Source organism: Cupressus sempervirens, chromosome 11 (genome assembly GCF_028749045.1).
Source record: "Cupressus sempervirens isolate cs-2001-9-10 chromosome 11, ASM2874904v1, whole genome shotgun sequence".
Taxonomy (NCBI): domain Eukaryota; kingdom Viridiplantae; phylum Streptophyta; class Pinopsida; order Cupressales; family Cupressaceae; genus Cupressus; species Cupressus sempervirens.
In genome coordinates this window covers 33,953,491-34,025,579 of record NC_143128.1, presented here as the reverse complement: position 1 = coordinate 34,025,579, position 72,089 = coordinate 33,953,491, and the positions used below count along the sequence as shown (strand labels likewise).

At 35.4% G+C, this 72,089-nt stretch overlaps 1 long non-coding RNA gene across 1 annotated transcript; it reads right to left on the bottom strand.

The window, feature by feature from the left end:
• Positions 1–49,322: 49,322 nt before the first annotated feature.
• LOC149528118 (uncharacterized) lies at positions 49,323–49,813 on the bottom strand. The gene is made up of 2 exons (XR_016358913.1): positions 49,631–49,813; positions 49,323–49,542 (listed from the first exon to the last, which is right to left on the bottom strand). It is a non-coding gene; the product is annotated as an uncharacterized LOC149528118 (long non-coding RNA).
• Between the last annotated feature and the right edge of the window lie 22,276 nt (positions 49,814–72,089).

Sequence of the window (72,089 nt, the reverse complement as noted above, 5' to 3'; positions counted from 1 at the left end):
AAACCTTTTTATTATCTTAAGTTTTATTATCATTCACACATTTATTTAATTATCACTTATATAAAGCTTCCTCTACCAACCCATGACACCATGATCGTCGGGCTGTGAGATAGAAGCCCCCTCCATATGCTACCCTACCCTACCCATGCTCATCCTACGACAAGTGCCCGTGGGCATGCATACTCCCATCCCAACCCCAATGATCATAACTTCCAGCAAATCCATAGAATATCGAGCCTTGCAAGTCACCCAACAAATGTACGCGCATGTACTCATGTGTGGCACACCACCATCACGAAGATCATAACACAAGGATAGGAATGAGAACACAATGCAAAGAAATACCCAACCGAAAGCAACACAGGAAGGATGGATTCTACACAAATTCCAAAACCAAAAAACCATACATCATAAAATCACTCAACCGGCCTCAATCCGAGAGTATGGATTCTACACGAATCCTAGTGTTCACGAAACAAAAGCAAAGGTCCAACAGAAATCATAATAGGTATAAAATCACTCAACCGAACACAACGTCGAGAGTACGGATGCAACATGCATCCCAATGCAACATAAAAGTGCAAAAATGGTCTGACTGATATCCAAATGGATCATCAAGGTCCACAATCCACATTGTGCCAAGAAAACTCGAGAAAACAGGGTGATACGCAAAACGAGGTAAAATTCCAAAATTTGGAAAACTTCAAAATTAAAACCCATTTGGACTTTGGGTTCAAAAACTCCAAAAATTCAAAAATAAATGGAATTAGAAACCGTATGCAAAAATGGCCAGCATAACGACGTAAAATTCCAAACCCTCATCCCAAAAAATAAAGAAATGTTCATACCCGCCCAACCGGGTAGAACTAACATACAGAAATGGAGGGGAACACTAGTTCTTAGCCTCCAAACAAACGGCTACCAAAAACAGAAGCAGAAACGAAGCCGAAACAATAAAACGAGAAAGCCCTACCTCACAGCCAAAAGAGCAAAATGGAAAACTGAACCAGAAAATAAAACACCCGCAGAAGTGGCTGAAAATCGTGGCAATCCAAGGTTTCCCCAAGCTGGATCCAACGAGCCCAACCTCACGACGATTCCACGCCCATAGCTCCCACAACAAACAAAACAGTAAATCCTCGTGAAGAGGATTTTGGGTTTTACTCTCCAACTTTCTAATTCAAAAGTGAGAAGTGAGGAATTAAATTCCTTTTTGGATACTTATTCACTTTTCGAGTGAATAATCGATTAGGAAAAATAACGAACCAACCTAGTTAAACCCTGAATCGACCCAGACGAAAATAGGCTATTCCTATAAATAGGAATTCATCTATGGCAAAGCTGCCAACAATAAAAATAAATCAATTAAAAAGCCTGAAAACCCAAAAACACATAAATCTCCTTAAAAACTTTCGCGACAATGAGAACCTCTAAATGCACAGACACGCTTACTGGTCTAATCACATGATGCAAATGAGTTCAGATTAAATAATCACCGAAAGGTTTAATTTAAACATTAATAAAGGATACATCGACCATATAAGGACGACAGTGGTAAAATATGAAAGGCTGAATCACTAACTCCATGTGTCACTGCCAGGGATATAAATCTTGCACACTAAACAACATGATCAAGTGCAATTGCATATAATAACATATCCGAAACAATAAATGCATTAAATCACCTAATTTAACTATTTATTTAATTATATTAAAATAATATATTTACATCACTCATGTTCGCATAAAGCATAACAACGCAGGAATGAAGTAAATAACCATAGCATTAAATCCATCACATAACATAATCAGAGGTATGTCCAAGTACCAGATAACCAGATATCATCATAAAACACACTGTCATCTCAAAAAAAAAGCATCGTCATGCAATATGATTAACTGAGCAGCATAGTAGTCTAAAATCCATGATACTGGAATCAAAGTGTAACATCTGACCCTCAAGTCATCTCAAGTGTAAACATAACATGAGTAAAAAATATCTCTCTAATCAGAAGTAAAACAAGATAAATGTCTGCAGCACATAACCAAATAATCTCACATGAACAATCCATTTAATTACTTAAGCATTTAATAATGATTGATTACTCTACATAATAAAGGCACTTAAAACACATAAGAAAACACAGTCATAAACATGACTAACCACTGCTACAGGAACCTAGTCCAGTGTAGCATGGTAATAGAACATAATGCAATCTCTGCACTTATCTCAAGGTAATCATGGAACAACCTCATGATGCCACATCGATCCTAGTAACCACTGGCACAAACCTCAGTGAACCAAAAATCACATCATAATCTAAAAGATCAGTCAAAAGCATAATCAAAGGAACTGATACAAAAACATAAATCCAAACACCTCAATGATGTAGACCACCCAGGGTCACAATCATGATCCCATCACAACAAAAGATCATCAAGATTGCATCCATCAGGACAACTTACAAAAGTCAAATGGGAGAGCCACTACAAACAGGCTATAGTAAAATCCTCTAACAAGGTGCTTACTTAATTGTGAGTTGAAGTCCTTTAATAAAGCATAATTTTAACAGGGTGTTGAAATCCTTAAATAGGGTCAGGCCTTACAATCTTTGTAAGCCTTTAACAGGGAAAACCTTTCATAGGGTAGATCATGGTTCATGATCAAACATTGTAACCTTCATGGATACACTTTATTACTATAGTAGTGAAGATTTTTGAGTGTCATCCCCACCCCAGTTTTACCTTCTCATTAGAGGGTTTATGGGTATTCATATCTTGTGTCATATGTGTGAATGCTTACTTGTTTACATGCTTTAGATGTACATGTTTTACATGGTATTTTAGTTTACTTATTTAATAAGTGAGATGGATGGGTGGTGAATATTTTATGGGTCAAAGTTTGAAGCATTGATTCAAACGCCCCTCCCCGTCAAAATTTTACCTTTCCTATTGTAATTCCAACAATTAGTATCAGAGCCTAGTTCTCTAAAAGAGAAGCTTTGCAACTTTTAGGAAAGATCTTAGAAATGGAAGTCTACAAGTTGGGAAAGAACATTGAGAATCAAGGATTTGAAATAAAACTCATTCTAAATCAATTGAATGAAGCAAGAGATGTTCTAAAGAAATCACTGAAGAGAAGGAAGGAAATCACCATCAAGGAGAATGACACACAATACAGAGAGATGGACACTACTAAGTTATTTGAAAATGGAGACTCTAATGAATTTGATGCGGCAATTGTAGATCTAACAAAAAATAATAGAACCCAAGCTAAAGAAATCAAAAATCTTAAGTTAGAACAAGAATCACAAGCCATATTACTGTGTGAGGTGACCAAACAAAAAAAGAAAGCAGTGGAAGAAAAAGCCATGATTGAACATGACAAAATAGTTTTGACCAGCAAATTGGAAGAGAGATTGACAGAGGTAACCAGGATTACTAACATGCACTAGTCAACTTGTTGATCTCAGATTGGTTTTGATAATTTAGTGTCCACACACTTAAGTCATTTACTTAGTTCATGCCGGACAAGTAGTATATGTTGAGAACAAAAAATATATTATAGAGCATGTCAAGTCCATAGTGAGTGTCGAGCCACTCATGTGCCAAGCCACTTAAGTGTCGAGCAGATAGTGTATTCCAAGTGATTGAGGTGCTAAGCAAGTAGTGCATACCGAGTGATACAGATGTTGAGTCAGGTATAAAAGATAGAATATGTCGAGCATTAGAAACTTCAGACATCGAGTGACACAATTTTGACATAATTGTTTGTAAAGAAAAAAACAACTATGTACACCATTTTTTAGCCAAATTAATGATGAATTACAATATTTTGGAGATAAGAAAAACTATTATGTTGGATTCCCAATGGAATTACATGCAGCCAATCAAAAAAAGGGAAGGTTTAAGTGGCAAAATAGATGAATCATAGCCGTTGATTCATACCTAACCTGAAGTAACCTAAGTTTTCTTAAGGAGGACAAATCCTAAAATCTCTAGCATGTGTAAGGTGTATGGAGTGAAGAGATTAGTTTGCATGCAAAAACAAAGCATTCATGGTGGCCAAGGAGTTATGAAGTGAGATTGCATTGCAGAATTAGTTAGAGTAGAACAAAGGAAAGAGAAGATTATATAGAAAAGAGACATTTGATCAAGAAGGATCGAGAAGACAATAGTCTAGAGGTGATCTATCATCAGGAAATCAAGTGTTAATTGTTGATCATTGCTAAATCATTCTAGCAAGTGAATTAGTCAAATCTCTTAATAGAGTAGTCCTAGTAGGCTTTACTGAAATCCTTTAACAGGGTACTTGCTTAATTGTGAGTTGAAGTCCTTTAATCAGGCACACTTCTAATAGGGTGAGACCTAATAGTCTTTGTAAGCCTTTAACAGGGTAGACCTTTCACAGGGTAGATCATGTTTCATGGTCAAAATATTGTAACTTTCATTAGATACACTTTATTACTGTACCCAGTTTTACCTTCTCATTGGAGGGTTTATGAGTAATCATATCTAGTGTTATATGTGTGTGAATTTTTACTTGCTTACATGTTTTAGATGTACATGCTTTACATGGTATTTTAGTTTACTTAGTAAATGTATGAGATGGATGTGTGGTGAAATTTTTTATGGCCAACAATTGGTATCAGATCTTTGTTCTCTGAAAGAGAAGCTTACAACTTTGAGGAAAGATCTTGGAAATAGAAGTCTACAAGTTGGGAAAGATTATTGAGAATAAGGGAATTGAAATAAAACTCATTCTACATCAATTGGATGAAGCAAGAGAAGAACTAAAGAAATTTATGAAGAGAAGGAAAGAAATTTCTATTGTGGAGAATGACACACAATATAGAGAGATGGACACTACTAAGCTATATTCTAATAGAGACTCCAATGAATTTGATGTAGCAGTTGCAAATCTAATGGAAAAGAGCAGAGCCCAAGCAAAAGAAATTAGAACAAGAATCACAAACCATATTCCTATGTGAGGTGACTGAACAGAAGAAGAAAGCTATGGAAGACAAATCCATGATTGAAGATGAGAAAAGAGTTTTGACAAATAGATTGGAAGAAAAGTCATTAGAGCTAAACAAGATTTCCAACATGCAATTGGATACCCTAAGCCAAATTATGAATGCCAACTATGAATTGAATGTTAAGGACATTGAGATAACAACATTGAAGTTGTAGAATGAGCAATTGCAAAGTGACCTAAAAAGGGAGAAGGAATCTGTTGAAAGTATCAACAAACCAAATGAAGCCATCAAATACTTCAAGCAATTATTGAGATCTCCTAGATCCAATAATAATACATTTGGACTAGGATACACAAGTACTAAAGAAGAAGAATCATCCAAAAGTGCTAAAGAAATGAACAACAAAAGTAAGAACTGATGAGCCTATAAAATGTCATATCTATATCCATTTTTTATAAAAATTTAACCCATATTTTCAATATATATCCAAGCCATTTCCACATATTAACTTGGTCTATGAAGCATTAACTATGATAAACGATGTATTGATTAATAATTGCATATATAGTTAGTTGATGCTAGAAATGATGATTTATTGTGAAAAATGGTTAACATTGAATAATAATATTCTTGAGTTGGTTAACATGTTGTATGTGAATTATTTGGGTCGTTCATGTAGCTGGAAAGAAGGAAAAGAGAGTTGACACTTGTCAATATTCAGCAAGTGCAAGAACTGAAGAAAAATTTAAAAGCCAGTTCCAGAAAAATAGGTATATCTTGCTCAATTCTTAATGAAATTAAGAATGGCTTATGTTTTTGGAAAGCTAAGACAAAGGAGCATAAACCATTCTGAGAATTTGAGTTGGTTCAAAGTAGTTAATGAGCAACACAGATCAGAAGTTGGTTGAGGAAAAAGTGGCACGTTTTCAGGCAGCATAAAACCATTTTCAGAAAAATGACCATAACTTCCATATTACTTAATGAAATTAAGATTTTCAAAATGATTTTGAAATTTTAAAAGGAGGATAATAACATGGTAAAGTGGTTTGTTATAATTCGCAATAATGAAGGAGAGCCATGCGTTTGAGTGGACTGCTGAAAATGTGGAACTGAAATTCAGCTCACTTTGTCATTACTTTTGTAATAAGATTCTTCCTTATTTAAAAGGATGATGGGGAAAATTGTTAAGTGATTAGAGGATTGTTAGAGGGTTGTTAGATGTAGAGAGGTAGAGGTAGAGGTAGAGATGTAAACAATTTAGATAATATACAGTTCCTGCAACAACTACTGTGCAGTTTCATGGAGCCATTACTGTGTATTTAGATTTATTTTTAGTATTATTATTTTGCAACGATAGAATGGCTTAGAGATTTTTATGGTGCATATACTTTGCAGAATTGTTTCAAGTATATGTCCTCGAGTTGACAATTTAAATTAACCTTCTCTATTAGAAAGATAACTGCTCATTTTGGATGTATAATCTATGAGTTGTGTTTCTAAAACCAAGTTATTTATCTAATTGGGAGGCTGACAAGAACTCCAAACCTATTTGTCATAATTATGGTAAGAAAGGACATACTACTAATGTGTGCAGAAGCAAGACTGTAAATTAGAATGTCAAGCATAAGAGCATGGTTTACTGTCATAGGTGTAACAAACAAGGACATCAAGCACATGAATGCAGAACCAAGACCATGCACACACAAACATTTGAAGGATATTGTTATAACTATCAGAAGTATGGACATAGAGATTCTGAGTGCAGATCCAAACCTATGTGGTCATCAATCAAGAAAACAAAGGTAAGGAACAATGTAAACTCTTATAACTGCAATTACAACACTAGGTATAGTTGTCATTATTGTCAAGAATATAGACATGTTCCTAAAATTGTATTAGGACACACTTCAGAGGTGACTAAAAAAGGTAGTTGAGTGAAACCACATGTTTTAGCTATTTGAAGATTGATCACATTAGTCGCTACTATCCAACAAGGTCAAAGGCACCAAGTTGTGAATTTGATAAAGGAAAAGGCAAGGTAGATGTTGAAAATTCTAGAAATGAAATGAACAAGACATGGAAGAAGAAAGATGATTGCAACACATCAAATGGAGAAGGGATCACTTCACCCAATGGGTCAGGTGATCACACCTCATCAAACTAAGCAATCAAGAGGTATGTGGGACTAATATTCAAAAGTTATATCATACATCAGTTCCAAAGGATTTAGTACTAAAAATATTACATAAGCATGAACAAAGATGCAAGATGTTGTTAGAAATCCAATAAAATCTTTAAGTTTTTCATGTTATTATTGAACATGAAATATTTCCTATGTCTGCTAAGTGAAATTCTAGAAGATGCCAAGATAATAGACTGGCTAGTTACTACTGAGCTTGTAATGGATGTCGAGCGAATGAAATGTTAATGGATGCCAAGTGAACTTAAAATTGGTTGATGTTGAGCTTACAACTGTGTAAGCACTCAGCATTAATTATAGAATTTCAAAGGATATTTTATCAAATTTTGACTCATTTTTCATCATTTCAAAATCAAGAAAGAGCAAGGAGAGTAGAAGGCAATCTAGAAATTCATTCAAAGTGAATGCAGAAGGTTTGAGCAATGATTCACCACCAGTTTTTCAGATCTTATGAGGTATTAATCAAGAGCCAAGCTACATAGTTTATATTTTTGTAAACCTTGTTCCACACTATGGCATCTAGTTCAAAAAATTTACAGGGTAAGGAGGTTTTAAATGTTCAACTAGTTAGTAATGAAGTTAAGTAATCCATATTCAAAGCTATTCATGATATCACTTACAAGCAAGACCCCTCTGATGCATCATCCATGATACCACCGAATGTTTTAATGGTGCAAGATGTTAGGAAATGTTATAACTATAAAATTGTTAGAATTGGTGATATCGAGATTAGACAAGCTTATGATAGACTCAGTGATAATGGTGTACTGAATGAAAAATTCAAAATCATAGAGAAGAAAGGGTTAACACGAGCCCTAGATTTCTTGAATGTATTTAAAATAGAATGGATAAGGATAGTGCTTAGCAAGATTCATGATAGTTCATTATGGCTGGATAATGGACCTATCAAAATAACCAAGAGGATAATCCAAAGGGTTAATGGTTATCCAACTCTAGATCAGCCTAAGACACTAAGGAGTGATTCAAAAGAGGTGATTGAGAAGAATATTGGAGCTGTATGGAAAAAGAGAGGCATGACTATTGACATAACTACTGATCCTTTAATAGAGTTTTTAGTAAGGGTTATTTCACACAAATTCTTTCAATCCAATAGATTGAATAGTGTGCCCTGTATAGCAGTGGATGTGAGATATAAAATTGTCAAGAAAGATCACACATATGATCTAGTAGAACTACAACTACAACAACTAGTTAAGAACCTTGGAGCAATAAGGAAAAAAAAGAGTGCACAATGTAAATTTGGTTCTATTCTGATATGCATATTATTTTATGTTCAAAACACTTTTCCTACATTTGGCACTGTTGCATGGAAAACCAACAGATCAGTAGCAATATAGATTGGTGAATTCATTGAATAATTGGAGGTGAGCATTTTGAATTTGTGATGACAAGATATTTTGAAGACTTCAAGTAGTCAATGAAGAAGAGATTGAGAATTCCAGTATCTCTAGTATGAAAGCATTACGATGATGTATGTTTTCTAGTAGATGTTGACTATACTTTTGTACAAGCTACTACACTGAGGGTGAGATGGCTAAGGCCACTTGAATATGAAATAAATGTGGATGAGACCTTTGTAGCTATAGCAACTTTACTTGTAGAAGAGGTAGATGTAAATGCAAAAGCATTTGGAAACTATGAAATGGAAAAGTCCAAAATCACAATGGAATTTAAGAAGTTGAAAGCCAAATTTGGAGAGGGTGTCAAGCAGGAAGAAGAAGAAGAAGAAGAAGAGGATGAAGAGGAAGAGGACTGTCAAACACAAGCACCACTTGCACTTACTCAAGGAATGGGAGAAGACCAGTAGGAAGAAAAGATTGAAGTTGCTGAAGGTGCCAAGGGAGAAGAAGCTGAGGAAGCACCTATCCCACAAAACAAAAGAAGGGGAAGGCTAAGGCCCAACCAGTGACAAAATCCAAGAAGGTATCCAAGCTGAGTCAGCCCAACCCAACTACACCTACTACAAGGACTAGTGCATGTGTGATTGCACAAAAGGCTAAAGAAAAGACAAAATCTACAGAGCAGGGAGGACAAGTGAAGAAAAGACCAAGAAAGAAGTACATTGCACAAGTTGAATCAGCTGAGGAGAAAATAGTATCAGATGACAATAGCCAATTCAAAGTGGTGAGTCATAATCTTCTATCAGATCTTAAAAATCTATGTGAAAATGTCAAGAATAGAGTAAAATTATCAGGATTCTCTCATATAGACTTTGATAATCTTGGTAAAGTGGAGAAGAATCAAGTGGAGGAGGCTATATATGCCATGATGGAAAAATTCAAGACTACCCCACCAGAGATTACCAACTCAATGCCCAAAAGCTTATATGATAGTGTTGAGTAGAAATAGCACTATTGTTTGAACTTGGAGAGATAGATAAGAGAGACATCTCTTGCACAAGTAATGCCTAAACTTAGTAAGGCACAAATGCTAAAGCTATGAAGAAATATGTAATTAGGTTTACACCTAAATATAAAGCCTTTAGCATTTTACAAAACAATATTGAAGATGTTGTTAAGAAGTCCACACAGATGTGGAAGCTTACATATGGATTGACTACAGTCATGGAAGGTGAGCAAGAACCCATAGTGGTCAAGGATGATGAAGAAGATGATAAAAATGATGAGACTATTGAGGGAGGAACTGAAATCCACATAGATGATAAGGTAATAGCTGAAGCAGAGTAGCAAGAAAAATAGAGTGTGCAAGACACACAATTACCTAATGTCAGCCCCCAACATGTAACAGGTTAGAAGACTAAAATAGCAATAGTGAAGGATGTTTCTAATGTCATGGCTCAAAACATCAATCCCCTTATAGAAGAAGATCTCAAGAAGATACTTGATCAGTCCACACTATAGGAAAAATTTTGTGATAATCTTGTGTTGGTCAGTGTGGATGGATTGTAGAAGATGGTGACTGATACTAAAAGGGAAAAGGTGAATACACAAGAACCACCTACTATTACCCTCAAGTCACTAATGTAAAACCTTTGGATAAGGTACCTGAAGTTACATCTAAAAAGGTTGATACAATTGAAAAGGAAATAGTGGAAACCCAAGCCACTACTAAAGAACAAAGTCAAGCAAGTCAGATAGACTTATCTGCACATACAACACAAGTGCAAGGTGCATCACAAGGCATTGTGGAACATAAGGAAAAGCCTAAAGAGATCGAATTGACTCCAAAGGTGAAGGAGTGAGTTGTTATTCAAGCCTTGGTAACACTACCATAATCTGACACTCCTACTCGCACTCTTCAAAAGCCAAGCACAGATGCAATGCCATTGCAAATCTTAGTGTCAAGCCTGAGCTCATCAAAGGATGAAGATTAATATAATATGGAGATGTGAGACTTGATGAAGAAATTATGTTTCCAATATATGATTATGATACAATTACAATTGAGCAAATGAGCATATTACAAGAAGCCCTAGCAAGAAAAAGAAGACAAGAACTACTCAGAAAGGAGCATAGGCAGAAGCAAGCATTGTAGGACATCAAAGACATCTTTTTAGATGCATTTAGTCTGCTGACTCTAGATGGCACCAAGCCACTAATTGGATAGCTAACACATATAGTGGAGAAGGTTAGTGATACAAACCTAGACATAAATGCTAAATTGCTAGAATGGTTAGAAAAGAAATTTCAGAGCAAAGTAAATGAAAAGATATCAGGTGACATAGCACTAACACAAGTTTCAATGGCAACAAAAGTAGAAATTGTGAAGAAGGTACTTGATAATATCTTCTTATTGTACACAAAATGTGCAATCCAACACTCTTCACACAAGAGACTAGAAGTCACATTTTGAGCTTGGAAAGTCGGATTTCATCAGGTGCAAAACTTCTTATGACACCAGCTTAGAGTGAAAAGTACTTCAGAACATTGCTACAAACCCAGAGTTAGTTAGCTACATTGTCAACAGATGAATCCAATATAAGGGCTAAATTGATAAGCATCTAGACAACTTTAATTCCTCATATGGAAATTTTGCACAAGGAACTAGGTTATGCCAAAACTCTCATGAAGAAAAGACCAAATCTTTCAACATTAGACGGCCTAGTCCACCTTGCTGTTGAGTTGGCCATCAAAATCAAGTCTTTGGATGTAGCATGTGAAAATTGGGATATCACTCTGAAGATTATCCTAGATGTTCATAAATATTTTCTGGACAAACACACTATTAGTGTATAGCCCATTGACATAAGTGTCAAAAAGGGGGAAAGTAAGATAAAGGGGGAGAGAAAAAAGAGAGAATTTTGGAGGAGATATAAGGAGAGTGAGAAATGGGGGAAAGTAAGAAAGAGAGAAAAAGAGGAATAAAGATAAGAGAAAAAAGAGGGAGAGTAAGAATAGGGATAGAGAAAAGATAGATTAAGTTAAGTCAGAGCAAGCACAAAATAGCATGAAGTCAAAGAGTATCAGTTGAGACATATTTACTCAATAGGAGTATAAAATTTTGGATATATAATAGACCTATCAACTCAGGGGGAGTTAAAATTTTGAGGTATACAAGTTGTTACAAAATTTTAAAAATTTGAAGTTTTGTACATAAACTGAGTTAGAGATATGTTATACTTGTAAGATTAAGGATATTAATGTAAACTCAAGTGTTTTTGACACTCATGTCAAAGGGGGAGATTGTTGATCTCAAATTGGTTTTGGCAATTGAGTTTCCATGCACTTAAGTCATTTACTTAGTTCATGTTGAACAAGTAGTATATGCTGAGCACAACAAATATATTATAGAGCATGCTAAGTCCATAGTGAGTGCTAAGCCACTCATGTGCCAAGTCACTCAAGTGCTGAGTAGATAGTGTATGTTGAGTGATTCAGGAGCTGAGCAAGCAGTGTATACCGAGTGATACAGAAGTCAAGTCATAGTATAGAAGATAGTATATGTCGAACATCAGAAAATTCAGATGCCGAGTGACACAATTTTGACATAATTGTTTTTAAAGGAACAAACAACTATGTAAACCATTTTTCAGCCAACCTAAGGATGAATTACAATATTTTTCAAATAAGGACAAATCTTATGTTGGATCCCCAATTTAGTTACATGCAACCAATCAAAAAAAGGGAAGGTTTAAGTGGAAAAATGGATGAATCACAATCATTAATTCATACCTAACACGAAGTCACCTAAGTCTTCTTAAGGAGGAAAAACCCTAAACTCTCTAGTGTGTGTAAGGTGTACGAAGGAGTGAAGAGAGTAGCTTGCATGCAAAAATAGAGCATTCATTGTGGCTAAGGATTTATGAAGTGAGATTGCATTGCAGAATCAATTAGAGCATAATAGAGGAAAGAGAGGAGTATACAACAAAGAGACATCTGATCAAGAAGGATCAAGAAGACAATAGTCTAGAGGTGATCTATCATCAGGCAATCAAGTGCTAATGGTATGATCACTATTGAATCATTCTTGCAGGCGATTCGGTCAAATCTTTTAAAAGAGTAGTCCTCGCAAGTTGTAGTGAAATCCTTTAGCAGGGTACTTGCTTACTTGTGAGTTGAAGTCCTTTAACTAGGCACACTTCTAACAGAGTGTTGAAATCCTTTAATAGGGTGAGACCTAACAGTTGTTGTAAGCCTTTAACAGGGCAGACCTTTCACAAGGTAGATCATGTTTCATGGTCAAAACATTGTAACCTTGATTGGATACACTATATTACTGTAGTAGTGAAGATTTGTGGGTGTCATCCCCACCCTAATTTTACTTTCTCATTGAGGTTTTCTAGGTAATCATATCTGGTGTTATATGTGTGTGAATGTTTACTTGCTTACATGTTTTAGATGTACATGCTTTACATGGTATTTAAGTTTACTTAGTGAATGTATGAGATGGATGTGTGGTGAAATATTTTATGGGTAGAGGTTTAAACTATTGATTCACCCACACCCCCCCCCAAGAAGTTTACCTTTCCTATTGTAATTCTAACACAACTGATGAATGCCAACAATGAACTAAATGCCAAGGACATCGAGATAACTACACTAAAGTTGTGGAATGAACAGTTAAGAAATGACCTAAAAAGGGAAAAGAGTTTGCTGAAAATTTGCATAAACCTAGTGAAGCCATCAAGTACTTTGAACAATCGATGAGATCTCCTAGATCTAACAATGACACATCTGGACTAGGATACACAAGTACTGAAGAAGGAGAATCATCCAAAAGTTCTGAAGAAAGGGGTAACAAAGGTAAGAATTCCAAACCTACTTGTCATAATTATGGTAAGAAAGGATACATTGCCAATGTGTGTAGGAGCAAGACTGTAAATCAGAATGTTAAGCAGAAGAGCATGGGTCATTACCATAAGTGAAAAAAAAAAGGTCATTAGGCACATGAATATAGAACTAAGACCATGCACATTCAAAGGTTTGAAGGATATCATTATAACTGTCAGAAGTATGGACATAGAGCTTTTCAGTGCAGATCCAACCCAATGTGGTCATCAAACAAGCAAACTAAGGTAAAGAATAATGAAAAAATTTATAATTGGTACTATAATACAAGGTATAGTTGTCACTACTATCAAGAGTATGGACATATTCCTAAGAACTATATTAAAACACACTTCAAGAGTGACTACAAAAGGTGGTTGAGTTAAACCACATGTTTTAGCTATTTGAAGACTAGTCACATTAGTCGATATTGTCCAACAAGGTCAAAGGAACCAAGTTGTGAGTTCAATAAAGGAAAAAGCAAGGCAGATATTAAAAATGTCAGAAATGGAATGAACAAGACATGGAAGAGAAAGGAGGATTGCATCACATCAAGTGGAGAAGCGATCACTTCACCCAATGGGTCAGGTGATTACACCTCATCAAACTAAAAAATCAAGAGGTATATAGGATTGATATTTAAAATTTATATCATACATCAGTTCCAAAGGATTTCATTTTGAAAAGATTACATAAGCATGAATAAAGATGCAAGTGCTATTTGGAATCAAAGAAAAATCTTTAATTTTTTTCAGTCTTTCATGTTACTATTGAGCATGAAAAGTTTCCTATGGTTGCCGAGTGAAATGCTAGTGGATGTCGAGCTAACAGATTGGCTAGTTGATGTCGAGCTCGTAATGGTTGCCAAGAGAATGGAAAGACAAGTGGATTTCGAGTGAACCAAAAATTAGTTGATGCCAAGCTTACAGCTGTGTAAGCACTTAGCATTAATTTTAGTGTTTTAAAGGGGTATTTGATCGATTTCTACTCATTTAACATCATTCAGATTCGTGAGAGAGAAAGAAGAGCTAAAGTAAATCTAGAAATTTCATCTAAAGAATTTGTAGGAGATTTGAGTAGTTGTTCGACATCATTTCAACAGGATTTATAATGTATTTATCGTGTGTCAAGCTACATTATTTTAAATTTCATAAACCCTAGATTTATATAATGGCATCTAGTTCTTTGAAAGTGAAAGGTGTAAAGGGAAAAGACATTTTAAATGTTCAATTAGTCAGCAATGAGATAAAACTACCTATTTTCAAGGCCATTTTAGACATATCATACAAACAAGATCACTCTGGGGCATTATCTATGATACCACCACAAATTTTAATGATTCAAGATGTCAAAAAGTGTTATAATTGTAAGATTGGTAGTATTGGTGACATGGAAATTAGAGAATCATATGGAAAACTACGTGAAAATGGTCTGTTGAGGGAAGAATTCAAGACAATAGAAAAGAAAGGGTTAAATCGTGCCCTAGATTTCCCTAACATTTTCAAAACTGAGTGGATCATGATTGTTTTGAGTAGAATTCATGATATCTAAGTGTGGTTAGATAATAGACCAATCAAAATCACAAAGAGGATAATTCATAGGGTAATAGGGTATCCAACCCTAGATTGACCAAAGACTATGAGAAGTGAGTCCAGAGAAGTTATTGAAAAGAACATAGGAGTTGTGTAGAACAAGAGAGGAATGACCATAGACATCATCACAAATCCTTTGATAGTTTTTGTAGTAAGGGTAATTACACATAAGTTTTATCAATCAAGTAGATTGAACAATGTACCTTGCATTGCATTGGATATGGGCTACAAGATTGTGAAGAAGGATCATAAATATGATCTTTCCAAGCTACAAGTACAACAATTAATTGAAAACCTAGGAGCAATAAGGAAAATAAAGAGTGCTCAGTGTAAATTTGGATCTATTTTGGTATGTATCTTTGTATAGAACACATTTCCTACATTTGGTACTATTGCAGTTCAAATAGGAGAGTTCATTGAATAGTTAGGTGAAAATTTTGAGTCATTAATAACTAGTTATTTTGAGGATTTCAAACAATTCGTGAAGAAGAGATTAAGGATTCCAGTGTCATTAGTGGAAAAAACATTATAATGATGTTTGCTTCCTAGTTGATGCTAATCACACATTTGTTCAAGCAGCAATTACTAGAGTGAGACAGCTAAGGCCATTAGGTTATGAGATTAATGTTGATGAGACCTTTGTAGCAAATAACATTACTTGTAGAAGAAGTGGAAAAAAATCCAAAGATTTTGGTAACTATGAGTTGGAAAAATCAAAGATTACTATGGATTTGAAGACTGCCTTTGTCATCAGAAAGAAGGATAAACTGATAAAGAAACTAAAAGAAAAACTTGGTGAAGGTGCCAAGGAGGACGAAGAAGAAGAAGACACTTAGATTCAAGCACCATTGGTATTGACACAAGGTCAGGGTGAGGATCATTAAGAAGAAGAAACAGAGACTGCAGAAAGTGTCAAGGAAGAAGAAGTTGAGGAAGCACCTATTCTTACATATCAAAAGAAGAGAAAGGCCAAAGCATAAGCAGTGAAAAGACCTAAAAAGGTTGCTAAAAAAAGCCATCCCAAACCTACAACACCTACTACAAGGGCCAATACATGTGTCATTGCACAAGAGAAAGCCAAGCTTACAGAGTAGGAAGGTGGAGCACATAAAAGATCCAGAAGAAAATATGTTGCTCAAGTTGAATCTGATGAGGAAAGGACTGAATCTAATGACATCAGCCAATTTCAATTAGTGAGTCATAATCCATCTTTAGATCTAGATAACTTATGTGATAATGTTAGAAACAATGCTAACTTATCAGGTTTCTCTCACATTGATTTTGAAAATTTTGGACAAGTTGAGAAGAATCAAGTGGAGGCAATATATGTCAATATGGCTACTTTTAAGAAGGCTTCTCTAAAAATTGCCAACTCTATACCTTAAAGTTTATATGAAAGAATTGAGCAAAAATGGCATTATTGTTTGAACTTAGAAAGGAAAATTAGGGAGATATCCCTCTCCCAAGTTATGCTAGAACTTAGCAAGGCACAAATATCAAAAGCCATAAAGAAATACGTTGTTATATTTGTTCCTAAATATAGGGCATTTAGCATACTACATAACAACATTGAGGATGTTGTTCATGAGTCCAAAAACACATGGAAGATCACATATGGACTAGCCATAGTTAAAGAAGGTGAACAAGAACCTATTGAGTTCAAAGATGATGAAGATGATGACAATAAAGAAGGTAAAGTTGAGGGAGGCACTAATATGAACATAGATGATCAGGAAACACCTGAGGAAGAGCAGCAACAAGAATAGAGTGTACAAGATACACAAATGTTGAGTGTTCATCATCCACAAGTAATAAGTGTAAATACTGAAACTATTACAGTAAAGGATGTTTTTAATTCTACTACTCAAAACATCAATTCCCTAATAGAGGAAGATCTGAAAAAGATACCTGACCAATCTACACTATAGCCCAAATTATGTGACAACCCTGTATTGGTGAGTGTAGAAGAAATTCATAAATCAGTGACTATAACTACAAGGGAGAAGGTGAAAACACAAGAACTACCTACAATCACTCCTCAAGTCACTAGTGTACAACCTTCACAACCATTGGTTGTATATTAGAGGAAGGAGACAACAAAATGCACTATCAGTACACACAGAGATGACACTTTAGTCTCAGAAAATGTACCACAAGTTGCAACAGATAAGTTTGAGACAATTAGAGAGGATAAAGTGGAAACACGAGTCACTAATGAGACACAGAGTCAAACAGGCCAAGTAGATTCACCTACACCTCCAACACAAGAACAAGGTGCAATTCAAATCAATAAGGTAGAAAAGGACAAGTCTGAAGAGACTGCTTTGACACCCAAGTTGAAGTAGCTAGTAGCAATTCAAGCACTGGTAACTTTACCAGGATCTAGCACTCCTTCCAATCAAACTCTTCAGAGGTCGAGCACAGATGCAACACCTTTGTAATTCTCAGTTCCAAGTTCAAGTTCATCCAAGGCAAAAGAGATAATAACCTATGGAGATGTTAGCCTACATGAAGAAATCATATTGCCCAAGTTTGATCTTGCAGCAATAACAATTGAGTAGATGGGTATACTTCAAGAAGCCCTAGCAAGAAAGAAACATCAAGAACTGCTCACAAGGGAGCATAGGTAGAAGCAAGCTTTGTTTGATATTAAGGACATCTTCTTGGATCCATTCAATCTACCTACTCTAGATGAAACAAAGCCACTTATTGAACAATTGACTAACATAGTGGAAAAAGTAAGTTATATAGACCTTGATACTAATGCCAAATTATTAGAATGGTCTAAGAAGAAATTTCAAAGTAAAGTAAATGAAAAGATATCTAGTGATATAGCACTTACACAAGTTGCATTGGAAACTAAGATAGATAGTGTAAAGAAGGTACTTGAGAACATTTTCTCTCTATACACCAAATTGTGTAATCCTACACTCTTCACATAGGAAATAAGGAATCACGTCCTGAGCTTGGAAAGTCAAATGCAGTCATCTGGAGCTAAATTTCCCATGACTCCAGCTCAAAGTGAGAAACACTTCAGGATCCTGTTGCAAACCCAAAGCCAGTTAGCAACACTCTTTATAAATGAAGCCAACATACGGGCTAAACTGATAAGCATCTAGACTACATTGACTCCTCACATGGAGATTCTACACAAGGAGTTAGGTTATGCAGAAACTCTTATGAAGAAAGACACCAATATTTCTACATTAGAAGGCTTAGTACACCTTGTTGTCAAGCTGGACATCCAAATTAAGTCTTTGGAGGTAGCTTGTGACAATTGGGATCTCGCTCTTAAGATTATTCTTGAGGTCCATAAATATTTTTTGGACAAATACACTATCAGCGTATGACCCATTGATATCAGTGTTGTTGGTGTAAATACGTACTTTATTATTTACACTTAATTAAGTTTACTTAGGTTAATGCATTAGTTTATTATTTTGCATTATTTTATTATTTTTATTTGTGAAACACTTAGGAGTTTGCACACCTTTTGAGTTGTCATGTAGAAAACATAGGAGTACGCAACTCTATTTAAGCACATGGTGTCTACAACATTGTTTTGCATGTCACACCCTTGTAGGCTTATCCTCTCATGACCACACTTACTTCCGTGCTTAATGGAGGATAACCCATATTTGGTGGACATGTGCTTGGTTGTATGACACATCATGATGCTAACTTCTATGCATTCTAGAAGCTCTCCTGAGGCCTTCATATTCAGGCACTCCTAGTGTACTCTTATGAGGAACCAATTATTGAATACATTGTTATTCTGATCATACTCTCTCTCTTTGTTCTACTGTGTGCTTTTGTTTGAGTTCTTAGTTCTTGGGTGAATTTTTCCCTTAAGAAAATTTTTACATGGTATCAAAGCAACTTGGAGATTTTCTCATCACAAGCCATTCAAGACCTCTAGCTTGTTTCATCACCTCAGCTGAATCCAGAGTGTTACAGAAATTGGGAGCGTCTAGCACCAAATCTGACCTTGCCATTGCGTCTAGAACGCTGAACCGATGAAAATTGACTATAAGCATGCCTACCTTGGCCCAAAGTCAACCGTGAGGCTAAATTTTTTTGCAAATCGAAATCCGAAGGCCCCGATTTGCGGTATGAGTATGGTCTTTTTCAGATTTGTGATTTAATTTATTTTTGGATTTGTTATTTTTCTCCGTATTTCTGTCAAATTTTTAGAATTTTTTTGTCCTTTTGGGCACCCGATGAAAATTTTTTAGCAGACCCAGGCAGTGACACCCCAGATCTGCCATTTTTGGAGGTATGTCTATTTAATCACAGGAAATATAATATTGGTAGGTCTCTATTATTTGGGGGAAAACTACACCTAGCTGTACTGTACATCTTACCAAATTTTTGCAGGCAAATTATCAAGCGGCGACAACACAACAACCACCGGCACCTTCAACCAGCAGCACAACCCAAGTTTCGACTGGCGTCCAACATCAGCAACTAGCGTGAGCCTTTTATTTTATATATGGTGGCTTCCTGTATTTACAGAGTCTATAGACTCCACCCACGGGCAATGTGGGATTAAACCCCACAACTCCCGTCGTAGACTGTGATTTTTGTCCAGTTCGCCGGACATTTTTGGCAGCTTGAGCAAGGGTTCCGTTAGCGGCGCATAGTCTTTTTCGGCTCCTTTCTACCCTCCCGCTCGTGATCTATTCTTGTCTGGTCCTCTGTAGTTCTCGATGACAATCTTCATCAATTTTCGGCCGTGCGTTTCAACTCTAGCATCGCAGACCGTTTTTTGTTTGAAGGCACCTGCAGACTAAATCCGGCAGGTGAACACTTTTCAGCGTCGTTGTTTACTCATTTCTCCAACATGCGTTACAAATCCTAACTTTCCAGCTACCCTCCTGCCCTCTTCAACTGCTCCAGCAGGATTTAAATTTTCCCAGTGCGTTTTTGTAATTTTGGCTCTGTATTTTGGTTCTGACATTTGCTGAATGTTCCCGCACACCAAATTTTGACCCGGTAGTGCCACGTTGCCACATGGAAATCTGTCTTCTTTGCCACGTGGTCAGTATAGAATTTTTCCAGGTGTCACATCCATACTATACGGACAACCTTGTCAGCTGCCACGTCACCCAAGGGTGTCCATTTTTTGTTGATGTCATCATTTTGCTGTCTTAAATTTGACACCTGTCTAAACATCATTCCAGCATGTTTTACAACTTTTTTGACGGCCATTTGACTGACAAATTTAAACTCACAGTTTCACTTCTAGACCCCTCTCCAGATTGCTTTTTAGTTTGGTAGCCTAACTTTGCGAGCTCGTAACTTGGACATCCGAACTTTGATTCAGGTGCAATTTTTTTTGAAATCAGGTAAAATTTCCTAAATTTTTCAATGGTGGTGTTTTTTTTTGTTTTGGTGCAAATATTTTGTAGAAATTTCATTTTTTGGCAACAGTACCTACATAATCCTACCTTTTGCAACTTCAGAAGCTCCGTACGGGCACATCTGGTCACTTTTTCAGGTTTCATTTTTTTTGAAAGTGCATTTTTTTTGTCTACTTTCTAGATCTAAAGTCAGATTCTAGGGTTGTGTGGACCAATTTCTCACTTTTAGAATTAGGCCTTCTTTCACATTGTAAAGCTTTGATTTTTTTTCAGAATTGTTGTAAAACTAAGCTACAGTGCTTAAGTGACAGATTTCAGCCTCATCAAGCAATTGTAAAAGTAAAATCAAAAAGTCCACTTTGTTCATTTTGACAAGTGGCCCATTGTAAATGCACTACTTATAAAGTGCCAAAGCATCTTTTTTGGGGGGGGGTCTTTTGATTGAGTGAAAAGGGGGGGCGTATACTATGTTTTTGTGTCTCTCTTTTGTGCTCTTTTCATTTCTGCATCATGGGTTTTAAATTTCCTCCCCTAACTTCACGCAACTATTCTACATGGAAAGATATTGCATGGAGTAGATTAATGGAAAGAGGATATAGTCTTTATGTTGATGGTACAATTACCCAACCTATTGATGCTAAAGAACTCATTGAATGGACAAGACAAGACCAACATGCTTTAGGTATAATTAGGAGTTGTGTACATGGGGATCTTCTCTTTCACATTAAAAATTGTTCAGAATCCAAAGAAGCTTGGGATAAACTTGAACAGTTGTATGGTAAATTGGATGAAGAAAAGGGATTTCAGATTGAGGATGATCTACTTCTCTTGGATCCTAAGAATTATGATAAAATTTAAGATTATATCATTAAATTCAATGAGTATAGGGCACTTCTTAAAGATTGTGGAAATCCCATTAAGGATGATAGGTTGATTCATCACATCCTAAAGAAGCTACCTTCTAAGTACGCCAACTTTGTTTCGATTTTTAATACTCATAAGTTAACCATGGGATCTGCTTACCAGAAGCCTTCCTTTGATGGATTTGTAGACATGTTATGTTGAACAATCTCACTTGGTGGATTTTGGCCTTCTCAAGTCATCTAAGACCAAAGCCTTAGTGGCTAGTGATGATCCCAAATCTAGTCAAGGGGGAAAAAGCAACAACAAGAAGAAGTAGTGGAAGTAAAAAACACAATCTGAGACACAACAATCCTCCTCTCAACAAGGTAGTTCTTCTCCAAACAAGAAAGGAAGTAATGAAAAGAAGGACAAACTCTTTTGTGCATACTACAAAAAGAAAAATCATGACGAGCATCATTGCAAGACAAAAAGAATCGATGAGTTAGAAAATCTACTCAAGAAGAACAAGATTCAAGTGCCAGGTACTTCCAAGGATTCTACTCCTACCTCTTCAAAAGGTAAAGGTCAAGCACTTATAGAAAACACAAATTCTTCTTTGGAATGGATACTTGACTCAGGTGCCTCTTACCATATGGGTTCTTCAAGGGAAGATTTTTCTTCATTGAAGCAGTCAAAGGTACCACACATCTTCATGGGAGATGATACTAAGATGGAAGTTGAAGGAAAAGGACATGTACAAATGGAAGATGGGAAATTCAAAGACATTCTCTATGTTCCAAATCTAAGCTCCAATCTCCTATTAGTTTACCAAATCACTCACCTTGGAGATGGTCATAAGGTTGAGTTCCTTCCCAATTCAGTGATAGTGTGAAGTCTCAAAGATGATTCATTGGTAGCAGTGGGAAAAGTTAATGATGACAAGAGGTTATATTCCTTCTCCCACTTTGTGCCTAGGAGTCCTTCTCAAGCCTTTTTAACTCACTCTACTTCAAACAACTTATGGCATGAGCGGTTTGGTCACCTTGATTTTTGCTCTCTTCAGCAACTTTGCTCAAAACATATGGTGAAAGGTCTACCTAATATCAGCTTTTCTAAGGGAGAGTGTTCATCTTGTTTAGTGGATATGCATCTCAAGGAGAAGTATGATAAAGGGAAGTCTTCTAGAGCTCCAGTTGTTCTTCAGCTAGTTCACATGGTGTTAGCAGGACCCTTTGCAGTGACTTCAGTCAACCAAGGCCACTACATACTCACATTTGTTGATGACTTTTCAAGATTCACATGGGTCTTCTTCCTTCATCATAAGAATGAAGTGGTTCATAAGCCTCAAGACTTCAAGGCTTATGTTGAACACAAGTCAAGGAAAGCCATCAAAGTATTAAGGGTGGACAATGAGAATAGATATGTAGACAGAAGACTTAAGAACTTTTGTAGAATTGAGGAGATTGATCTTCAGAACTCACCAGCATTCAGTTCACACAAGATAGATGTCACAACTTTGAGTATTAGGACTCTCAAGACCATGGAAAGTTGCATGATTAAGGCCAAGTCTCTTGATCCTACTCTTGAAGTTGAAGCCATTAGTAGTGCTACTCACATACTTAATAGGTCTCCTCATCCAGCCTTAGATGGCAAGACTCCTTTTGAGGCATGGGGTGGTAGAAAACTAGTTGTGAGTCACCTTAGAGTCTTTGATTGTCCAGCATGGGCAAACCTTTCTTCCAGGAGTTACAAGGCACCGACATCTAGGCCTTGTACCTTTATCGGTTATGAAGACAATGTGAAGACTTACAGACTAATGGATCCAAAGACACATGAGATTTTTGTGGAGAAGGATGTCCACTTTGAGGAAAGTTCTCCCAACTTTTCCTCTACTCCTCTCCGCACATCATACACAGTGGAAATTGATAGTGACACCAGCGATAATGCTTCAAAAGGTTCAGACATGTGGGGTTCTGTTGACAGTTGCAATGAGAGGTTACATCAGTCTAGTCCATGTGCTTATATTGCTACATTGAAAGGTTCATCACATCATGGTACATCTCGTCTTCCAGCTCCAACTTCAGTTGACTTGGGAGACAGACTTGAGGACATACATCTTCTCATTGATGATGATTCTTCTACAGTTGTTGTGAGGGCTCACTCTGACCCTCATGTCCATTCTCTACATGATCAATCTAAACATGTTGGCATGATTGTGGATCCTTATGAACAGAAATTAGTGGAGGTCTCTTTGTCAGTTGAGGAGACAAATGGTTCAGTGGAACAGGTTCTGCAGACATCCTTGCCAGATCTGCATTCATTCTTTTCAGCACAGTTGGAAGGGGTGAACTTCAGCATCAGTATAGGGATACTTGAGCAGGTTTTAGGGCCACCATACATCTTCAGGAGTGTACCTTTGGCATTGTTTCTTCCTAAGGGGAGGAACACCATTCTGTATTCTTGGACCAACTTCTTTATTGGAGCAGCTTTCACTTGTTGACATTCTTCTTTTGGTGGGGGAGCCTATTCTGTTTCTCTTCCTTCTCTTGTTCTCTTATGTATATACTAGATGTATGTTGTAATGGGGGGATCTTGATTACTCCATCCATCGATGCATCCTTACTTATCTCTCTTTTTGGGGGAGGGTTTTTCCCATGAGGTTTTCCCTCTTTCCCCGCTTTATGGGCAATTTTCATTTTCATTATGTACATGGGTACCTAATATGGCCTAATAGTCGGGACCCATTCTACATCTTCATCCTAGTTCATAAGCTTAAGGGCATTCCCCTAAGTTGCACTTAAGGGGGGGTGTTCGTGTAAATACGTACTTTACTATTTACACTTACTTAAGTTTACTTAGGTTAATGCATTGGTTTATTATTTTGCATTATTTTATTATTTTTATTTGTGAGACACTTAGGAGTTTGCACACCTTTTGAGTTGTCATGTAGACAACATAGGAGTATGCAACTCTATTTAAGCACATGGTGTCTACAACACTGTTTTGCATGTCACACCCTTGTAGGCTTATCCTCTCATTGTCGTACTTACTTTCGTGCTTAATGGAGGATAACCCATATCTAGTGGACATGTGCTTGGTTTTATGACACATCATGATGCTAAATTCTATGCATTCTAGAAGCTCTCCTGAGGCATTTATATTCAGGCACTCCTAGTGTACTCTTATGAGGAACCAGTTATTGAATACATTGTTATTCAGATCATACTCTCTCTCTTTGGTCTATTATGTGCTTGTGTTTGAGTTCTTAGTTCCTGGGTGAATTTTTCCCTTAGGAAAATTCTTACAAGTGTCAAAAAGGGGGAGTAAGAGCGATGGGGGAGCAAGTATGAGGGAGCAAGAATGAGAGAATAAGAGTAAAGGCAAAGAAAGAGTATCAATACAGAGAAAAAGTATTAGCAGTTGAGGAAAATCTACTCAATAGGAGAGAATTTTTTATAGAATACAAAATAGATCAATCAAAAAACTCAGGGGGAGTTATGATATTTTTGAGGTATAAGTTGTTGCAAAATTTTGATAATTTAAAATTTTGTATTAAAGCTGACTAGTTATGTTATGTTATGCTTGTAAGAATAAAACTATTAATACATGACCAAGTGTTTTTGATACTCATATTAAATAGGGAGATTTTTGATCTCAAATTGGTTTTGACAAGTGAGTGTTTATACACTTAAGTCATTTACTTAGTTCAAGCCGAACAAGTAACATATGTCAAACACAACATATAAGTTAGAGCATGCCAAGTAAACAATGAGTGTCGAGTCACTCAAGTGCTAAGCAAACAGTATGTTCCAAGTGATTCAGGAGTTGGGCAAGTAGTACATGTCGAGTCATTCAAATGTCTAGTGACAATATTGGAGTCAGTATGTGTCGAGCACCAGGGACTTTAGTTGCCAAGTAACATAGTTTTGTCATAATTGTTTGTATTGGTACAAACTAATATGTAAACCATTTTTGAGCCGACTTATAGATTAAATTACAATATTTTGGTGATAAGGACGAATCTTAAGTTGGAATCCCTATGCATTACATGCACCTAATTAGGTAAAAGGAAGGTTTAAGTGATAATATGGGTGAATCACAGTTGTTGATTCGTATCTAACCCTGAGTCACCTAGGTCTTCTTAAGGAAGACAAACCCTAAATTTTCAAAAAGCATGAAAGGGAAAGAATGAATGATCAAGGAGAGTTTTGCATGCACAAAACCAAGACATTCATGGTGACCAAGGTATTATGATCTGAATTGTATTGTGAAATCAGTCAAAGGAGAATAGAGGAAGGAAACAGTGAATAATAGAGAGACATCTGATTAAGAAGGATGAAGTACACAATAGGATAGAGGTGATCTTTCATCAAGCATAAGAGTTTTAATTGAAGGTCAATACTAAGATAGGTGAATCAGTTAAATCTCTTAACAGAGTAGTCCTAATAGGCTATATTGAAATCCTCTAACAAGGTGCTTACTTTATTGTGAGTTGAAGTCCTTTAACAAGGCACAATTTTAATAAGATGTTGAGATCCTTTAATAGGGTAAGACCTAACAATTTTTGTAAGCCTTTAATAGGGCAGACCTTTCACAGAGTAGATCATGGTTCATGATCAAACATTGTAACCTTCATTTGATACACTTTATTACTGTAGTAGTGAAGATTTGTGGGTGTCATCCCCACCCTAGTTTTACCTTCTCATTGGAGGGTTTATGGGTAATCATATCTTGTGTCATATGTGTGAATGCTTACTTGCTTACATACTTTAGATGTACATGCTTTAAATGGTATTTTAGTTTATGTATTTAATAAGTGAGATTGATGTGTGGTGAATATTTTATGGGTCAAAGTTTGAAGCACTGATTCACCACACCCCCCCCCCTAGAAGTTTACCTTTTCTAATTGTAATTTCTTTGAATACAATTTCAAACAAATAAAATTCATTTCATGAGTCAACTAGAACTAACCAACAAAACTATCAGATCAAATATACTAATACAAGAAAATCCTTCATTATCCAACCCAACTTGGTCAATACTAACTCAGAAATGACTTTCCTTCAGACTTCCTTTGGTAACCGAGTGAGCTCAGTTAACACTCATTCTATGCCAACTTTTCTTAGGTGACTGAGTGAGCTCGATAGACACTGACGTTGAACTTGATTAACATTGAAATGCTCATCATACAACTAGAACTTCCTTTGATTCCTAAGAGAGCTTGACATACACTGATTGCTCGATATATGATTGACATTTGTGTAACATCAAAGACAACATACAATTGAATGATTGTATCCAACACTATCATCAGATTAGGTACAATAAAATGAACAATCGACTGTTCCCAGCTAGCAGGAGCAAATATAGTTTTCCAAGGTGATAAAATTGCATATGTAGATATATGTATGCATGCATGTGTGTGTGTGTGTGTGTGTCTGTGTGTGTGTGTGTGTGTGTGTGTGTGTGTGTGTGTGTGTGTGTGTGTGTGTGTTTATGTATGTATGTATATATATAAAGAGATCTTGTGGATTGTGGATTATGGATTATAAACATATATATATATATATATATATATATATATATATATATATATATGACATTAATCATTCCCCATTTGTTTTGATCAATTATGGAGATTTGTGCATGAAAGAGGGTGGAGAGCTCTAAATGTTGGTTGAGATCAGTGGACATCTAGGATTTCATTTCTGTACCCTTGTGATCACTGTTAGCTTAAAGAATAAATTTGACAACTGAGTGTCAATACACTTAACCAAGATCAAGAGTAAGTGTCGAGTGCAATAGGTGTCGAGTACAACAAGTGATAAGTGATAACAAGTGCCGAGTGCAACAGGTGCCAAGTGATAACAAGTGTCGAGTGCAACAGGTGCCGAGTGATAACAAGTGCCAAGTGTAATAGGTGTTGAGTGTTAACGAGTGTCGAGTACAACAGGTGCTGAGTGTAAACAAGTGTCAAGTACAACATGTACCGAGTAATACAGTTTTTTTCATGTGCCGAGCTATCCAGGAAACAGCATGTGCTGAGTATCAGAAATACTTCAGGAGTCAAGTAACTCAGTAGATCAACATAAATGTTTGAAATTGCACAAACTATGATGCAAACAGTTTTTTGCAGCCGACAGAAGGTAAACTTCGAAGGATTTAATGATATAATCAAATCTTTTATTTTTTCCATGCAATTTTCATGCAACCAATAAGAAAAATGCTAAAGGCATGCAACGAATCAGTAAAAAATAAGTATTGAGCAGGAAATTGAGAATCAATATGGATCGTAGATCCAAAACAAACCCTAAGTCTTTGAAGTCTTTATAAGGAAGATGAAATTTCATTGTAAACAGACATATGGAAGGACATACAAGGGTGCATAAGAAAATCTATTTTCAGAAGCAAGGGTTATCAGATCACAAAGGATCAAGATTAGGAGAAGGCGGAAAAGGAGCCTGCATTCAGCAATCAAGGATTGTAATCTATCAGGTTTATTGTATCTAATACTCTCTAGCAATTGTATTAGAATAAAAATCCTATGGTGATAGATTAGCTTTACAGCTATTTTGTAAAGATCCTTTTGATTAGGTGATTAAAATCCTTTAACCGGGTGACACTTCATGTTAAGTTTTTGTAAATCCTCTAACCAGGTCACTATTAATACAGTGTAAAGCCTTTAACAGGGCAGGCCTTTAACAGGGTAAACCATTGAAAGTGGTTGAACAATATTGCTGTAGTAAATTTTTGTGGGTATCATCCCCACCCCAGTTTTACCTTCTTATTCCTGGAGGGTTTCTGGGTTATCAAAATTTCAGTGTTATGAGTTATTGATGCATGAGTTTTGTTATATGTTTATTTGATGTATTTACATGCATGCAACTTACTTTTAGTTAAAAGTTTTATTGGCTAAAGTTTGACACTTACGATACACCGCCCCCCACCCCCCCCCCCCCCCCCTCTCATAAGTACTCTTTCCATATTTGAATATTCCAACAATTGGTATCAGAGTTGAATCCAAGTTCTCACAAGGAAAAGCCTAACAGCTTGGAGTAAAAGATCTAAAGATGGAAGCTTTCAAACTTGGAAAGATCATTGAAAATCAGGTGATAGATGTGCAACTTGCTCTACATAGCTTGGAGGAATTTAGAAACAAATTGAGAAGCTCATTAAAAAAGAGGAAGGATCTAGCCATAGCTGAAAATGATATACACTACAAGGAGATTGATACCACCAACATATTTTTTAGTGGAGACACTAAAGAGTTTGATGCAGCAATAGCAGAACTGATGGAGAAAAATAAAATTCAAGCAGATGAGATAAGATCTCTCAAGATGGAACATGAATCACAGGCTATAATGATATGTGAAATTGCTAAACAAAAGAAAAGAGAAGTTGATGATAAGGTCATGATGGAAAATGACAAAAGGAATCTTGAAAACAAACTTGAAGAAAAATGTACTAAATTGACAAGGATCTCAAACATGCAGATGGATACACTTGCTCAAATGATGAATCTTCATCATGAACTCAATATGAAAGATATTGAAATCTCTACTTTGAAGATGCAGAAGAAACAAATGCAGAATGAATTAAACAGAGAAAGAGAGGTTGCAGAAAATCTCAACAAATCAAGTGAAGCCATCAAATATTTTGAGCAAGTACTGAAATCTCCAAGATCAACCCATGATACAACAGGGCTTGGATATAACAGCACTAAAGTTGGAGAATCATCAAAGAGTGCAGAACGAATAAGTGAAAAAGTTAAAGATGTTAAACCTACATGTCATTTCTGTGGAAAGAAAGGACATACATCTAATGTCTGTAGAAGCAAGAATGCCCATCAGCATGACAAATCCAAAAGCATAAATCATTGTCATAAATGCAAGAAGCAAAGTCATCAAGCATATGAATGCAGAACCCAAACTATCAAGACATCAAGATTTGATGGACACTATTATAATTGCAAAAAGTATGGACATAAAGCTTTTGAATGTAGATCAAAGTCTATATGGATAGTAAATCAACCAGCAAAGACATCAAACCATGAATTTTGGGATTACAACACCAGGTACAGTTGTCACTATTGTCAAGAATATGGACATATCCCACAGAACTGCATAAAAACACATTTTAAAGGAAACTACAAAAGATGGTTGAGTCAAACCACATGTTTCAGTTGCTTAAAAACTAGTCATGTCAGCAGGAATTGCCCAACAAGGTCAAAGGCATCAAGTTCTGAGTTCAGCAATGGAAAGGCAAAGATAGATGTTGGACATATTAGAAGTGAAATGAATAAGACATGGAGGAAGAAAGATGAGTCTAGCACATCAAATATAGAGATCACTTCACCTAATAGGTCAAGTGATCACACTTCATCAAATTAAGCAAAGAATGAGTGTGTGGGATTGATAAACGTAGTCACATCATAAATCAGTCCCAAGACATATAAGAACTGCAAAAATGAAATCAGCATAAAACAGAGATGCTAAGTCAAAATTGAGAGCTTTTGTGAAAATCTGTCAAAGTTGCCTTCAGGAGCCGAGTTACTAACAACGATCGAGTTGATAGTTGATGCCGAGCTATGAAATATCAATAGGAGCCGAGTAAAGTAAAACATAATGGGAGCCGAGTCATGATGAAACTTTTCAAGTTCCAAGTAGACAGTTGGCAGCGTACTAAGCATTTATTACTCTGTTTTGAAGGGTACATAAATCCAATTTTCGATCATTTTCCCACCATTCGAACAAGAAGAAAAGATGGAAAAAAAAAAGCAGAGAAGATCAAGATCAGCTCAGAAGCCATTCGTGAAGATTTCAACAGCGATTCAAGACAAGTTTCATCAATTTAAGGTATTTTACTTAAGTGTCGAGCTACGTAGGATTTATAAACTTGTTTAAATTAAAAACCCTAGTTTGGAAAAAAATGGCATCTGGGTCATGAACCACTAAGGGTATAGAGAGTCATGAAGTTTTGGTTAGCAATGAAGTTAAACAACCTAAATTTAAGCCCATTCCAGAAGTAGCATACAAGAATGACCCTGCAGGTGCATTATCAGTTATTTTGGATAAAGTTGTTATGGTCCAAGATGTTCGCAGATGCTATAATTGCAAAATTGGTGCCATAGGAGACTTAGAAATTCATAATGCATATGATAAACTAAGTGAAAATAAAGTACTAAAAAATGAGTTTTCAATAATTGAAAGAAAAGGGTTAACCAAAACCCTAGCATTTTTTACTGTTTTCAAAACTAAATGGGTACGGATAGTTTTGAGCCGAATACATGATGGAGCTTTTTGGTTAGAGTCAGGGCCAGTAAAATTCACCAAGAAAATTGTTCATAGGGTTACTGGTATTCCAACCCTAGATCGGCCAAAGACCCTGTGAAGTGACAAAAGGGAAGTTATAGAGAAAAATACAGGTGCCAAATGGAACAATAGAGGAATGACTATCGACACTGTCATAGATCCCCTACTAGATTTTGTTGTGAGAATCATTTCACACAAATTCTATCAATCAAGCAGGTTGAACAGTGTACCTTGTATAGCAGTTGATATTGCATACAAGATAATCAAAAGGGATCATACTTATGATTTGGCAGAGCTCATGTTTCAACAGATTAATGAAAATTTGGGAGCTATAAGGAAGAGCAAGGGAGCTCAATGCAAATTTGGATCAGTTTTGATGTGTATATTTTTCTATCTGATGAAATAATTTCCTTCTAAGGGTAAAGTAAAGTGGAATCCAGATAAAACAATTGTTGAACAAATTAATGGATACATTGAGCAGATGGGTGAAAATTTTGATGCCCAAATGACTGGTTATTTTGAGGACTTCAAAAAGTCCATGAAACAAAGAATGAGAATTCTAGTCTCATTGACTGAGAAATATGAAAAAGATATTTGTTTTCTTGTAGATATAGATTATACCTACATACAAGCAGTTATACCTAGAGTAAGATGGCTTAGGCCACTAGGTTATGAACTTGATGTTGATCAAGCCTCTGCAACAATAACAGCTCTACTTGCAGAAGAAGATGATAAAAATGCAAAGAATTTTGGAACCTATGATGTTGTCAAATCAAAGGTAATAACAGATTTGAAGACTGCTTCAGCAATAAAGAAGAAAGAGAAAATGGTGAGACAAATCAAAAAAAAATTTGGCGTGGAAGAAGAAGGAATAGCAAAAGAAGAGGGAGAAGACATTGAAGAAGAAGGAGATAAACTTCAAGGTCAAACTCAAGGGTCAGGAGAAGACAAAGAGGAAAGTGCTGAGGTAGAAGAAGCCAAGGAAGCACCAATTAAGAGAAAGACCACAACTCCTTCTACTCCTAAATCCAAGGGGAGGAAAGTAGCTGCCCTTGCACCAAAGAGACCTACCATAAGGGCTCAAGCACAAAGAGCCCAAGAGGAGGCAAAAGGAAAGAAGAAAGACTCAAAGAAGACTGTTGCTGAGTCAAAGAAAAGAAAATTTATTCTCTAGCCTGAAACAGATGAGGAGAGAACAGAGTCAGAGGACAATAGTCAATTTCAAGTGGTAAGACACAAACCCCAAACTGCTGTTGATAAATTATGTTCAAAAATTAGAAATAATGATTTAAAAGGTCTAAAGAACCTGAATTTTTCTAAGCTCACCAAAGAAGAGAAAAATAAATTAGAGGAATCAGTGTATGCTATGATGGTTGAGTATAAGCACACACCTCTAGAATTAGATGAATCTATGCCAAGAGAATTGTATAAAATTATAGAGGATAACTGGCATTTTTGTTTACAAATGGAAAAAGAAATAAGGGAGTCAACATAGCAAGATTGTTGCCTAATTTGACTAAAGATCAAATAATAAATGATGTAAAAAGGCATAATAACATATTCACTCCCAAGTATAGAGCATTCAGCATATTGCAGAATAAAATTGAAGAGGTAGTTACTAAATCCACAAGATTGTGGAAAATAATTTACAAGAAAATTGATGTATATAATGAAGAATATAAGGCAGAGGCAAGTGCCAAAACAAAGGAAAAGAAAGTATCAGAAACCAAAGAAAAAGAAAAAGAACTAGTGGAGAAGCAGAGTAAAGAAGAAAAGGAAGAAGAGGCACATAATGAGGAGAAAGAGGAAGAGAAAGATACAGCTGAGCCACAAGATCAAAGTATGCAAGACATACAGGTATCTCCTCCTAGTCCTCCTCATGCCACCATCACACCTGCAGATTTCATAAAAATAAAGGATGTTACAGACATTTCAAATCTAAACATCAATCCATTAACTGCAGAGGATTTGGAAATCCTTGACCAATCATCACTAGTAGCAAAATTAAGTTCAAATCTTGTATTGGTCAGTGTTGATGAATTACAGAATCCAGAAGTCAAGGTAAAAGCACTAGTGCCATCCTCGACCATACAAACTACTGGCATTCTATTTCTTCCACCACCACCTCTACCAAGTATAGTCACTTATACACTCCAAGTGCCGAGCACAGCAGTAGGAGAAATAAAAGAAACATCTGAACAGCCAACAAGTTCAACCCCACCTAGCATTCATAAAAGGGATATTCAAGCTGAAGAAAAGAGACAAAGAAAAAGGAGAAGACTGCAATACAAACATTGGTTGCATTACCAAAATCTGGTACTCCAACATAAACTCTTTGGCAGCCGAGCACAGATGGATTACAGCTGAAAATTAGAACACTAGGCTCGAGCTCATCAAAGGCAGTCAAGAGACTTCATTATGGAGTTCTTGAGCTTGATGAAGAAATAAAGATTCCATATAATGAATCTAGCACTCTTACTGAAGAGAAGATTAATGAAATTCAGAGTGCATTGGACAAAATAAGGAGACAAGAAGCACTAAGAAAGGAATACAAGAATAAGCTTACCTTGAATGAAATTAAAGACATATTTACAGAAGCTTTTTGCTTACAATCTCCAAATGAGTCAAAACCAATTATGGAACAACTATCTGATATAGTTGACCAGGTGACTAATGAAGACCAGGAAACAAATGCCAGATTGCTTGAATGGTCAGAAAAGAAGTTCCAAGGTAAAGTAAATAGTAAAATATCCGGTGATATAGCACTGTCTAAAGAAGAACTAGCAAAGAAAATTAAAACAGTTAAAATTGTACTAGGAAAAATCTTTTCCCTATACAAGAAGTTGTGTGATTTTTCCACATTCACACAGGACACTAGCCAAAAAATACTGAGCTTGGAAAACAATCTAAAAATTTCTAGCATGCAACTCCCCATAGATCCAGCTCAGAGTGAGAAGCATTTTGTCCAATCGCTTCACACACAAAGAGAGTTAGTTGTTTTAGCAGCAGAGGAGGCAACCACAAAAGCCAAATTGATACAAATTCAATCATCAATTACTCCTCATTTGGAATTACTTCACAAGGAGCAGATAAATGCAGAGATAGTCCTCAGGAAAGACGACAATCTTTCTTCATCTGATGGACTTGTACACCTAGTAGCAGAGATTGCCATCCAGCATAAGGCATTGGATGTCGCATTAGCAAATTGGGATGCAGCTCTGAAGGTACTCCTTGAAGTAAATAGCACATTTTTGGCTAAGTATGGCATTTCATTGTAAGACCCTTGACATAAGTGTCAAAAAGGGGGAGAATAAGTAATAAGAGAGTAATAAGAAGTGATTAAGTAAGGGGGAGTTAAGTACAGAAATGAAATGATAAGTATGATAAAAGGGGGAGATAGCAGAGATAACAAATTTTGGGAATTAGCAAATTTTGGGAGCAAATTTTGAATGAAAGATAAATTACTGATTCACATGGATCTTAATTAAGTGTTTTTTCCACTCATGTCAAAGGGGGAGATTGTTAGCATAAAGAATAAATTTAACAACTGAGTGTCAATACACTTAACCAAGATCAAGAGTAAGCGTCGACTGCAACAGGTGCCGAGTGATAACAAGTGCCAAGTACAACAAGTGCCGAGTGATAACAAGTGTCGAGTACAACAGGTGCCGAGTGATAACAAGTGCCGAGTGCAACAAGTACCGAGTGATAACAAGTGCCGAGTGTAACAGGTGCCGAGTGTTAACAAGTGCCGAGTACAACAAGTGTCGAGTGTTAACAAGTGCCGAGTACAACATGTACCGAGTAATACAGTTTTTTTCATGTGCCAAGCTATCTAGGAAACAGCATGTGCCAAGTATTAGAAATACTTCAGGAGCCAAGTAACTCAGTAGATCAACATAAATGTTTGAAATTGCACAAACTATGATGCAAACAGTTTTTTGCAGCCGACAGAAGGTAAACTTCGAAGGATTTAATGATATAATCGAATCTTTTATTTTTCCCATGCAATTTTCATGCAGCCAATAAGAAAAATGCTAAAGGCATGCAACCAATCAGTAAAAAACAAGTATCGAGCGAGAAATTGAGAATCAATATGGATCGTAGATCCAAAAAAAACCCTAAGTCTTTGAAGTCTTTATAAGGAAGATGAAATTTCATTGTAAACAAACATATGGAAGGACATACAAGGGTGCATAAGAAAATCTATTTTTAGAAGCAAGGGTTATCAGATCACAAAGGATCAAGATCAAGAGAAGGCGAAAAAGGAGCCTACATTTAGCAATCAAGGATTGTAATCTATCAGGTTTATTGTATCTAATACTCTCTAGCAATTGTATTAGAATAAAAATCCTATGGTGATAGATTAGCTTTACAGCTATTTTGTAAAGATCCTTTTGATTAGGTGATTAAAATCCTTTAACCGGGTGACACTTCATGTTAAGTGTTTGTAAATCCTCTAACCAGGTCACTATTAATACAGTGTAAAGCCTTTAACAGGGCAAGCCTTTAACAGGGTAAACCATCAGAAGTGGTTGAACAATATTGCTGCAGTAAATTTTTGTGGGTATCATCCCCACCCCAGTTTTACCTTCTTGTTCCTAGAGGGTTTCTGGGTTATCAAAATTTTGGTGTTATGAGTTATTGATGCATGAGTTTTGTTATATGTTTATTTGATGTATTTACATGCATGCAACTTACTCTCAGTTAAAAGTTTTATTGGCTAAAGTTTGATACTTATGATTCACCCCCCCTCTCATAAGTACTCTTTCCATATTTGAATATTCCAACAATCACTGCATTTCATTGTCGTGCCCTTGTGATCTCTGCACCTCATTATTGTGTCCTTGTGATCTATGTATATGTATATATACATATGTATGTATGTATATATATATAGACATATGTATGTATATGTGTATGTGTGTGTGTGTGCATACACACACACACACACACACATGTGTGTGTGTGTGTCTATATATGTATGTATGTATACAAACATAGAGTTCTTGGCACAATAGAAAAACAATAAAACTCACTGAACACGTAGCATAACCATAGATGCGATGGAAACACCTATTGGTAAGTAGAATCATCTTTCTCTCTACTATTTTTCATGTGTTTATTTCACTTAAGCTATTATTTCTTAGGGGTCACTTTGTAATATTGGATTCATTTTATGCAGTAGGCAATGAGGACAATCCTTGATGTACCCATGTTAGTTTATGTACAAGAACACTAAAGAATTGTGATGAATTTCTTGTGAACAATGAAGATGGACTTCCCATGAGAGTAGCCCAACTTCCAGGTACTTTAAAGATTGATCCTTTCTTAAATATTTTAGATGTTAACAAGGAATTTAGATGTTAGGGGGGCAAGGTGTGGGGCCAAATAAGTTTCCACCTTCACATGGCTTGCCCTGATTAGTAAAGAATATTAAACTATTCTTGAAACCAAGTGGAGCTCAACATTAACCTATGATTGCATGACAACTAACTGTGTGAATCTCTTGGTTTTAGGCAATGCAGAAGGAGATCATAGTTTAATATGTAATCTCAATTCATATGCATACAAATTAGGTGGAGCTAAAAAATGTAATAGGTTTGCATTTTTTTTAGAGGTCTTTAATTAGGTATTTTAAGGGGGGTAGGGCCCCTACTATCTATATTTGGGGCATGTTACGTATGGAATGTGAGCCTTTAGAATAGTGGGCGACTCGGCCTATCGCATCAGCCATAACAGCCCCAGTACAGAAATTCAATGATGCTCCGATGCCTGCCAGTTGATCGAAAGAAAGAAGACTTCGAGCCCATTCATTTTGAGCTTTGGGGCCAGGGGTGCCCTATCTCTATATCCAGGAGGGTCGATCTTTCTCGCCATTAGAATAGTAGGGCTATTCTATTATTGATTTGAGAAAGCAATAATCTAAAGGGGGGCCCACCCTAGAATAATATGCCCTATAATTTTGACTAAAACACTATGGGGCCGGGGCGTAGCTAGGTGGTATAGCATTTTGGTGTAGTTTGCGAGATCTAGGCCAACTTTGCATTGCTTTTCTGCTGCTGGTGAATCTGGACCTGAGCGAAGGGATTATGCCTATCTAGCTGTTGGAATTGGGTAAACTAAATAAAATGCCTCTGCTTCGGGTCATCTTTAGGGGTTTGTTTTTTTTTGGTCTATAGACCATCACGAACATTGTAACTTTGACTATTGCAGCTATAGTTCTAATATTAATGACGGTCTATAATTTTAGAAACTTAATAGACCTATTAAATAAATGTAATCATGTTGCATTTTTTCAGCTCCACCTATTGTCCATGCATATAGAATGCAGTTGCATGTGCATTCTTAATTTGGATGTGATGGAAAAATGACATGCACTAGAAGATGTGAAAATGATGTCACTTTTGCAAGTCTAGAACCTTTTTTGTACTTTAAAGATTTTAGATGTTAACAGGGAATTTAGATGTTGGGCTGGGGGTCGGGGGAGCAGGCGGGGCAAATGAGCTTCCACCTTCATGTGGTTGGCCTTGATTAGTAGAGAATATTAAACTATTCTCGAAACCAAGTGAAACTCAACATTAACCTATGTTTGCATGACAGTTAACTGTATGAATCTAGAAAATAAAAATGGTTTTAAAATATAACACCCACTTCAAGTTTAATACCAATCATTGAAATTTGGGACAAAATGGTTGAAATGCATTTTAGGATTAGCCTATGGTAGATGCCCAAGATAACATCCCAAATTTTGTTTCTCTCCCCTGTTGTTTTCCACACACTTCATAGACCCCTGCAAAATAGACACATTGCCTTTGAATAAACATTTCAATCTATATTTTTTATTTGTCTTTATCTAAATCCAAATGGGGATAACATCTTACTTAGAGGGAAATTGTTGTGGACAACATGGTTTCTTCATATACAGTAATTATCTTTGCACCCACACCAGTGAAAGAAGTATTTTGGGTTTATGATTCTTGTACACCAACTTGGAAGATGGTAATTCTTTGAGTTCCATTTAATGGTCTAAATCAAATTATGTTAAGAAGTGTTTTGGATGTGATGGTTAGTTTCCAAGGAAAATAAAAAGGAAATACAGGGGCATAATATGTTTGATAGGCACATGTGGCTCTCTGGTAGCAAGAGGACGACAAAGGGCTTGAACATGTAGCCATCTCATCACAACTATCCATTCCATTCATTAGTGCATTGATATAATTGGTCACTTCTGTAACTTCTTTTTGTTTAACATGAATTTAAGTTCTTGTTGTTTAACTTCTTGGTCACATCTATAGTAATCAAATTGAGGGGTAAAACATGAATTTAAGTTTTTTTTTGAAAATAATTTAGCTATCTGTTGCAATTATGATGACACAATTCAACGAAGAACCATCATTTGGATGGCACAATTGTTGCAATTATGATGACCCATTTTGACGGTTCAACATCACTTCCACAACACAATTTTTGCATGGACATCCCAATTACAATGGTGTCAACATTGGGTGACAGATGGCTATCGTAATTGTGATAGCCTGCCATCACAATTCTGGTTCAAATGTAGTAGTTTGATGATGTCAAGAATTGTACTATTGCTAAAGAAATGTGGGACAAGTTTGCACTTGTGCATGGTGGAAATTAGAATATACTAAGAAAAAGAGTAGAAAGTTTGAGAGGCAAATATGATGACATGAGAATGAAGGAAGGTGAGAATGTCATGTAGTATTTGAACTAAATCAATGAGCTTATGAGTGCAATCAAAGCTTCTAGAGGAGTCATCAGTGATACTGAAGTTGTAAGTAAGGTTCTCAGAACTCTCTTACCTATCTATGCTATTAAACTTTTTGCAATTCAGGAAGTCAGAGCTATTCCTGGTAATCTTCTTACTCTTGATGGTTTAGTTGGTATGACTTCATTTAGATTGAGTAATTTTTATAATAGTGTACCTACACTTGGGAATGATTTCAAGACTTTACTAACCATTGATAGTTCAAAGAAAGAAAAAAGTAGTAAATATGAAAGTGAGTCAAAATCAGAGGATGATATGGATGATATTGAAGGATTTCTTCCAAGGAGTTTACCAAGAGGTAAAGATAAATTACCTCTGATGTATTTTAAGTGCAATGAAGTAGGTCATATTTCTACTAGATGTCCTAACAAGAGCAAGAGTGATAGAAATGATAAGAAGGATCACAAGTATAGGAAGAACAAATACTACAAGGACAAAGGGAAGAAATCATGCTACATTGTTTAGGAAGAACCCATTGAGTCATACACTAAAGATGAGAAAGATGGATTAGAAGTGGTGTACATTGTTGTTAAATAAGACCCTAATGAGGAAAGGTACAAGGATGATAAAGATATTATTTTACATATTAGTAAGAATGATACATGGATCATCAATAGTGGATGCTCACATCATATGACTGGAGACATTAGTAAGTTTGAAAATTTTGAAAAATGTGATGGTGAAACTATAAAATTATGAAATGATATTCCATGTCTTGTAAAAAGTAAAGGTTCATTGATTTTTATTGAAAAAATAAAATGTGATGATGCATATTTGGTACAAGGACTAAAATACAATCTGTTGAGTGTTTCCTAGTTGAACAATACAGGTCACAAGATAGAGTTTAAGAATAGAAAAATTAATCTATGATGATGATGGTAATCTAATTGGAATTGGTGAGAAAACTAAGGGTAATCTATTTTATCTTGATCCTATAGTTTATAATTTTTTTTGAAAAATTTGAAGATGTATGGTTGTGCCACAAAAGGTTATGCCATGTTGAAAGTGAACATTGTAATAGTGGGATCAAAATCCTTTAATATGAAAATCTTGAAGACAACTTTAGATACTTCTAATAAAATATTATTCACTCTTAATAAGGTGAATCACTTAGAAAGTGACAATTGTATCTCATAATAGGACATTCTTTTCTAGTGTAGTGAAAATATTTTGGCTTGACCAAGGGTTTCTGTGAGACCAAAAATCAGAGTGTTACATGCGTGCATGTTATGTTCATTACATTTCACTTTATATTTCTGATATATGTTTCATGATGTTGGAAGTTTATCTTTGTTGCAAGTTTGAAAAATCAAGTTTAAATAGGTGAATTATTATAGTACCGATTCATCCCCCCTATCTAGTTCCTATTATCTCCAATAATTGGTATCAGAGCATTGGTTCTCTAGAGGAAAGATTAACAACTTGAGATTAGATTTGAGGAGATGGAAAAGTATAGGCACAATAGATAATTGGAAGAAGCATTGGAGGTAGCCAACGAGACAACTAGATAATTGAAAGATTAGCTAAAAAAATCTTGCCAAGAAGAAGGAACTATCAATGTAATTAAGGGATAGCATGATTATTTTTGATGAACTATTCAAAGGTAGTGTAAACTCCGAGGAAGCTGATCCAACAATAGAAGATCTAATGGAAAACAAAAATGTCCTAAATGAAGAGGTAACCAAGTGGAAATGAGAATGAGAAACTCAAACCCTAAGAATGTGTGAAGTACTTTAAGGAAAAAGAGTAGTCGAAGATGCAAAAAGAACATTGGAAACTAAAAAGAGGAATGTTTAAGAATTTATCAAAGATAAAGATGCTATTCTAAAAAGGATAACACAAGAGATTCACACATTGAATGAGAAGTTGAGTGACACAAGTGATGAGAACTTGCAATTGGTAGTTTAAAATGAAAGATTGAGTCAAGAGAATGAACAACTTAAGAATGACTTGAAGATGGAAAGAGATGCTAATAAATAACTCAAGAGGCATGAACAAAGAATGCAAAAAATTTATAAACAATTTTAAAGAATCAAAGAAAACCTAAGGATACCACTGGCCTAGGATATATCAGTGACAATAGATTTTAAGTTTGAGAATCATCCAAATCTAGTGCTAAGAATCAATCAAATATTCCAAAGGTTCACACCAACACACAAGGTAAGAAGCCTCCTAAACCAACTTTATATAATTGTGGAAAGCGTGGACACACAAAAAATGTATGTAGGAGAAGTTACAAGTGAATGTTCCAAGAAAAACTTATTACAAGGGTCATTATTACAATTGTAATAAGTATGGACATCAAGCTTATGAGTGCAGATCAAGACCTAGTAGTACATCATCTAAAGAAAGTTGACTACTATTACACCTACAATCATTATGGACATAAAAGGAGAACATTACAGATCAAGGATGTTATCGCTAAGGATACCTAACAAACTGGTGAGTATTCTAAGAAGAGAAGGTAACATTAATGTTATGCACTATTTGTAGAACTTATGGACATGTGACAGTGAGCTGTAGATTAAGAAATGCAAGAGGTCATGTTGGAGCTTGTACATAAATAGGTATAACTTGGTTTATCTATCATAAAGTTAGACATCTTTCAAGAGATTTTAGGTATTAATCACCTAGCAATGAATACAGGAAATGAAAAAGGATTGTTGATCATTAACATATAAAGAATGAGATGAAAAATGTATGGGTGAAGAGAGAAGAGAACAATACATCAACATGTAACTCACCACCCTCCGGCTCAAGGGCTTGATCCTCTAAATAATAAAGTTTTTCTTAGGCACTAAATTTTCATTTTTATATCTAATCGGTCTCTTATAGTGATGAGAGATAAAACCTATTAACATCATCTACAAAACAATGGAATTGGGAGATGCACAAATTCATGATGTCATGGGGATCCAATGAGTATTGTTGAGTCTTTGTTTTTGTTGTACTTATGATATACTTCTTGATACTAATATGGACCCATATCTATTTGCAAGTATAGTTTGATTAGTCTCCTAGTGATGGTATAGCAGTGATGCATCGAGTAGTCAACAATGTGATTGTCCTTGAAATTGTTTATAGAGAGGATAAGTCCTAGTTAGAAGGGGATTTCATTTCACAAGGTTGGGTATGGGAACATATCATTGTCACTCGACCTGTGATGCAATAGAGACATAGGGGAGAACCCTACATATAAAGGTATACAACCTATAGGTAGAAAATGTGCTTGTGGATACTCCATTTCGGAGGAGGTGACTAGATGATTTTACAATAGTAACATGGAGGCCTTACAAGAGGTGGTAGTAGTGAGACGGGGTTGACAAGGAGTCGACATACATATTTTACAATAGACCATTATTCGGGAGGTTTCTAGGGATGGTGGAGAGATTCTCCATTAGTAGGGCATGGAGGTAGTTTGATTGACAACAAGGGATAAGTAATTAGGTCCTTACGATGGGGACCCATGTTATGATATGACTTATGCTTGGAGGAGACATAGGGGTTACAACGAGTACCCTAGTACTCACTCCTAGAGGTTGTAGATGCAAGGATAATACCCAAGTATAGGTGGTGGCTACAACAACATCCATTCCCCATGTTTACTGATCCTATAGTGCAAGTGTCCCAACTAAGAGGGGGAGATGATAGGGGCGATGGAGGCAGAGGTGGTGATAAAATAGTGGTGAGACTAGAGGAAAGGCCCCTTCCAGAACCAGAGAGAGGAGAGCTTGTCTGCAAAGTAGATTAGAGTGCTAGAGGAAGAGGTGAAACAACTATAAATCACCATAGTAGTGGGGGATCAGTAGCTCATAGATGAGTGTGTGCAGAGCCAGAGCCTACTACAGGAGAGAGATAGGGCCTAACACAACGTAGATTGATGCAATGTTTGAGTGACATATTACTATGCAACTCACATAGATGTTGTACCTAAGAGGCAGAGGTTATCAGATTAATCACAGTGCACATTGAGATCAAAGGGTGCAATCCAACCTCCTAATAGGATAGGATATAGGCTCTTCCCCCTTCTCCTACACTAAAGGGTGGGAGTTAATCGTGAGCTCTTAGTTTATAGATTGTACTTAGGGCCATTTTTTTTTTAACTTTTTGAGATTTTGATCTTATTTTACTTGTATTTATCCTATGCTATATATATATATATATATATATATATATATATATATATACACACACACACACACACACAAGAAAATAAAAGAGACAAATGCACAACACATAAGTCAAATCCAATATCTCATATATATATATATATATATATGAGATATTGGATTTGACTTATGTGTTGTGCATTTGTCTCTTTTATTTTCTTGTGTCATAGATATGTCTTTACTTCTAACACTGTCTCTTATGCTCATATGATATTGATATATGTTCTCTTTGTCTTTCAATACTCATGATGCATATGTGAAGCTCTCATAGTTGTTGTTGATATGCTCATGTGATATTCTCATGTATGGTATATACTTATGATTCGAAAACTTAACATTTGGAATAAATCAAATATGATAATATGATTAACTCCTTTGATGACATAATAGAAGAAAAAAATGATAAATGACAAAGATTAAGAGACAACGAAGATATAAGCAAGAAAAGAGAAGATGATGCAAAGATGAGCTCAATTGAGGACATGTCCAAGAATAATGAAGGAGACTCTCCTAACTCAAAATACAAAATGTAAAATCCTAAAATTTCAAGCTAATATGAAATGCAAAGTGTGATTTTCAAGGTTCATTTGGTAGGTCCTTATTTTTATCATCAATCCTTATTAAGGGACATTACAAGATCATACAACCATCACTAGCACAACTATGAAGATATTAATATGATCTATATCAAATAGGGTGTAGGAGCCTAACATAAACACCAAAGACATAGAGGTCAAGATGAATAACTACTAAATTCCCAAGTTAATGTAGCAAGATTATGTTTGCATCAAGACACAAAATGTTGAGATGGACATAAGCATGGTCTTGCAGAGAAAACATGATATAATTGGTGAAGGTCATAATCCCAAATCACCCCAATGTACAAATTAATTAGGTTGATATATATGTAATGTCCTATCAAAGAGGATACTTGATACACCTAAGACACATAAGATCATCAAGACTATACCCATAGGAAGAAGATAAAGAAACCATGCCCCATCTCCCCAATCCTCTAGTTGAGTGACATCTTGGAGAGACTAAGGAGGGAACCCTCATAAAAGATCAACAAAAAACAACATACAAATAAAAATCGGCAACCAATCTCATTCATTTTAGTTTTAGTGTGATGAAAAAATATAATAAATATTGACTCTCTAGGACCCATGCTTACAAGTGAGATATATCACACAATCTTAGTCTGTTGACAAAGTGTAAGCCTAGCTCACTCAGCACTTGAAGGAACCCGACCAACATAGGTAACTCAGACACTATTACACTTAGCAATCACTTCTCTCAGCCAATAACTGACAAAGTGCACAAAGATGAGCAACATGGAAATGCAGCCCAGGATGCTTCTGCATCAATAATGAAGGATGCAAGATTAAGCTAAATGAAGATGCAAGTGCAAGGAAAGTAAATATGAGATAAGTACAATAATAGTAAATCTATGCTAACAATGCAGGATTAAACTACAATGAAGACTAAGCTAGAATGAAGGTAAAGTAGAATGCAAGTAACAAGAGTGCAATGTGAGTGCTCGAGTGCTCAAGAATCAAATTGAAAGCATAAGACTAGCATGAGACATAAGGTATTAGAATGAGGAGAGAGCCTTCTTTTTAAAGAAATTTGGACAGTAGGGATTAAGAGGCAAAAGAAACATTGAAGATTTGTTCTTAGTTGATCCATGTGCACAAGAATCTCAAGAGGAAAAAAGGATGGATGAGATTAAGAGATGAAGGATGAGTCGAGGAGATTGAGAGGAAAAGGAGATTCCACCCAACTTGGAACATGTGCATTCAAGTTGTAGACAACTTGCTTTTCATTTATTTTTAAATTGGAAAATTCATTTTTCATGTGCACACATCGGAATAAAGGGGATTTTTATTTAATTAAAAGGGGCTATGTTCTTCTAATTAAATAAAACTTAGGATGAGGTGGTCAAACCATAGCGTAAAGTTGATTAAATGATTTTTTGATAAAAGATTAATGATTAATAAATTATGCAAAATTAATAGATTGTAAAGTGTGGTCTAGCATATGAATTTAAAATGCAAAAAGGTGGCTTATAGTTTAGTAGACTAATTTTGGGTGATTACAAATAGGCGCTCCATATTTTCATGCAAATATACTTGCTTGGTTCAAGATTATAACCAATCACATTTTTCATTTTTCATTTTTCATCGCCTCGAGCATTCTACTATCTTGATGATAAATCACAAAGTGTAATATGAAACATCGATGTTAAAAATGCACGCACAATTGAAACTAGAAACAATTACACCAATGTCAAATTTACAAATTACAAACTACACAAGAGAAGGTTTACTGTATAATTCTTTGCACACATTCCAATGCATGATCCTATCATTAAATGCATGGCTCAAATTAAAGGAACAAGTTGGCTCTCATTAAGAACCAACACAGATAAACTTGGTCAAAGAAGGAATTGAGCATCAGCAAACCAACGAGCTCACTCGACACTTGAAGGAACTTGACCAACAGAGATAACTCGGTTGCTATTGCACTCGGCAATCATTGTTCTTGGCCAATACTTGATCTTAGCAACAACTACAACTTGGCAATAATTGACAAAATGCACAAAGATGAGCAACATAGCAAGGCAACCTAGGATGCTCATGCATCAATAATGAAGGATGCAAGATTAAGTTAAATAAAGATGGAAGTGAAAGGAAAGTAAATCTAAGCTAAGTACAATAAAAGTAAATCTATGCTAACAATGCAAGATTAAACTACAACGAAGACTAATCTAGAATGAAGGTAAACTGGAATGCAAGTAACAAGAGTGCAATCTGAGTGTTTGAGAGCTCAGGAATCAAATTGAAAGCATAACACTAGCATGATACATAAGGTATGAGAATGAGGATAGAGCCTCATTTTTAAAGAAATTTGGATAGTAGGGATTAAGAGGCAAAAGAAACAGTGAAGATTTTCTCTTAGTTGATCCATATGCACAAGATTCTCAAGAGGCAAAAAGGATGGATGAGATTTAGAGACAAAAGATGAATCAAGGAGATTAAGAGACAAAAGAGATTCCACCCACCTTGGAAAGTGTGTATTCAAGTTGTAAACAACTTGCTTTTTCTTTATTTTTAAATTAGGAAATTCATTTTTGATGTGCACACATAGGAATAAAGGGGTTTTTTATTTAATTAAAAGGGGTTCTATTCTTCTAATTGAATATAACTTAGGATAAGGTGGTCAAAGCATAGCGTAAAGTTGAATAAATAATTTTTAATTATTTGATAAAGGATTAATGATTAATAAATTATGCAAAATTGATAAATTGTAAAGTGTGGTCTAGTATATATATATGAATTTAAAATAGGGAGAGGAGGCTTATAGTTTACTAGACCAATTTGGGTGATTACAAATAGGTCCTCCACATTTTCATGCAAATATACTTGCTTGGTTCAAGATTATAACCAATCACATTTTTCATTATTCATTTTTTATTTTTCATTTTTCATTGCCTTGAGCATTCTATTATGTGATGATGAATCACAAAGTGTAATATGAAACATCGATGCTAAAAATGCATGCACAATTGAAACCAGAAGCAATTACACCAATGCCAAATTTTTAAAATCAAGTAGTTCCACCATAGCATACTCATTAATTTGGGATCTATCAATTGTTGCCTAGTGAATTGATGTCATTGAATTTGTATTTTGGCTATTAATTCATGCATAAATCAACTCCATTTCTCTTTGTGCATTAGTTGGTCTTGAAACCATGTATTTAGCTTTTAGTCTTTGGCACTAGTGTCATCAAACTATTTCATTTCTATTCAAATCAATGTCCATATTCAGAGCAATATATGATCCAACGCAACACGATATAAAGAATCTAATGCACAACTCTACACCATTGTAATGAGTCCAAGGTTAATGGATTTGATAAAGGTATGTGTGGAGATAAACACTATTGATTTTTTTCCTAACATAAAGAATTGTCGTTGAATGTTATTTATTTACTATATTGTTTATTTGGTAGGTGGTTGTAAGAAAATAATTTATTTGGCTCATTCAAAGGGCTCTTATCTCAAACTTGAGCACTCGTTATGCGACTTCCTCTGGGCTTTAGATGTTTCTCACCAGGGCTTTCATCGAGTTGCCTGGGATTTTTGTTGTCTTCCCAAAGAGTCTGGTGGCTTAGGCTTGTTGTATACCCAGAAGCAAGGTACTGCTCTTTGTGCCAAATGGGTGATCCGAGCTCTTTTTGGCAATTAAGCTTGGAAGATCTTGTTAAAACATTGCATTTCTTCAGGCTTTCCAGTTCACCGGCCAAATTGGAAGGGGATTGGTTTTCAAACCCTTCTTGTGACCACTGAACCTATCCTAATTTAAGGCACTTTTGTTGCCAAGAATATTTGGAAAGCCTGGGAAGCAGTTAAACCCTGGCTTCACTGGGTTGGTAATGGGTTCAAAGATGGGCTCTCCATGAACCAACACAATCTCTAGTGGTCACCATTATTTGCTATCCAAGGTGTTCCCCTAGCTACAGTGCATGGAGATAGTGCTCTGTGTTTTTTTTAATGTGGCATAAGAACCCCTAAGGATCTTTTCTCTAGAGTTAATATGAGCTTACGATCATGGGAGGACATGAAAGTGCAATTCCGACTCACTTTTCTAGATCGACAGACTTTTGATCTTCTAGTTTATGTGGTGCCTCCACATTTGTTACATAAAGTTGGCATTCAATCCTCTCACTCTTGGTGGAATGACTAGAAGTGGTATCCAGACACCCCGGTAACTAGCTATAAGCCTAAGCTGGGCTACCAATGGCTGGTTCTTCACATGACCATGGTTGAAGTTCTCAACCAACGATGGCATTTGCAATCTTCTTGCCTTACTTAGAGTCATAGGTTCTCCACGGTGTGGCAAACCATAACTAAGTCTAAAATTGTGTGTTTTTCCTAGTGTATTCTTTTCCAGGGCTTGCCTTTGAGCCCCCAACTGTGGCACCTGGGTGTTCCTGACCCCCGTTGCCCTTTCTGTGGTCAACCAGAGACTTTTTTGCACATTTTTTGGCTCTATAGACAGGCTCAATGTTATTGGCGATGGATTCATGATCACTTTCGCCCCTTCTACCCAGAACCTTTCTCTTGGCATATGGTTGTTCTAGGTGACAACACTCAGATTCCCTCCAAGTACTCCCAGATATGGCATGCTTCAGATTGGAGATCTTATTTACCATTTGGAAAGATCACAATGTAGTTATTTATACTAACAACATGCTTGACATTAATGTTGCTATATACACTAAAGCATGTATTTATAACAATGTCATGTTGCAAATTCAAGTACAAACAGATAAAGTGGCTCACCTACAGGAGCTTTTGGCACATTGGGGAAATGCCCCCTACACGGTAGCTCGTGTCCCAATGGATTTGGCCTCCGACGACCGTACCCCTCCTCACGGTTGCCATCGAGGACGTAGCACATCTGCTCCCTGCTCCCACATGCCTCGCTCTCAACCACACCACTCTCCCAGCGGTGGCGCTTTTGGTCGACACCGCTCTTCTGGAGGCTCTGGTGGTCAGCACTGCTTCGCCTCGCTTGTTGGGAGGTATGGATTGGGGTGTTCCCCAATGGCTCCTCCTGCTGCTCTTGCTACCGGTTGGCCCTCTATGCACTCAGACCCCAAGTGGGTGTTTCCTCAGCTGGACTTAGCCATTTCTCCTCCCAAGCCTAAGGGAGAAAAAGATGAAGATAATGTTGCTGCTGCCGATGACAGATGGGCTCACCTTGAGCTATCTACTCACCCCACCCTCGGGTGGAGATCTAATGATAAGGATCCTCCTCCCTCGAATGGCGTTGCGCTGGCAACTTGAGGCTTTTTATGTTTTTTGAAATTTTTTTTTGATGAATAGTTGATATCCAACCTTAGGCCATTTGAACTCGCAGGGTGATCATGTTTCCCTCGACCCTTTTTTTGTGAATATGTAACTTTATTGTATTTTTTTTAATATAAGAAAGGAACTATACATCAAAAAAAATTAAGTGGGACAAGTGAGAAAATCAGAAGCCTAAATAAATTTGCCATCTTAAATTGAGTGTAAATGTCTTGCTATTAGAAGCCAACTCAAGGCAGAAGCTAAAATATCACAATTCCTACAAGAAAACTAATTTGACAAAGTTTTGGGCGATAAGAGAAACCATTAAAAAGTAATGAAAATGTAAGTATGATTAGATTTTAACCTTTGTACATATTTCTAATGTTTTGCTACAATACATGTAAGGCTATGCAAATTATGTATGTCTTGGTTAAGTGAATCATGATGTCCTTACAGGATATGGATACTATATAGCATGGATACACATCAGTTTCTTATTCATGTGTGCAAAAGGTTGAATTTTTTTACTGTATTAGATATAATGTAAATTGAGCATTTTATAAATTAAAGTAAATTTTTAATTAAGACATTATCTAATAATTTGGAAAATTACATTATATAGATTTTTAAGAATTTCGTATTCAGGCCTGGAATTTGATGGCTGTAATGATCGTTTTTACACTTTTTAACCATATATGACAGTCTAAAAAGACCATATAAATTGACATGTCATATTTTTCTAAAAAATGGCTGTATGTATGATATCTGTATCTCATATTGTACTCATAACTGTATCTAGTATTGTACTCATATTCGTATTTGTATCACTTATTGTACCCATACTTTGTATCCACATCCTTATGCAAGCAACAAAGTCCAATGAGAATGTAAAAAATATAATGAGAATGATACAAATATTATTTTAAAAAATTTCCAAATGAAAACTCGTCATGAATCACAACTCATAACACAAAAATTAAGTTGCATTTATTCGCTTTATTGTTAAATGAGCACATAGTATACTTATATGCTCATATTACATCATTTTCCCAAATGGCATTTCATGAGAGAGGATTCAGAGCTGTTGGCCTTTGCCACAGCAGGATAAGCAGCCATACTCATCCAAATAACAACACCTTTTGCACTCTCTCACGTAGTGCTTTTGCAGATCTGGTACAGCTGGCCCTGCAATAACTTCAATAATCAGAATTTATCTGCATTTTATAAACATGGTATTTAAGAAAAAAAATAGAGCCCTAAAAAAAGTTATTACCTTGTTGGGCTTTGCTTACTCCAAACAGAGCATCTATTGCAGTGGCAGAAGTTTGGGATTGGAGGAGGAAGACGGCAAAAATGCAGAGAGTAAACACCATCACTGCTTTGGAAGCCATTGTTGTTGCTGATTAAGCTCTTTCTCCGGAGAAGTATGTGTTTCTGATGAAGATGAGAAAGAATGGAGGTTGAGGGTATAAATAGAATGTATCTGAGTCAAACATGGCGGGCCAAAAAGCAGATCTGATTTGAATGGATAGAGTCAAAACGACGCGTCCATTGAAAATTGATAGGAGTGTGAGCTGTAAAGCACAGTTGCATTTGTTGACTATTAAAGATCTCAATCATGGCGACGCTGGTCCTCGTGCCAATTGAGCGAAAATGTGTTTACAACGGTAGGGATTCTATGGGTGAAGAGGGATTTAGGTAGTCATTAGACCAATATATGGAGACATTAAAAAAATGTGTTTTAGTAGTATAATTTATTTTTTGGTTTAGAGGATTTTTAAGTGTTTAGCATTTATCATTGGTTATAGTTTCAAAGGGTTTTGTGGTAATAGTGAGTAGGTTGGTTTCTATAAGTCATGAGAATTCTTTGAGGTTTGTATATCAATATTTTCAATCATATTTTGACATCTATCATGAGAGTGTCTAGAACGGCTATGAAAAAAAAATTCTTACACAATCAAATTGAGAAGCATCACTCAAAGTTTTGTGTGGTATTTATTCAATGACACAGATGTGAAATTCTAGGATTTTAGAAATAAATTTTTAAAAAATTAAGTCATTTAAGATTTCCAACAAGCTTAAGACACAAAAAGTTAAGGTGTGTGAGTATAGGATCCTTTTATGCAATGATCAAACATAAAATGAATCTTCAATGAATACATTTTAGAGTGTTGTGTTATTTGCTAAAGAGTTTGATAACATTTATTAATTTATTCTATAGTCATAAAGAACGACAACAAACATGTATCGTGAGCATTAGCATATGGTACGAAGGAATATGTAAGAGAGTTGAGCATAATCATGTCATATGTTCAAAACTTGCTTCACAGTTACGCAAAAAATATTCATATGCAACATTTCAAATGAGAGAATTAAAATACCATAGAAAATGCTAAAATATTAAGATAGATGTGTTTGATTTTTTTTCTTTTTGATTGCAAAACATCATTTAAAAGGAGATTACAAAGTACTTCAATTAATGTTATGAGTTCTTCAGTAAGATGTAACTACACCAATGTTAAAGAAAGGAGCACAAAGTTAAGGCGTGTGACAACTAGATCCTTTATCCCCAATGCATGTATCGATCACAAAATGAATCTTTGTTGAATATATTTCATAGTGTTGCATTTTGTTTGAGAATTGATAGTTACACTAATCAATTTATTCTATGGTTGTATAGAATCATAGAAAACATACATCTCAAGCATTGTCACAATGTAGGGTCCATATATTGCATAGAAAAGCATAACCACCTCACTTGGGTCCATGGTGAAAGATTCTTTCTTTGGATCTTGATTCCCAACTAAGAAAAAATATTATTTTGCAATGTATCAAACAAGATGAGTAAAATAGTATAGAAAATGCTAATATATTGAGATGTAAATCATTGGCACTTTTTTGCATAAATTTAAAATTCTGTCAAAAATTATAAATAATCATGTAAAGTATGAGATTACAAACTAGCTCAATGGATTTTTTTATTAAAACTAGTGCATGTAGAACCACAACATGGAGGCATCAAAAGGGATCAACAAAACACCAATTAAAAAGGTGTTGGCATTTACAAAGTATAAACAACATACTAGCACGAAGGCTAGTAGTCAACCTCAAGAGTGGACAAACAACTCACCCACAACATGAGAAGGATGTGAAATTATTGAATGATTTTCCTATACCATCAAAAACTTGTCCAAGCAATGCTATCAATAACATCCCAACAACAAGGAGGAGCAACTCATGACACTCTATTTGGACAAATACCAAAACAAGGGGCCAAGTGTTGAGAAAGGTGTACATTGGTAGCTAATGATTGTAGAAGAGAAGGAATGATAGGTTTTGTGGGGATGACACAAACAAAAGGAGATGCACTAGAAAGAATAAGAAGAGTAATCTCTATAGGGACTGATAAGGCCAAAATTTGCAAAAAGATCTTCATCTTCATTGACATCCTACAATTCTTTGTTAGAGGGTGAATCATAAGCTAGGATAGTTAGATGTTAATCACTAGTGTCTTTCCACTAAGTAGAATCACCCTTACAATAAAGAAGGAGGCGATAATTTGTCAAGTGACCATAAAAGAAGCATTGGTTGCATCAAAATGGGATGCCCTCAAAGTCCATGGCATATATATGCCATGAGATATCTAGAGAGGGGTGTGGAGATATCAGTGCCAACTAAAATGTGTGGAAAGATAGAGAGAACCAAAGCAGTCATAGTCTCTTCCATCTTTATGAAGCAACCAATACAGTTGGCAATGCCTCAAAAAATGAGTTCTCCCAAAAGTGAAAGAAAAAATTGGGGATGTGAACCCACTTTGGATGCACACTAAGTGGTTAAGAAAGAGGATTAAAGGAGGTTGTTAGGGTTTGTCTAAGAGATAGTGAGTCCCCCAAACCCACAACTTTCTTAGTACCAAATCTCATTCTTTAGAAGAAATAAATAGAGCAATAAAGAAACATTGTGTACAAGGGAAAATTTGTATCTTACAAAAGACAAAATCTCTAACAATCCATTACCTAGTGATGGAGGTCTAGAAGGGAAGGCTATAAAACTAATGAATCAATAAAATAATCTACATCATTCCCACCACATCCTAACCACACACCACTACATGAGATGTATTGGCACGAGAAAGAGATCAATCTTTCTCTTTGAAAAAAACACCTTGTGCAACATGAGAAAAAATGTGTTCACTATTAGTAAAGAAGGGCTTTGGACATGAGGGACCCCTCATTTACCTCCTTTGAAAACCCAATACCATATCTATAAGAAGGATTCCTTACGAATATTATTTTGGTATAATTGATGTAGATTATTGGTACAATCTTGATGCCAAGGTGATCAGTTATTGTGTTGTCATTGATGTCAACTTAAGTTGTGTTGGTTGATAGTTTACTGGGTGATCTACTAAGTGCAGTAGTTAAATCAAGTGTTGTAGCATTGTTATAAAATAAATTGAAGTCTGTGACTTAAATAGGAGACTCGAAGATGTCTTCAGATTATGTATGTTGGATCCCACATGCTAGCAACAGAATAGAGAGAGTTGTTATTGATTGAAAATTGACAAAGAAACCAAGAGAATAATTAGTAACAGATGATTAGTGATTTGTTTGGTACATCCTAACCACACACCACTACATGAGATGTATTTGAAAAAAACACCTTTTGCAACATAAGAAAAAATATGTTCACTATTAGTAAAGAAGGGCTTTGGACATGAGGGATCTCTCATTTACCTCCTTTGAAAATCCAATACCATATCTATACAAAGGATTCCTTACAGATATTATTTTGGTATAATTGATGTAGATTATTGGTACAATCTTGATGCCAAGGTGATTAGTTGTTGTGTTGTCCTTGATGTGAACTTAAGTTGTGTTGGTTGATAGTTTACTGGGTGGTCTGCTAAGTGCAGTAGTTAAATCAAATGTTGCAACATTGTTATAAAATAAATTGGAGTGTGTGACTTGAATAGGAGACCCGAAGATGTCTTCAGATTATGTATGTTGGATCTCACATGCTAGCAACATGAATAGAGAAGGTTATTACGGATTGAAAATTGACAAAGAAACTAAGAGAATAATTAGTAACAGATGATTAGTGATTTGTTTGGTCGATCAAATCTGTGAGGATTCACACATTGTTATTCAATCTACATTATCTAGACTAAGTTTAAGATTGTTGTTTCGATCATGTGATGATTGATGTACCAAGAGTCATCGTTTCAATTAAAATAAGATCATTGTACAAAATGACAAAGTGTTTTAGAATAATAATTGATGTTAGATCATCAATTTAGAATAATAATTGATGTTAGATCATCAATTTAGAATAATAATTGATGTTAGATCATCAATTAGTGATGATTTGGTTGGTTCTTGTGAATATTTTTTGCGATCTAGGTATTTCGTGATATGACAAATTGATGTGTAATTGTTAGTGAGATGACCTTCCATCAAGTGCAATCAATTTGATTGTTCTTCATCAAATTGATGGGTGATTGCATGTTGAGGTTGACAAGGTTTGGTAAATGATTGATTAGGGTTTGTAATATATTTCCGTAGGCTAGATTAATTCAAATGGTGAAATTCAAATGTAATACATTTTATTTTTTAAGTGGTGGCCACCCTAGCCAATGATAAATGTATTTATAATCAATTTGATGAATTTGTAAAGTTGTTGATCATGAATTTCAAGTGTCATCAAAATTTGTTTGGATTATATCCAAGAGAATAAGAAGTTGTCATGAAATAGACATGTACAAGACAAAATGTTGTATTGTTTTCATATAATTATAATTGTTGAATCCTAATAGGTTCTTCAATAAATCCATGAACCGGATCACTTTCTATAGGGTAAGCAAGATCCTAATAGGTTTGAAGGTGAAATACCTTAATCAGTTAGATCTTTAATTATATTTCTAAATCACTTAACCAAGTTAATAGTGTAAAGATCCTAATAGGGATAGAGGCAAATCCTTTAACTAGGTGACTCTTAACAAGGTCTTCTCTTAACCAAGTGTTTACAAGGATTCTAAGAGGGTTGTGCCTCTAATTGGGTGTACTTCAAAAGAGTGAAAAATACTTGTGTGTACTTATTCCCACCATGGTTTTGCCCTCTAACCAAGAGGTTCCATGATAAAAACCTTGGTACTCTTGTGTTCCTTATGTTGATGGTTTCATTTGTTTCATTATTTGTTCCTTCACAAGTTATAAGTTGATGCATGTGGTTGAATTGTTATTGAATTTTTTTGATTTGGTAGATTATTGATTCACCCTCCCTACCCAACTAACTTATAATAATTGGTATCAAATTCTTCGTCCTCTTTATGGTAATCTTAACAACTTGGGGAAAACATCCAATGATAAAGAAGGAAGGTCCTAAGTTCACAAGGGATAACTACACAATATGAAGAGACTAAGTAAAGACCTATCTCAAAAGTATGGGGCTGCAATAATAGAATCTTGTAGAGACTAAATATGTAGGACCGATTAGGACTCTTAATTTAGATCATTTGAAGGAGTAACAAGAGACCATACAGGAATTGGAATCTATTGTAAGTACTATATTTGATGTTGAATATATTGATATTCATGGACTTGAGACTACTTGTGAAGTTTGGGAAAAGTTGTAATTAATATATAGTGGAGATGAACATATCCAATGAGCCAAGGTAAACAACTTGAAGAGCATGTATGATGACATGAAAATGGTAGAAGGAGATAACATTTCTCAATATGACCAAATGATAAGGGAAGTACTTTTTTTAATTCTTTAGAATAACTAAGAGGGGGGTGAATCAGTTCTCCAAGGTCCAAATGTACAATTAAAACTTTTCACAACTTAGTGAACCCATATCCATAAAACAATTTCATCATGCATGCATCCATTAGATTATACAATCAGTTAAACTTCTAGGTTACTGTCAAATCAATTTGCAAAAATGTAAACATGAAACATAACAAATTCAATAACACATTTGACACAATGATTTAACGTGGAAATCCAAGTTGGAAAAAAACCACCAATAACATGCTACTCATTCTCACTCTTCTAAAGTGATGCCCTGTTAAAGGTTACAATACACACTGTTAAATGTGACCCAATTAAAAGATTACAATCACCTTGTTAGGAGTGAGCCTTGTTAGAGGACTTTAGATCATTCACTTGGAATGTCACCCAATTAAAGGATTTACAAATGACTGTTAGGTCAACCTTAATCCAAAGGATTTGACCTAGACTAATACAATGATTAGAGTGTAACACTAAGGCTTGCTATGATAACAACTTACAACTTCATTTGCAAATTACATATCTTTGTTTCAATCCTTCATTCTACTTGGCTTTCACACTCTTCAGCTCTAATAGCTTTTTCACCCTTCAAGCATCCATACACTTAAGCCTTCTTGCTTTGTTTGCCAATGCGGTCTCTTCTCTTAGGTCACTAAATGAAGAAAATACCCTAGACTCTTTGTCTTCCTTAGGTTCTCGCACATCAACTCTTGCTTCTAACCAGCCATCTCTATAAATAGAGAATTAAGATATGTTGTCATTCATCCTCCATCGTCCATTTTAGGGTTAGGTTGGATTACATAGGATTCAATGAATCACCCCTCATTTGATTTCATTCTCTTCTAGAAACTTCTCCTTCAATCCTCTTTGAATTCACCTCAAAATGGTTCATCTTGAATTTTGTGCCACCAGTTCTCAATCTTGTCTTCCACATGGTTCACACAATCCAAGAAATCAAACTTGTTAGCTTAGATTCATCAAATTCTCAATCTTTCTCATAATGATGACACTCAACATTAATTGGCTTCTAATGCTCGGCATCCATTGCCAAAACACTCAGCATGAACTAAAGTTTATTGGTGCTTGACATCAACTAAACTTTACTCGGCTTACACTGAGATTGACTTTTCTTGGCTCCAACTAATTTTCTACTTAACTTGTACTAACATTTCTCGACACCTACTATCCACTCGATCAAGCTTGGCAAACAAACTTCATTTAACTCGTTCTTCTAAACTTACTCAGTGTAACCAACCTTTGCAACCTTAAGTAGATTATCAATGCACTATAATATAATTGTCTTAACTAGTCCTTGTACTCTTTTTCATATCATAACTCAACCTTTCCTCTAGGTGCTATTGTTACCTCATTCGATCAAATCCTCGTCATCAATCAAAAAAATGATAGTACTTAAATCATATAAGCAATTATTTTACCAACAAGTAGCAATTTTGGCATCAGTGACAAAACAATGACTGAAACATATTTTTCATACTTGTGTCAATTTTTTTTCAATAATCTCCCTCTTTGGCATTGATGGAAAACCAAACTGGTCAAATTTAATCAGTATGACCAATCAAAATACCAAAAAGAAAACAATTCCTTGTATTGAAATCTCTCCCTCTATCAACAACTTTCATCTTCTGAATACGTTACAAAAAAATTTCTCTGATCAACAGAAAATAAACTCATCCTTATGACTCCCTCTTGATCACTTCTTATATCTCCCTCAACATTATCTTCTTCTTACTAGGTAGATGTAATTAGCAGGTACACTATCTCCCTCAGTACACTTACTCCCTCAGCAGTCTCTCAGTACTTCTTAGTATACTTTCTCCCTCTTTGAGAACAATGCCAAAGATTTGTAATCTTAATATGTAGATATGAATAATTTTAGTTTCTCCCTTTGTTACCTTGCTTGTGACTGATTTGTAGTTTCATCTCTTTGATTACTTTAGGTAGCTCTTAAAGTAAGATCCACTACATCAATGTGTAACATATGTCAATCAACTTGTTTGATGCAGGGCACTCCTCATTCTTCTTAGATAGCCTTTGATAGGGGTATCACCCCTAGTTTACCTCTTAGATACTCATGAGCATCCTTAGGTAATGCTTTTATGAAGATATCAGCAATTTGTTCGTTGGTGTTGACATATTCCATCTTCACCTCTTTATCTTGAACTAATTCTCTCAAGTAATGATATTTTATTGTAATGTGCTTAGTCTTTGTATGCATCACAAGATTCTTTGATATATTTATAGCACTTGTATTATCACAATAAAATATCACAGGTTCATTGATTTCCTCCTTCATACCTTTAAGTAGTTGTTTGATCCATATAATGTTTGTACAATTTATCGTAGCAGCAACATATTCAGCTTTAGTAGTAGATTGAGAAATGCAATTTTGTTTCTTGCTAGTCTATGTAACCAGCCTTTTGCCTAAGAAAAATGCTCCTCCACTGGTGCTCCTTTTGTCATTAATACTTCCAGCCCACTCAACATCAGTATAAGCTCTCAATTCAAATTTCTCATTTTTCTTGTAGTATAGACCATACTCCTTTGTTCCTTTTAGATATCTCATTATTATCTTTACTACCATCAAGCGATTCTCCCTAGGATTAGCAGGGAATTGTGTAACTATCCCTATAGATAATGCAATATCAGGTCTTCTATGTATTACATATTGTAATTTACCAATCATAGACCTGTATAATGTTTGATTCACCTCAGCTAAATCATTATTCTTTGACAATTTTTGTCTTGTCACCACAAATGTGCTTACTAACTTGGAATCTTCCAATCCAAAAGTTTTAAGTATCGCCTTAACATACTTTGACTAAGTGATGTATATTCCATATTTCATCTAATATACTTGCAAACCCACAAAGAACTTGATCTATCCAAACATAGACATCTCACTTTCTTATTTCATTTCATTTGCAAAAGCATTACATAAAGTATCTTGACCTCCAAATATGATATCATCAACAAAAAATTTAGATAACAAAATACCTTTTCCTTTCGCTATCTTCAAGTACAAATTGGTGTTATCATCAATTCTCTCAAATCCAATCTTTTCAAGATAATTATAAAGTCTCTCATACCATGCTCTTGGCACTTACTTCAAACCATAAAGAGCTTTGTCTAGTCTACATACCATGTTTTTGTTGTTAGCCTCAAAAAATACTTCTGGTTGTTCTATGTAAATCTCTTCCTCCAATATATCATTTAGAAATGCAGACTTAACATCCATTTGACAAACTATGAAACCTTTGTGTGCAGAGCTAGCAAGCAGAGTTCTTACTCCTTCCAATCTTGCAACAAGAGTGAATGTTTCTCCATAGTCCATCCCTTCTTCTTGTGCATATCCTTCATGGAATAATCTTGCCTTGTTCCTTGTGACTTCACCATTTTTATCCAACTTGTTTCTATATACCCACTTAGTACCAATCACATTTTTGTCTTCTAGTCTAGGAACTAGAGTCCATGTCTTATTTTTTTCAATTTGTTCAATCTCTTCTTCCATGGCTTTACTCCAGTCCACATCTTCTAAAGCATCTTTCACTAACTTGAGTTATTGCATGCTCAGAAAACATGTATCATTTCTCAACGTGTTCCTTGTCATTGGTCTAACATCTTTATCACCAATGATTTGTGCAGCAGGATGATGTCTCTTGACATACTTAGACAATCTTGTTTCAACTCTAGCTCCTACATTTGGTCTCTCAACTTCTCTCTCAACTTCTGAATCACTATGTACCTATTTGTCAGGTAGTTCAAAATCTCTTTCATGTACACTAATTTTAGAATCAAAATGTGCCTCAACTTCAATCTGTAACTCAGCACCTAAATGTAGCTCAGTTCCTTAATGCAACTCAACATTCATAATATGTGATTCGATAGTCACTAAAACTTGATGTTGTTTTGGAACATTATTTATAGCATCTTCTTCAATAGGCATACCTTCATAAAAGTATACAAATAATATGAATTCTTTTGGTTCCTTCATAGGTTCAGCCTCATATACTTTTGTATATTCATCAAATTTCACATTTGCACTTTCCATAGCTTTGTTAGTATTAGTATTTAAACACTTATAAACTTTACTTCTTGTGAAATGACCAAGAAATATACCTTCTTCACTTTTTGCATCTAGTTTACCATTCCTAAAATCTTTGAGAACATAAGACTTGCTTCCAAATATCTTAAAGTATTTTACATTTGGTGAGTATCCATACCATAGTTCAAAAGGTGTTGAATGAGAACATTTCTTGACTTGTACATTGTTCAAGGTATAGACAGTTGTATTTATAGCTTCTCTCCAACATTTCAAAGCAACATTTTTCTCCATCATGAGTATCCTAGCATAGTCCATTACAGATCTATTCCTCCTTTTAGCAATTCTATTTTGTGGAGGAGTTCTAGCAGCAAATTTCTATCTTTTGATTCCTCTGTCATTACAAAAACATCTCAAACTCATTTGATGTAAATTCTCCTTCTCTATTAGATCTCAAACATTTTAGACTTTTACCTGTTTCTTTCTCAACTCTTGCTAAGTACCACTTAAACATTTGAAAAGCATCAAATTTCTATTTCAGAAACATAATTGTCATCATTCTAGAATAATCATCAACAAGAAGCATAATGTATGTATCTCCTTTGTAGCTCTGCACTTCAATTGGTTCACACAAGTTAGTATGAACAATCTCTAATATTCCTTTAGAGTAATGAGTCTTACTTTTAAAACTTGACTTTGTCATTATGCCTAACTGACATTGTTTGCAAATTATATTGTTAGGCTTTTTCAACTTAGACAAACCTTTGACTCTTCTCATGTTATTGATACTAACTAAGTTATTAAAATTAACATGACATAACCTCTTGTTCCATAGCCACACATCATCAAATTCTACAATTAAACAAGTAGCATCCTCTATATCAAGGTAGAATAGATTACCTCTAGTTCGATCACCTTTTCAAATCAGTTTTCCATTAGTATCATATATCTTAGCAATTTTGTTATAATTCCAACTCGTACTTGACTTTTCTAATTTGTTTTGATTGGATTTTTTTAGGCTTGTTCTATTATTATGTTTTATGATTAGCAGTGTTGGATTATCGGTATTGATTAGTTATTTCATATTTAGTTGATATATATATATATATGTATGTATGTATGTATGTATGTATGTATGTATGTTGACGTACTTAGTGCCAGTTATTTCAGTTATTGAATGATGTTAGTTAGATGAATGATTTTTATGCAGTTTTTAGGGATACTTACCTCATATTTGCATGTGTATGGTGTGCGTGTATGTTTTCTTTATATTTGACATTTCTGATGTGGTTGAGGAAGGGATTCTTAGTCACCTGCTAGTCGAGATCTATATGATGAACTAATTTGTGTCATTTCTTGTTTAGTTTAGAATATTGTGTTTGTACATGCGTGGATTTTATGCAGATTGCAGGTACCAAGTATCAACTTTTTTAAATTGTCAGGATGAGTGTACCCTATCATAGTATTTCAATGGTATAAGTGGGGAGATAACTCTTGAGTCTAAATCCTAAACCCTAAGCCAATTGTCCTAGAAAATAGGACAAGTATCTGAGTTAGTTTACCCATCTGAATTCATCAAGTGATGTAAATTTGTGATTTTGACCCTAGAGTTTGATTATGTTCTTTGCCTTCAGTTGAGTTGTCATATTTGGTTTTGTGGGTATGTGGTGATTTTTTGTTATAATTAAATCAAATTAAAAGATAATTTAATGAAAATTTTATAAAGAAATTTGATATTTAATTAATTGAGAAATTAATTAAATAAAAGAATTAAATTTAAAATATTAAATTAAAGTTCTAATTTTAGCATATTTTCAATTTATTTAATTTAATAATAATAATAATAATAATTATTATTATTATTATTATATATATGTTGAGGTACTTAGTGCCAGTTATTTCAATTATTGAATGATGTTAGTTAGACAAATGATTTTTATGCAGTTTCTAAGGATACTTACCCCATACTTGCATGTGTATGGTGTGCGTGTATGTTTTCTTTATATTTGACATTTTTGATATGGTTGAGGAAGGGAGTCTTAGTCACCTACTAGTCGAGATCTATACGATGAACTAATTTGTGTCATTTCTTGTTTAGTTTAGAATATTGTGTTTGTACATGCGTGCATTTTATGCAGATTGTAAGTACCAAGTATCAACTTCCCTGAATTGTCAGGATGAGTGTACCCTATCATAGTATTTCAATGGTATAAGTGGGGAGATAACTCTTGAGTCTAAATCCTAAACCCTAAGCCAATTGTCCTAGAAAATAGGACAAGTATCTGAGTTAGTTTACCCATCTGAATTCATCAAGTGACGTGAATTTGTGATTTTGACCCTAGAGTTTGATTATGTTATTTGCCTTCAGTTGAGTTGTCATATTTGGTTTTGTGGGTATGTGGTGATTTTTTGTTATAGTTAAATCAAATTAAAAGATAATTTAATGATTTAATTTAATGAAAATTTTATAAAGAAATTTTATATTTAATTAATTGAAAAATTAATTAAATTTAAAATATTAAATTAAAGTTCTAATTTTAGCATATTCAATTTATTTAATTTAATTATTATAATTTAAGAGTTTTATTTTAATAATAAACTCTAAATAATATTATTAGTTGAGTAATAAATATTATTTGAATAAAAAGAAAATATTAAAATATGTGAATATTTGATTAATTAAAAAATTAATTAAATTTATGCTTTAAATAAAAAGTCTAAATTTAGAAGTATAAATTAGAGGTCTAAATTTAGAAAATTGGTTAAAGAATGATGTAGGAGCATCCAGAGGTATAAGGGCAATCTTGTGTCACCAAAAAAAAATGTACTTAGACTTAGTTTCTGTTTCATGTGTTTTCATTTCTGGACACCCATTTGGGTCAAATAAAGGTTTCAACTCTCACAATTCCACTATCAGTGTTCTAGGTTAGAGTATTTGAACACCGTGGGATACGTGTAAATGCCGAAAAAATAGGAGCATGTAATTGAGCCATAATTTTGGTAAATTAGAGGGTGTAAATTGGCCGAATGAATGTAATTGTAATTTAGAGCATTCCAAAAAAAGAATCAGGTCAAAAGGCCCCACGGTTTGAAAGTTATCATAGTTTTTTGGTTTCTAGAGACCTCCTAAGAATGCTTCAAAGTCAGGTTAGGGGCATTAAATGACCTTGAACAGGGTCAAAAAATGGGGGACAAGCCAAGCTAGTCCATAGGGCTATAGAGTGCTTCGAGAGCCTTTCAAAAATGTAAACAGTTCGTCAATCGGAGCTACGGTTCAAAAGTTATGCCTCCCAAAAGTTCGGCTACCATTTCTGGAATCTTCTAATTTTGCACTGACTTTTAAAGCAACTTCTGGAACCTTCCATTTTTGAGGTGGATGCCAACTAGCACTTTCTAAAATATATTCCTAATCCTTAACCCTCCAGGGTCTATTTAAGAACATTTCTGGCATTGTAAAAGGCAGTTCGGAGTGGAGTTTGAGAGGAGGTAGCAAAAGGAGAAATTATCTCCAGACTTATACTGTTGTAAGCCCTTAGGGCATGTTTTGGAGTCTTTTTCTCTAAACTAAGTGTACTAGCATATTTTTATAGTTAATAACATTTTTCCTTTCCTATTGTGTCCATTATGTGCTTGGGTTGTGTCCCCATCAAGTGGTATCAGAGTTGGTTTTCCTAAGTGTGTAGACAGAGCGCCGATTATGAGGCAGTTTGCACCAGGACTGTGTGGTTGTGGGTTTGAGTTCAGAAGATGCCTCCACAAAGAGAGCGTGGTGTAAGGGTCGGAGCTATTAATCTTGAGGAGGTTAGAGCCCTCCAAAGGCAGGTACAAGCGTTGTAGGAGGAGCTCCGTAGAGGAACAAATGTTACTGCAGGTGACAAAAGTGAGGACGACAATGAAGAAGAAGAAATTGGACTAGAAGGGGAAGTTGACAGGGAAGTTCTGAATCATGCAGAGGAGAGGCTTTTTAGGGCCATTACTAAGTTTGGGAAAAAACCTACAATTGATGTGGGTGTATTTTCAGGAAATCTGAAACCAGATGAGTTGATCGACTGGATCAATGAACTGGAAGAGTACTTTGAGTATGAAGATATGAGGGATCTAGATAGGGTTAAGTTTGCAAAGGCCAAACTGAAAGGCCATGCCAAAATCTAGTGGATAGAGGTTCAATTGGAAATAAATAGAAGAGGAAAGGAAAAAATCACAAGGTGGGATCGCATGGTGGACAAACTCAAGAAACAATTCATTCCTGTAGACTATGAGCTTGATTTGTTTAAGAAGATGCATGGGTTAAAGAAAGCTGGAAAATTAGTCTAGGAATATATGGAAGAGTTTTACTGACTTCTTGTTAGAGCAGGGCATGCAGAAGCAAATAAGGAGAAGTTTGTTTGTTATATCAGTGGGTTATGACCTAGCATCCAGGAGGAATTAAGTCTGGTAAGAATGACTAGCGTTGAAGAGGCATACCAGTTTGCCCTACGAGTTGAAGAGAAGCTAAATAAGAGGTTTGAAGGGAGATAAAGAGGGTGTGGTCAAGGAGGAATGGGTAGTGGTAGGTCATCTAGAGGCCGAAATGAAACCCAAAAGAAAAATGAAGATGTGGGTACTAGTAGGAACCAGAGGAATGAGGGTTTTAATCGCTCCCGTGATCAAGACTTTGGAAATCAGAGAGGACGAGGTAGAGGATGTGGACAAGGAAGAGGAGGCTTCCGTGGTATCTATTTGCATTGCAATGAAGAAGGTCATCATTCCTTTGAATGCCCTCAATGACAAGGAAGGACAGATAGGAGAGTTGAGGGTCAAGCTAGGGTTGCACATGTGGATGAGGATGCACAATCATCACATTTAGAGGATGCAGAAAGAGGAGAGACTTTAGTAAATGAAAGGGTCCTACTAAGTGGTGAGATTGAACCAGGAAAAAGGAGGAGTTTATTCCATACCAGGTGCAAGTGTGAGGATAAATGTTGTAATGTAATCATTGATGGTGGTAGCACTGATAATTTGGTATCAGAGGAGATGGTCTCTAAGATGAAGCTCAAGAGGGAGAAACACCCCTAGCCCTATCAGATTGCTTGGGTGAAAGATGATCATAAGGTCTTGGTAAGTGAAAAATGTTTAGCGAAGTTCAAAATTGGGAGTTGTCATGATGAAGTTCTCTATGATGTTATTCCAATGGATGTTTACCATCTATTGTTGGGTAGACCATTGTAGTTTGATGGGCATGCAGTACATGATGGTCATGCAAACACATACTCTCTAACAAAGGGTGGACTTTGCCACAAACTGAAGCCCATGAAAAAGGAAGGCGAAAAGGTATGTAGCAGTGCTAGGATTTTTCTTGTTGATGGAAGGAAGTTTTTAGATGGCATGAAACATCAGCGTATGTGCTATGCTTTGATTCCTAGGAAAGATAAAGAAGGTAGTATTCAAATACCATTTGAAGTTTCAGATTTACTAGGTAAGTTTGGAGATATCATCTCTGATAATGTTCCAGAAGGATTGCCACCGGTAAGGAAAATCAGTTATGAAATAGATTTAATTCCAGGAGCTAATTTGCCTAACAAGGCTGCTCATAGGATGACTCCTACTGAAACTAAGGAGCTAAATAGACAGGTTCAGGAGCTATTGAGGAAGGGCTTGATTCGGGAGAGATTGAGTCCATGTGCAGTACCTACAGTACTAGCACCAAAGAATGATGGAGAGTGGAGGATGTGTACAAACTCTTGAGCTATAAATAGGATAACCATCAAGTATTGGTTTCCTTTGCCAAGAATGGATGATCTTATGGACTGCTTGAGTGGAGCTCAATACTTCACAAAGATAGATCTCAAGAGTGGCTATCATCAGATACATATTCAAGAAGGAGATGAGTGGAAAACAGCCTTCAAGACCAAGGAGGCTCTTTATGAGTGGTTAGTCATGCCCTTTGGATTGACGAACGCCCCAAGCACATTCATGCGGCTTATGAATGAGGTACTTAAGAAGTTCTTGGTAAAATTTGTTATTGTCTTTTTGGATGATATTTTAATTTTCAGCAAGACTTTAGAAGAACATTTATTGCATATTCATAGTGTCCTTGAAAGGTTAAGGGAAGAGAAACTGTTAATTAATTTGAAGAAGTGTATCTTTGCAAAAAGGGAGTTAGTCTACTTGGGGTTTGTTATATCACCTGAAGGTCTCAAAATGGATCCAGAGAAGGTAAAAGCCATCTTGGAATGGCCTACTCCAAGGACTGCTACTGACGTAAGATCATTTCATGGTCTGGTTAGTTTTTATAGGAAGTTCATTAAGAATTTTAGTGGCATATGTGCACCCTTGACTGACACAATAAGAGGGGATAGAAAAGAGTTCAAATGGACTGTGGCAGTTGCGAGAAGTTTTGAATTGCTGAAGAAGAAGGTGACAGAACAACCTGTGTTGGCACTTCCAAATTTTAGAAAGGTGTTCCAGGTGGATTGTGATGCTAGTGGTAGCGCTATTGGAGCTGTATTGAGCCAAGAAGGTAAGTGTATTACATATTTTAGTGAAAAATTGAATGATGTGAAGAAGAAGTATTATGTTTATGATCAAGATTTCTATGCAATAGTTCAGGCCTTATTTATTGCCAAAGGAATTTTTTTTGTATACTGATCATTAGGCATTACAGTACCTAAATAGTCAAGGTAAATTGAATCAGAGGCATATGAAGTGGGTAGAGTTCTTGCAGAGCTATACATTTGTGTTGAAGCATAGAAGTGGAAAATCTAATAGGGTTGCAGATGCACTAAGTAGGAGACAGTTGTTGCTTACAGTAATGCAGGTTGAAGTAGTTGGGTTTGATGAACTCAAGAATCTGTACCCTGAGGATCCTAATTTTGCTGAAGCATGGAAAGCTTGTAAAGAGCTTGTTGCTGTAGATAAAACCAAGTGGCTAGACTATTTGATTCAGGATGGTATGTTGTTCAAGGGTAGTCAATTGTGCATTCCAAGGAGTTCCATGAGGGAAAATTTGATTAAGGAGAAACACAGTGGAGGGATGACAGGACATTTTGGTCGAGATAAGACCATTGCCATTCTCAAAGAACATTATTTTTGGCCTCAAATGTCACAGGATGTGAGGAATTTTGTACAGAATTGCCAGGTCTGTCAAGTGGCCAAGGGATTTAGTCACAATACTGGACTATATCAGCCATTGCCTATTCCATCAAAGCCATGGGAGGACATAAGTATGGATTTTGTTCTTGGATTGCCGAGGATATAAAGGGGTAATGACTGAGTATTTTTGGTGGTTGATAGGTTCTCCAAAATGGCACATTTCATTCCATGCCATAAAACTCATGATGTTGTCCATACTGTAGACTTGTTTTTCAGAGAGGTGGTAAGACTACATGGTCTCCCAAGGAGTATAGTTTCTGATAGAGATACTAAATTTGTGGGGTATTTCTGGAGAACATTGTGGAAGAAGTTGAGAACAGACTTGAAGTTTAGTTCTACACATCACCCGCAGACTGATGGACAAACTGAAGTCGTAAATAGAAGTCTCGGTAATTTACTGAGATGTTTAGTTGGGGATAAGGCCAAGGGGTGGGATTTGGTTCTGCCCAAGCAGATTTTGCTTACAATAACTCTATAAATAGGAGTACTGGTAGATCACCATTCCAAATTGTATATAGAAGTAGCCCAAGGACTACGCCAGAAGTGAGGAAGATAGAGCAAGGGGAGAGGACAAGTGTTGAAGCTGAAGAATTTGTTGAACATATCAATCGTCTACATGATGAGGTCCAAGCACACATTACCAAGATGAAGCAACAGTATAAAGTTAGGGCTGATCAAAGGAGAAGACATAAGGAGTTCCAAGTAGGGGATCTAGTCATGGTACACTTAAGAAAAGAAAGATTTCCAGCCAGTACTTACAACAAGCTGGAGATGAAGAAATTTGGCCCCTACAAAATTTTGAAGAAACATGACTCAGGAAATGCATATGAAGTAGAGTTGCCAGATGGATTTCACATTTCTCCTATTTTCAACATTGCCGACTTAATAGAGTATCATGATGATGGTGCAGATGAGGAGCTAATGTTAGAGCCATGTCCAATTCGTACTTCTAAGAAGGAGGAGATAGAGGAGATTTTCGATAGTCATGTGGGTAGGAGTACCAAAAATAGGTAGTATGAAGAGTATCTAGTCAAGTGGAAAGGACGGCTGATAGAGGACTCAACTTGGATATCAGCAGCTGAGGTTTCCCATTTGGGATTTCCTCTACCATTCATAAAGTGACAGGGTCACTTTTTAATCTACCCTAGCTGTCTAATGTAGGAGCATCTAGAGGTATAAGAGCAATCCTATGTCACCCAAAAAAAAATGTACTTAGACTTAGTTTATGTTTCATGTGTTTTCATTTCTAGATACCCATTTGGGTCAAATAAAGGTTTCAACTCTCATAGTTCCACTATCAGTGTTCTAGGTTAGAGTATTTGAACACCTTGGGATACATGTAAATGCCAAAAAAATAGGAGTATGTAATTGAGCCATAATTTTGGTAAATTATAGGGTGTAAATTGGCCGGATGAATGTAATTGTAATTTAGAGCATTCTAGAAAAAGAATCAGGTCAAAAGGCCCCACAGTTTGAAAGTTATCATAGTTTTTCAATTTTTGGAGACCTCCTAAGAATGCTTCAAAGTCAGGTTAGGGGCATTAAATGACCTCGAACAGGGCCAAAAAATGGGGGACGAATGAAGCTGGTCCATAGGGCTATAGAGCGCTTTGAGAGTTTTTTGAAAATGTAAACAGTTTGTCAATCAGAGCTACAGTTCAAAAGTTATGCCTCCCGAAAGTTCGGCTACCATTTCTGGAATCTTCTAATTTTGCACTGACTTCTAAAGCGACTTCTGGAACCTTCCATTTTGGCGGTGGATGTCAACTAGCACTTTCTAGAATGTATTCTTAATCCTTAACCCTCCGGGGTCTATTTAAGAACATTTCTGGCATTGTAAAAGGCAATTCAAAGTGGAGTTTAAGAGGAGGTACTAAAAGGAGAAATTATCTCTAGACTTATACTGTTGTAAGCCCTTAGGGCATGTTTTGGAGTCTTTTTCTCTGCACTAAGTGTACTAGCATATTTTTACAGTTAATAAAATTTTCCCTTTCTTGTTGTGTCCATTCTGTGCTTGGGTTGTGTCCCCATCAAAGAAAGATTAAAATATGATGTTATTTAATTAATTAGAAATTAATTGAATATGTACTTTAGTCTAAAATATTTATTTTAAAAGTCTAATTTAAGAAGTTGGATAAAAATAGAATTAAAAATATTAAAAGATTAAAGATTTAATATTTTTTATTATGATTATTTAATTAATAATTATTAAACTAGAGTTACATTTAAATAATGAGCATTAATTATTCTTATTAATTTAAATAATAAACTATGCTTTAAATAGTGCTTACACTAATTAATAAGTGGAGGAAGAGAATATTTTAATTAAAAAGTACTTTAAATGTGCATGAAAGAATTAAATTTAAAAGATTTGATTAAGGTTCTAATTTAGGCGTATTTATATTTATTTAATTTATTTATAAATTTTTAATAAACTCTAAATAATATTATTAGTTAAATTAATAAATATTATATTAAAAACATCGTATAATTTAATAAAGGAGAGAAAGCTTTAATTTAATAAAGTTTATTTTAATTAAATTGCATAAAGTATGTGCATGAAAATTAAAATATAGTAATTAAAGACAGGATTTTTGGATGATTACATGATCAAAGCCTTGGTTTGGGGGAGAAACTCTTTATTAAGGAAATTAGAGCTCATTTCTATATACACAGGTTTGGAGGAGTCAATTTTTGAAAAGAGGGTTTTCAAAGGAAAAGGAAGATTCTTGCATGTTTGTGCGTTCATTGTTTTAGCATTAGATCTAGGTGGGATCTTGTGGGTTTGTGCAGTAGTTGCTCATTCTTCGAATTCATGTCTTCTTCATGTCTGTTGTGTTTCTATTTTCAAAAGTTCTCTAGGTTGAAACTCTTGTTTGAGAAAAATTGATTTCCATTATAGAATTGTCTGTGATTTAATCTGAAAACTTTAGTAAATATTGAACTTTAGGGTTTTCAAAACTTAATAAATTATGAAATTTACTTTTGTATGCACTTTATGTAATGTGTGATTTACTGGTGTTAGGGTTTTCAGGTTTGACTTAGCTTTGGCCACCCAGGATGTTTACCAGAGGCTCAGGAGTTTTATTTTGTGATGTCATGATGATGTTTTGATCTCGATATTTTATACTCAACCATGGTAATGTGTCTGGTATGCTCCATGAGATGCTTTGATGCATTGATTGTTATTGCTTTCTAATGTTCTTGTGCAGAACTGAGGTGAATGGTGTGACCTATTTGATATAACCTTTGAGTCTTCGATCAATTGTATTTGAATTTTTTTTTAGTCGTTTGTATAGAACTGAGGTGTTTGTATGATTTGTTCTTGGTGATGTCATGTTATGACATGGTTTGGTTTATGTATGCTTGATTTTGGGATTAGTCCTATTAGGATGATCATATTGGTGGAATTCATGATTATGATCAGTGTTTTTCAATACTTGTTAATTGCTTGTTTAAGAATTGATGTGTGGTATGTGGTCTTGTGATTTTACTAAGCTTAGGGTAGGTTATCTATATGTAATGTCGGGAAGTGGCTTGCAATGGAGGTCGGGGCCCAAAGTGGTTGTCAGGGAAAACCATTGTAAGTTGTTTAATAAGTGAAAACACTACACTAAATAGGAATAAAATGAACCTAATAAGAGTCTTTGTATGTTCTTTCCCATGCCTCGAGTGCTAGTGCAGACTAGGATGGGAGTAGAGAGAACGCTTGGTTGTGACCATGCATCATTAGTATGCCTTGTTAGTACGAAAGGATACTAGTGTTGCATAGAGTCACTAGGGGGTCGGGGTCAAGTTAGATTGCCAAGGTAACTCTAGCATTGATTTGTGCAATGACACTTGCCCACTTGCATAGTAGATTTCCTACATGTCTATGTTGCCTCTGAGATTAGTTGATACTTGTGTCTTGGTACCTTTGAGTTAGATTTCTTTTAGGTGATTCCTTGAAACTAGATGTTGAATTTGATTGTTGAGTTGGTTACCATGTTTGGGACTTGAAACTTCTCCTCAACATGGTGAGAGTGGAACTTTTTGGGTTCCACAACATTGGGTGGTAGTGTTTTTTCTTATACCATTGAGATCTGATCGTCAGATGCAGTTGTCGGATGTGTTTGTGCAGATGTTCCTTTCTATTTGTTCTTGTATTTCTATGATAGATGGTTGTACTATTGTGTTGTAATTGATGTCATAAGATCTTAAGAGATGATGTAATTTATTTCATGGTGTACATTATTTCAGCCTTTCATACCTTGTGACCTGTACAGTGGATGATTGTGCATTATGTTTATTGCAAAGTGGCATCATATATAATTGTATATTATTTAAATGGATTCATATTGGTATATTATATTTGATATGGATTTATTTTATATTAGATTTATTATTAATTATGCTTAAATGTGATTCAACATAATGGGACCCTTAAGAATTGTAATATGTTTTATGGTATGTGTTTATGTGAATGTTAATTGTTTCCACTATGTTATAACTGTTGTTACTATTATTATCTTTAACTTTAAAAAAAAGTTTGAAAAACTTAGTAAAAATTTAGGTTAACTTCTTTTGGGTCACATGGTGGGGTGTTACATTTGTTCTCAAACTCAATCTTACAATTCAAATTATTTAGTTGTGACATACTCAACAAGTTATAGTTAAGTCCTTCAACATAGTAAGCATTGTCACATAAAATCTTTTATGTGAGCTTGATAGAACCTTTTCCTTTTATTAGACATGGTGCATCATTACCAAACCTTACACTATTTTCATCATAATAATTCAAGTTAATGAACTTAATCTTATCTCCAGTCATGTGATGTGAACACCCACTGTCAATGATCCATCTGTCATTCTTGTTCACACAAGATGCTAGTGCAGTTGCCTCATCTTCATCAAATTCATGCTTCATTGCAACATACACAACTTCATCATCATGATCTTCAAATCCATATTTTGTTTTCTCTTCAACAATGTAGCAAGACTTCTTTCCTTTGTCTTTGTATTTTTTGTTGTCTTCATCTCTTCTACTTTTGTACTTATCACCACCTCTATAATTCTTCTTCTCTCAACATCTAGCAGCAATATGACCAACCTTATTGCAATTGAAACACATGATAGGTAACTTACCTTTAAACTTTCCTTTGCCTTTGTGAAATCTTCTTGCCAGTAGTGCTTCAATTTGATCTAAATTTTCTTCATCTGTATCACTATCACTGGACACATATTTTAACTTTTTATTCTTCTTTTCATTGGGTTCCTTCAATGACAACTTAGCTTTGAAAGAAGATTCAATATTTAGGTTTGTGATTATCAAAATTAGATAGCTCAAAATCAGTGAGCCTATCTACCAAACCTTCAAGAGTCTGATCATTCCCTGGTATACATCTTAATTCTTGTATTGCAAAAACTCTAATAGCATAGATCGAAAATAGTGTTCTCAAAACTTTGCTTAGTACATTATCATCATCTATTTTACTAGTATCTCCTCTTATTGCATTAACAACATCTTTTATCCTAGAACAATATCGAGCAACATTCTCACTTTCTTGCATTCTCATAATATTGAACTTACCTCTAGGACTTTCATCTTTGGCTCTTAGAACATTTTTGTTACCTCCATAGATAGTGTGTAGATCATCCCACATTTTCTTTGCATTGTCACAAACCTTGATATCATCAAACTTAGAATAACTTAGGGAAAATGCAATCTCCAACATTGCATGGTTGTGTTCTTTCTTCTTTTTTAGATCTT